Raw genomic sequence first — 64,280 nt, forward strand, 5'->3', positions numbered from 1 at the left:
TAGAAAAAGAAATTGAACAAGCCATCAATGAACTTCTTAAGAAAAAATTTCCAAGATGAGATGGATTCACAAGTGAATTCTACCAAATATTTGAAGAACAATTAATCCTAATACTATGACTTGGAAAAATAGGTGAAGAAGGAGTCCTACCAAACTCCTTTTATGACACAAATATGATGTGGATACTGAAACCAGGAAGATCCAAAAAGAGCAAGAAAATTATAGACCAATTTCCCTAATGAATATTGATGCAAAGAGATTACAGCAATATATCACAAGGCTCATACACTATGTCCAGGTGGGATTTAAACCAGGAATGCAGGACTGGTTCAATATTAGGAAAACTTTCAGCATAATTGACCATATCAATAACAAAACTAACAGAAATCATATTATTATCTCAATAGATGCAGAAAAAGCCTTTAGCACCCACTCCTATTAAAAACACCAGAGAGCATAGGAATAAAGTTCCTTAAAATGATACATAATATTTATTTAAAACCCATTAGCAAGCATTATCTATAATGGGGATAAGCTAGAAGCCTTCCCAATACAATCGGGGTGAAGCAAGGGTGCTTCTGTTATTTAATATTGTACTAGAAATGTTAGCTATAGTAATAAGAGAAGAAAAAAAATTAGTCAGAACAGGCAATGAGGAAACAAAACTATCACTTTTTGCAGATGATATGATGTCATATTTAGAAAATCCTAGAGAATCAATTAAAAACTACTTGAAATTATTAACAACTTTAACAAATTTGCAGGATACAAAATAAACCCATATAAATCATCAACATTTCTATATATTACCAACAAAGTTCAGCAGGAAGAAATAAAAAAGAAAAATTCCATTTAAAATAAAATAAAATAATTTCATATTGTAGACAATATAAAATGCTTGAGAGTCTACCTACCAAGGTAAACTCAGGAACTATATGAACACAATTATACAACACTTTTCACACAAAGTCAGATCTAAACAATTGGAAAAATATTAATTGCTCATGAGTAGGCTGAGTCAATATAATAAAAATGATAATTGTATCTAAATTAATCTATTTATTCAGTACCATACCAAGCAAACTATCAAAAATTATTTTATAGAGCTAGAAAAACTAACAAAATTCATCGGAAGAACAAAAGCCAAGGGATATCAAGGGAATCAATGAAAAAAAAAAAGCTAAAGAAGGTGGTCTAGCCGTACCAGATCTCAAACTGTATTACAAAGCACTAATTTTCAAAACAACCTGGTACTGGCTAAAAAATCGAGTGGTAGATTAGTGGAACAGATTAGGTACAAATTACATTATAGTAAATGGCCATAGTAATTTAGTATATGATAAACCCAAAGACCCAAGTTTTTGGAACAAAAACTCATTATTTGACAAAAACTGCTGGGAAAACTAGAAAACAGTACGGCAGAAACTAGGTATAGATAACATTTCACACAGCATACCAAGATAAGGTCAAAATGGCCACATGATTTACACATAAAGTATAAGCAAATTAAGAGAGCATGGAATAGTTTCTCTGTCAGACTTATGGATAAGGGAAGAATTTAAGATTAAAGAATATTTAGAGAGCATTACAAAATGTAAAATAGACAATTTTGATTATATAAAATTAAAAAGCTTTTGCACAAGCAAAACCAATGAAACCAAAATCATAAAGAAAGCAGAAAACTGGGGGGAAATTTTTGCAACAAATGTCTCTGATAAAGGCCTCATTTCTCAAATGCATAGAGAACCGAGTAAAATTTATAGAAATACAAATCATTCCCCAACTGATAAATGGTCAAAGGATATGAATAGGCAGTTTTTGGACAAAGCAATCAAAGCTATCTATAGCATATAAAAAAATGCTCTAAATCACTACTGAGTAGAGATATGTGAATTAAAACAACTCTGAGGTACCATCTCACACCTATCATAGTGGCCAATACGACAAAAAGGGAAAATATTCAATGTTACAGAGAATGTAGGAAAACTGGGGTACTAATGTACTGCTGGTGGAGTTGTTAACTAATCCAACCATTCTAGAGAGCAATTTGGAACTATACCCAAAGGGCTATAAAACTATGTCTACCCCTTGATCCAGCAATGTACTACTAGGTCTATATCCCAAAGACATCCAACAAAGAGGGAAAGGACCTATTTGAACAAAGATATTTATAGCAGCTCTTTTCGTGGTGGCTAAGAATTGGAAATCAAAGGGATGCCCATCAATTGGGGAATGGCTAAACAAGCTGTGGTATATGATTGTAATGGAATGTTATTGTGCTGTAAGAAATGGCCAGCACGATGATTTCAGAAAAACTTGGACTTACGTGAATTGATGCATATTAAAGTGAACAGAACCAGGAGAACATTGTACACAGTAACAGCAACATTGTGCAATGATCAACATTGATAGGCTTATCTCCTCAGCAATACAATGATCCAAGACAATCCCAAAGGACCAGTGTTGAAGCATACTATCCGCCTCCAGGTAAAGAACTGATATTGACTGAATAAAGAGGGAAGCATGCTATTTTGTCTCTCTCTCTTCCTTCTTCCTTCCTTCCTTCCTTCCTTCCTTCCTTCCTTCCTTCCTTCCTTCCTTCCTTCCTTCCTTCCTTCCTTTCTTTCTTTCTTTCTTTCTTTCTTTCTTTCTTTCTTTCTTTCTTTCTTTCTTTCTTTCTTTCTTTCTTTCTTTTTTGTCTTTTATTAAAGTGTTCTTGTACAAAATGACTAATATGGAAATGGTTTACATAGTTGCACTTGTGTAACACATCTGATTGTTTACTGTCTCAGGGAGGGGTAAGGAGAGGGAGGAAGGGAGAGAGAATTTGGAACTCAAAACTTCAAATAAAAATGTAAAAAAAAACCCCAAGTATTTATAGAATATAACAACAACTACAACTACTACTACCATTTATACGGGCAGCTAGGTGGTACAGTGAATAGAGCACTGGGCCTAGAATCAGGTGGACCTATCTCCCTGTGTGAACCTGGACAAGTAACTTAACTCTGTTTGCCTCAGTTCCTCATTTGTTAAGTGAGCTGGAGAAGGAAATGGCAGACCACTCCAGTATCTTTGCCAAGAAAACCCCAAATGGAGTCATGGAGAGTTGGACTCAACTGAAGTGACTGAACAACAACAACAAAGCCATTTATATAGAACTTGAAGGCTTTGAGCATGAGCATATTTGTGGGTAGCAGGGAAGCAGGCAGTAGCATGGAGAGATTGAAGATAGATAAGAGAGTGAGGAGGATAGAGGAGGTGATCTGCTGGAGAAGAAGGGATGTGTATGTGTAGCAGCTGGCCTTGGCAAGAAGGGCCACCTCTTCATGTGAGATAGGGATGAAGGAAAAGATAGTGGCATTTGAGTGATAGGAGATGAGGAGGAGGAGGAGAGAAGAGAGAACTCTCTGCAAATGGCTTAAGTTATTTAGTGAAATATAAGGCAAGATTCTCAGCTGAGAGGGTGGATCCACAGCAGAAAAGTCATTCGATTAGATTAGAGTGCTTGTGGGAATATCAATGTGTGTGTTGAAGTCCTCTAGTATGAGTGCAGGAGTTGGAGAAGATAGAAACATTATGAGCCAAGAGCTGAATTCATTGAGGAAGGAAGGAGAGCATCCTTAAAGTTGCTAGACAACAGCCACTAGATGATTGGTTGGATAAGAAATATTGATTGAATTGATTGAAAGGAAAAGATGGTATTGAGTGATAGTAGTATTAGAGGGACAGTCTCAAAATGACAATGGAGAACAAGAAATACTCCAACTCCTCTTCTCAGACCACTGAGTTAGGGAGTGAGCGAAAATCCAACCAGTGCCAGAAGATGAGGCCAAGGAGGGTGTGTCATCAGGAGGGAACCAAGTCTCAGTGAGAGCCAGAGGATGGAAGGGATTTGAAAGGAAAAGATTTCAGATGAAAGCAAGTTTGTTAGCTATGGAGCAGGCATTCCAGAGAGCACAGTAGAAGGGGTAGGTAGCTGTAGAAGGAAGTGTTTGTGGGTTGGGTTAGGGAGATGGGAATACAGGAGGTCAGGGGAGGACCAAGAATGGAATTTGAGAATCAGTGGGATGGGGAAGGAATGGCTGAGTAGGAATATATTTTTATTGAAGAATGAATTCAGGTAGGTTACCATTGTCTATAGAGGCTCATCCTGGCAGTGGAATCGTCCCAGGGCATCAGATGGCAGTACATAGGGGGAATGGAGGAGGTGATGGGAGAAGTAAACAAGAGGGGGAAAGCAACTGCTGTAGAATTTAGGTGGTCCTTGACAGTGCCTGGGAGGACAGAAAGCCCTTCTTATCAGGAGCAGGCAATCTGACTGCTCTGGAGTTCGGTGACCATTCCCTTCCAGTTCTAAATCTATAATACGAAAAACAATTGAAAATTATTTTTGCCTGAAGAAACTATGTCCGCACTCTCTTAGTGAAAGTTCTCTGATACCTTATTTGAGATGGTTATACCTCCCTCTGCTGGCCAAAGGAAGATGAGCAGAGGATGGGTAGAGAATGAGCAATAGAGTGTTTGAAACTTGGAATTCCAGACATCTGCTGGCATCCTGTTCAAAACACAGTTACTGATAAATTCCTTAACCCTCTTGCTAGTAATTTTATCTCTCTCAGAAGGTAAAGGAAGCAATGAAGGGAAATGCAATTCTAGAGCAACCATATTCCATCTGGTACGTTATTTTCAACTTTAGCCACTGTATTTTAAGAGAAACACTAGTAAGCTAAGGGCCATTCCAATGAAAGTGACCATGATGGTGAGGATTATGGCAACCAGTATGGCGTAGTGGAATGAACACTGGCTCTGGACTCACAGAACCTGGGTTCAAGTGCCACCTTTGTGCCCTTGGGCAATAATACATAAAAACAAACAAACAAACAAACAAATAAATAAATAAATAAAAATTCCCTGTCCTTACAGTTTAATGAGGGAGAAAATATGCGAACAACTATGTACAAATAAGATACTCGGGATAAATTGGAAATAATCTCAGAGGGAATTCCTCAGTATTGAAGATGCTCAACATATGTTGAGGTTCAGGCTCTGGGGATCCAACATAAAAGGAGAAAAGAATCAGAAAATGATCAATAGAGAATATAAGGGGAAAGTCTAAAACTACCAAAGATTTCAGGAATAAGAAAGCTCAGGTAAAAACCCTAAATTACAATAAATAATAAGGAAGGTATTAAAACATAAGGGAAGATATCTGTCACATCACCAACTGACTGGAAACCTCTCTAAATAAATATTGCAAGACAATAGAATTTAACCAACCCCTGATAAAATAGAGAATCTTGTGGATTGCCAAGAAAGCAGGGGAAAAAACAGTTCATTCCTGAATAGTTCAAGAGAGAAATCAAAACCTTAAAAAGAAGTAAAAAAAAAAGGTAGAATTCACATATCAACAGCTGAAATAATTAGCAGAACTGAAAAACACAAATCCACAGTGATGAGTCTCTCCAAAGAAGCAAAAGAGAGAATGCAAAAAAAAAGAGAGATGCAAAGGACAATCTGGAAGAAGAGAAGTAAAAACAATAATGTTTAAAAACACATGATCTTCTGGGCAAGTCACTTGACCCCAATTGCCTCACTAAAAAACAAACAAAAAACACACTATCTTTTTTTTTAATATAAATTTATTTATTTTTAGTTTTCAACATTTACTTCCACAAGATTTTTAATTCCAAATTTTCTCCCCATCTCATCCCTCCCCCCACACCAAGATGGCATGCATTTTGAATACCTCTTCCCCTAGTCTGCCCTCTCTTCTATCTCTCTCCCTCTTCTCTTATCCCCTTCCCCTTCTATTTTCCTGTAGGGCAGGATAGACTTCTGTACCCCATTTCCTGTATTTCTTATTTCCCAGTTGCATGTGAAAACACGAAAACACACTATCTTTATGCAAAGAAAATGTATTGCTTTAGAGGACAAAATGTGTAAGACAACTTAAGGATCATAGGCCTCAAAGAAGATACAAGAAGTCAAAAAACCTTAAAGTAACAATGCAAGGAAAAATACAAGAAAACTACCCAGAACTTCTGAATTCAGAAAATAATGCACCAATCAAAAGAATCCACAGATGGCCTCCAGAAGGAAAAAAAATAGACACATATTGGTTAAATTCATCAATTCTAATGCCAACAAATTCTGCATGCAACCAGGAGGACTTTCAAATATAAAGGAAAGTAAATTAAAATAACAAAAGGCTACCTTGCACCAACCCAGAAGCCACAGAATTGAATGTAATAATATATCCTGAAAAGGAAGGGAACTCACAATATAGTACAATACAAGATGAAATACCCTGGAAATGTACAAGTAGCCTTGGAAATAATAGTTAGGACAAAAGATAAAGTTTTGGGAATGAAGAGCCCAGTGAACTTCATTTTTAAGCAAACATGGAAATGCTTTCTCTTTGCTGTCATCAGTTAGCAACATCTACTTCTCTGACACTGACAGTATTAAAATCTTTCACACTCTTCAGATCATGGTGATTATTGTATACTGGCTTCCAGGAAGTTCTCTCTCCTGTTGATCTCCTGGATCTCCATCTTCCTCTCCTCCTCAACTCTTACCTTTATTCTAAGGACTTGAACATCCATACTGATGCTCCCTCAAATTCCCTAAACTTTCAATTCCTCATTATCCATAAATCCCATGCTCTGCTCCTTCACTCCACCTCAAATACACCCAGGGATAGCCATAAACTAGATCTCATAATTGTTTCACTCCCATGATCAAAACCATTATCATTCCTTTATCTGACAATAACTTCCTATCATTCCTACTCTCCTTATGCTTCACACTTATATCTGTTCTATCCCTCATTAAGATCTTTAGTCCCTCCACCCCTTAGTACCTCTCAGACCATTATTCCTGCCCTGACTTCACTTTCCTTCCTTCCCAATCTTGACCCTATACTTAACTAATTCAACTTCACAAGGTCTTCTACTCTTCAACTTCTCACCAGCTTGTCCTATCATATCTCCTTCTTAACAAACTCTAGTCTTGGATTACTCCTTACCATCTGTTCCTGGACTCCTACTGATAGAAAAATTCTCAAAAGATTCATTGATAGGTATTGCTGCCAATCGTATTTATCAACACAATTATATGTTCAGAGCATAGATGCATTATATACAAAAACAGTGGACCATGAGCAACAGATTCAGCAACCCTATATAGGTTTAAATTATCCAAGCAGGATGGTCACAACGAAATTTTACAGAAGGCAGAAGGGAAAAGTAATGATTTTGTTTTAAGAATTTAAATTTCTTCAATTATTTGGAATCAAGGCCATTCCTCTCACAAATTTTGATTAACTAAAAGTTTGTCTTAATATTAGCCTCACCTGACTGAAATCTGTCCCATGGAATATAAAAATTTACTTAAGAGCTTTAAACACTACTTAGATAAGAAGCCAAAGGAAGAATCTCAACTGTTCCTGGCTGCTTGGTGACATGTAAATTATCTTCCTTAGTCTGTTTATGAATCCTCTAAATGTAGTTTAATCTGTCACCTGCCTTAGTTTACCCATAGAGTTTGTTTGATGAAATTGGTTTCCTTAAGGGATATATGAGATTATAACCCTGTTTAACTCCATTTGGTCAACTTTCATGATATTGAAGGAAGCATGGGATTATATAGATCTTGCTTTTCTTTACCTTTTACAGCCCAAGAGGAATGTACAAGACTGCAATATTTAAATGAGTTATTTCTCCGTCACTCTGATGTAATTTTGTCCCTTGGAAGCCTTGTCAGAATCTTCATAATTATTCAAGTTTTCTCTGAGGCCTGAAGCTATGCTTCAGCATAATAAGAAAACCTAGGTATTTACCTCCATAATTTCCATGTTGTTGTCATAAATATATATTTGGCAGGAGTTACTCACTACATGAACTCAGAGAAGAGATATTTCTCCCACAACAATCTGCACGTCAAAGGACAGATGGAAGGGGAAGATCTGTATCAGGTTAAAACAGAAATATTGGTAAGCAAACACCAAGATGTAGCTGGAATTTGCAAACTAACCGTTAATACCAGAGGTAGAGCTAGACATGTGACCTGCTCATCTAAAGTAAATGGTGGTAAGAAAATTAAGCCAAACATTCTCTTATTACCCTACTCACAAGATGATGAATAGAGCTGTTGGAAGTCCCACAATCACAATAACTTGGTACCTTATAAATTCATGTTGGCTTCCACTTCCTCTCCTCTCATTCTCTCTCTCTCTCTCTCTCTCTCTCTCTCTCTCTCTCTCTCTCTCTCTCTCTCTCTCTCTCTCTCTCTCTCTCTCTCTCTCTCTCTCTCTCTTTTTTTGGTAAGGCAATTGGGGTTAAGTGGCTTGCCCAGGGTCACACAGCTAGTAAGTGTCAAATGTCTGGTCTGAGATCAGATTTGAACTCAGGTCCTCCTGACTCCAGGGCCAGTGCTCTATCCACTGTGCCACCTACCTGTCTCCTCATTCTCTTATTAATTCTCTGCAGTCTGGCTTCTGAGCTCATAATTAAATCAAAACTGCTCTCTTCAAAGTTACAAATGATTTCTTAATTGTCAAATCTAATGGTCTTTTCTCAATCCTCATTCTTCTTCACCCCTTCCCAGCCTTTGATGCTATTGATCACTCTCTTCTCTCTAGGTTTTCATGACATTGCTGTCTCCCTGTTCTCTTACCTACCTGACAACTCAGCTTCCTTTTCTGGATCTTCAACTAGGTCATGCCTGCTAACTATAGCTGTCCTTCAGGGCTCTCTCTTGGGTCATCTTCTTATCTCCTTCTATACCATTTTACTTAGTAATCTCATCAGCTCCCATGGATTCAATTTTTTTTTTTTTTGGTAAGGCCATTGGAGTTAAGTGACTTGCCCAGGGTCACACAGCTAGTAAGTGTTAAGTGTCTGAGGCTGGATTTGAACTAAGGTCGTCCTGACTCCATTATCTTTATGCTGATGATTCCCACATTATTTATCGAGCTTTTACCTCTCCGCTGACCTCCAGTCTCTCAACAACAACAACTACCTTTCAGACATCTTGAACTGGACCTCCCAAGGACATTTGGAATCCAAAATGTCCAAAACTGAACTCATTATCCTTCTCCCCTAAGCCTTTCCTCCTTCCCATCTTCCTTATTACTGTAGAGGGCACCACCATTCTCCCAGTCCCCCAGGTTGGCAACCTAATTGTCATCCTAAACTCTTCACTTCCTGCCCCATATCCAATCAGTTGTCAAGACCTGTCTATTTTGCTTTTGCAACATCTTTCAAATGTGCTTCTTCTCTTCTGATTCTGCCTCCATCCTGGTACAGGCACTCATTTTCTTGTGTCTGGACTGTTGCAATAGCCTGCCTATAGCTCTGCCTGCCCAAAGGCTTGCCACTCCAGTCATCCTGTATTCAGCTGCCAAAGTGATTTTCCTGAAATGCATGTCCAACCATGTCATTCTTCTACTCAGCAAACTGCAATGGCCCTCTGTCACTTCTAGGATCAAATTGAAATCCTGTTTGGCATTCAAAGCCCTTTATATCTCCCTTCTCCTTACCTTTCCAGTGTTCTCATACCTTACACTCCTGCACATATTCTTTAATGCAGTGACATTGGCTTCTGGCTGTTCCATGAATAAGACACTCCATCTCTCAGCTTCAGGCATCTAATTTTCTCTGGCTAGGAGTCTCTCCTTCTTAAGCTCTGCCTCTTGATTTCTCTGGCTTTCTTCAAGTCCTAGCAAAAATCCTGCTTTCTGCAGCAGCTTTCACCAATTCTCTCTAGTTCCTTTGCTCTATTGATTATCTCCAGTTTACCCTATTTGTAATGTTTGTACATAGTTGTTTGCATTTTGTCTCCCCCATTAGACTGTAAGCTGCCTGAGAACAGAGACTGTCTTCTGGCTTTCTTTACATCCCTATCACTTAGTACAGAGTCCACCTCCAGTTGTACTGATGAATATCTGGCCACTGGACCCAGATGGCTCTAGAGGAGAAGGTGAGGCTCCCTCACTCAAATCAAAGTCAATTGCAAGTCATGTCATCATCTCCCTCATGTCACGGTCCTCTTTGAGAATGAAGAACAAACACAACAACCTTAGCACAAAGGTTGACATACAGCAGGTAACTAATAAATGTTTATTGACTAATAGTTAGGGCCATCAATGTGCCTTTTTCTAGGAATGAACAAACCTGACAAAAAGATAAACAAGAAAAATTAAAGAACTGAATAAATTTTTTGTATAATTATATATAATAGATCTTCGGCAATTACTTAATAGAAATAGAATGCACATATTTCTTCATTGCGGATGACATCTTCTAAAAAAACTTTTTATAGGGGCAGCTAGGTGGCACAGTGGATAGAGCACCAGCCCTGGATTCAGGAGGACCTGAGTTCAAATCTGGCCTCAGACACATAACACTTACTAGCTGTGTGACCCTGGGAAGTCACTTAACCCCGTTGCCTAGCTAGAAAAAAAACAACAAACCAAACTGATTATATAGTAGGGCATAAAATTTTTATTAATAATGCAATACAGAAAAGCAGAAATGTTAAACATATACTTTATGGACCATCAACAATAAAAGTTTCATCAATGGAGAGTATTTGATGAAAGGATTCTATATTAAATGGAGACTAATTTAATCCTAAAGAACTAGTCAAAGAATGAGTTATCAAAACAGTAGGTAATTTCATAAAAGAAAATGATGAGATAACATACCAAAACTTTTGGGATGTAGCCAAAGCAGTGCTTAAGGAAAATTTTATGAACATTTTTATTAACAGAAAAGAGACAGAACAGATCAATTAATTGGTCATATGAGCTTTAAAAAACTAGAAAAGAAATTTTAAAAAGCATAAATAAGCACCATATTGCTTATTTGCAAAAAGAGAATGGGGGGGGGAATTAGGGAAATAAAACTGAAATAAAGTTTCCAATGAATTGATAAATAAAATTAGTACCTGTGTTTTTAAACAGCTACTAAAATAAAGCGATAGCTATACTTGTAAAATAGAGATAAAAACTCAGTCACTTAATTAAAAATTAAGAGGAAATCACACAAATGAAAAATAAAGGAAATTATTTGAAACTATTCTCTTATATGTCAGCAAAATGGACAAATTACATGAAATAGATGCATATCTACAATAATAAAAATACAATTTTAAGTACCTTAATATCAGAAAAAGAAATTGAACTAGTAATAAATTATCTTCCAAAGAAAAAACTCCAGGCTGAAATGGATTTATAAGTGAATTTTATTAAACATTAAAAGAACAATTAAATCTAATGTTATATATAAGTATATGTGTGTATGTATATATACACATATAAGCATATATGTGTGTGTATATATATATATACACGCACACACATACATACATATTGTTTACAGAACTAGTGAAAGAATTGATCCTACCAAATTTCTATGAACGGATGAATGAAGAATTTACGAAGCACACACTGCATCCAAAGTACTGTGCTTTAGAAGGTATAAAAATAGAAGGGTGAGACAGTCTCAGCTCTCAGGGACCTCACTTTCTAATGGAGAAGACAGTACATATGGAATTTTATCTACGAATCAGACGGAAAGGTCCCATGGTCCTTAGGGAACAGCAGCAAAGCAGATGGTAATGTCTCTTTTTTCAAATGTCATTTTCACTGATAAAATCCTTTCAGTTTCTGACGCTGAAGTATTTGGCAGTTTAGAATCCTAGGCTGTCTCCCTCAGCTCCAAGGAGATGTGCTTGTCAAGAAAGGGGGGTGGTGGCTTGACTTGCTTGGCCCATGTTGCTTCTTGTCTCTCCCTCGAAGTGCCCTGCTACTTCAACTAGGCTGGTCTTTCTGCCCCGTGAGTGGCCGTTGATTGGGCGTTGTTGGAGATGGCTAGCCCTCTTCCCTCCAGAAGTTGCTTCCCTAGATGACAGTTTTGAGAGCTGGGCTGGAAGCTGGACTTGGGGTCTGTGGGAGTGCCACTCCCAGGGCTCCTTGGCTCATCTTCCTTTTGGTGGTAGCTGGACAACAATTGTTTCTCATTATAGCGGACTCCTTCTTCACAATGATTTTTACTCTCAATGATGGCCATGGGAGTTCAGATTGAAACAATTCTGCTTGTTTGTGGGATATTGCTATTCCCAAAGCTTTTGGATTCAAGCTTTCTGGCCCTGTGTCGTCTCCGTCAGGGTCCCAGGGGAGATGGTAGTCAAGGTGGTTTTGCCTACTCAGCGTGTGCTGCCTCTCCTCCACCCCTCAACATGTCCTACTGTTTCAGTGAGGTCTGCTTGTTGCCTCGTGAGTGGCAGTGGGTTAGCAGCTGGTGGGATGGCTGGGCTCTTTTCCACAGAAGATGAAGGCTGTGCAGGCTGAGCTGAAAACAGGACTAGTGGTCCTGGGGAGTGCTGCTACTGTTTATCTTCCCTTTGGGGAAAGTTGGTTAGCAATTGTTGCTTGTAGTAATAAGGAAGGTAGGCTCTTTCTCCATAATTACTTCTCTTATTGATCGATGCCCTAAAACAAGGAGAATCAAAGCACACAAATATAGACCAATATTTCTGTGAATACTGATGCCAAAATGTTGAGTAAAATATTAACAAAGATATTACAGCAACATAATTTTAAAATTATAAACTTTTACTAGATTGGACGTATGCCAGGAACATAGGTTTGGTTGAATATGTGGAAAACTTTAAACATAATAAACCACAGTAATTACAAAAGCAATCAAAATAACATCATTATATTGATAGATATAGAAAAAAGCTTTTGAGAAAATACAATACCCTTTTATGTTAAAGACACTAGGAGACATAGTATTAAGTGGGTCATTTCTTAATTTGGAATAGTAATGATTTAACAACATAATTATTCAAAAACAAGAGTTAGCATTTTATGTAATGGAGAAACACTAAACATTTCCAATAAGATCCGAGATAAACCAAAGATAGTCATTTTCAAATATTATTTGATAAATGCTAATTATTTTTGTTGTTCAGTCATTTAGTCATGTCCAACTCTTCCTGAGCCCATTTAGGGTTTTCTTGGCAAAGATACTGGAGTGGTTTGCCATTTCCTTCTCCAGCTCATTTTACAGATTAGGAAACTGAGGCAAACAGTGTTAAGTGACTTGCCTAGGATCCCACAACTAGTAAATATCTGAGGTCACATTTGAACTCAGGTCCTCCTGACTCTAGGCCTAGTGCTACATCCACTATGCCACCTGATGCTAGTTACAGTAATAAGAAAAATAAACTGAGGGAGTAGCAATAAGCAGGGAGGAAACAAAACTATGGCTTTTGCAGATGATACGATAGTTTATATGATAGAAAACCCTCCACATTCAGTTAAAAAATTAAGTAAACAATTAACAACTTTAGCAAAGTGGCAAGATATAAAACCAACCTGCCCAAGTTATATAGAGAATTGACGGAAATATGTAAGAACATGAGCAATTCTGAGGCATTTAGGTGAAACAGTGGATAGAGCATTAGCCTCAGAGTCAGGAGGACCTGAATTCAAATGTGACCTCAGGCACTTACTAGCTGTGTGTGACCCTGGGCAGGTCATTTAACCCTGATTGCCCTTCCCCTCCCCCCCAAAAGAACATGAACAATTCTCTAGGAAATAAATGGTCAAAGGATATAAATAGCCAATTCTCAAGGGAAGAAATCCAAGCTATCAACATCTATATTAAACAATTCCCTTAATTGTTAAGGGAAAAGTAAATTAAGACAGCTCTGAGAAAAAAAAAAAAGAAAATATTTGTTGGAGGGATATTCAGAGGACAAGCATGCTAATATTGGAGTGGTGAACTGTTTTATCCATTCTGGAAAATAATTTGGAACGATATCCCCCTAAGTTACTAAAATGTGCCCTTGTACTCCCAAGGAAATCAAAGAAAGAGGTGAAGGACCATATTTATGTACCAAAAAAATGTTTATAGTAGTATTTTTTGTTGTAGCAAAAACTGGGGGGGGGGGAGTAGATGTCTATCTATTGAAGAAGAGCTGAACAAGTTATGATATTTGAATGTGATGGAAAATTATTTTAAGAGATGATGAAAGAGGCGAATTCAGGAGAGCCCCGGGGACTTGTATGAACTGGTGCAGGGTGAAGTGGGCAGAATCGGGCGATTCCCACCTCTTAGCAGAGAGATGATAGACTTGATATGAAGAAGGAGGCATAGCTTTTCTGACGTGTCCAACGTATGGATTTGGTTTCCTTGATTCTACTTATTTATTACAAGGTAAGTATGTTTAAATTGTATCCCCTCACCCTAACCAGCCGTCTCTCCGCTCCCGTCCCCTTCTAGTTAGAGTAGTGAGTTTATAAGTAGCCAGTATAAAATAACAATAGCAGGAAGTACGATAGCAAACGGAACCTAGAGGTCACGTACAGTCTGTCCCAAAGATAAAGGGAGCATAACGGTTACATGCAAACTTTCTCACAAATTCAATAAAAGCCACATCCTGAGACTGTGTGCTAAATCAGAGGAAGTCTAAGCCTGGCTGGTAGGGCTTTGGTCCTATGATACACAAATCTCTGAGAGCTTCAGACATCCGCGGTAAGACCAGCAGAACAACAAATGGTCTGGATAACTTTGAGATGAGGCGGACACTTAAAGTTTTACTGACAACTTTGAGAGGAAGTGGCCATGATAGGGAGCTAACCCCAAGGTGGTATGGCTAAGATAGGCCATCGGCCACCAAAACCCTATTAAAAAAAAAAAAGAGAGAGACCCCAAACTCCTGCCTCACCCCCGGGCACTCATCTGCCTCCTACGGTCTGTGCGCCTCAGTGCTTCCAAGTCCTAGGTAAGTGACTCTTTCCGTCTTCTTCCTCATGCTGCCTGACTCCCTCCACCACCCCCTCCCTGTCCCCATCTGTCTGCCTCTCACTCGCTCATGCATGCCGCAGGCGCCCCTCTGTACTTTCTATACCGATTGCCTGTGTATACTTTCTGTGCCTTATTAAAGTGTGATTGAAGCATTACTCCCTGCTTGCTGACATCGTGGTCTTTCCCTGTGAGTATCCAAAGAACCAGGGTGTGCCTGCCCCAACACGACCCAGAGCGACCCTCTTGTGGTCCCGTCCCGTTATTCCATAAATTAATTAGCATTCCAATAAGGATTTTGTTGTTGTTGTTGGGGATGAGAAAATTTGTGGGGGAAATGATAGTGATAAAAAATAGAAGAAAAGAAAGGAGTGGCAATGAAACATTTGAAAAATACACAGGAAACATTTAAAATAAAATACAGACAAATAATGTTAGAAAGAGCATGCTAAATTTAACATATTTTTAAGCTTTACTTAATAGAGGTTTATAGTGTCATAGAATCCTCTATATACTTTCTATATTGAAATGTGGTGTTGATGTTTGCCAAATTCATATTTTTAAAAGAAAATTTTGAAACTCCTCACCAAGGACCACCAACACTAATTGGGAAGGGGTTTATAGTAATACAACCTGGGTCCCTCCTAAGTGATATACAGATGTTAACTCCGTCCTCCTTGTTCCTCCCCTCCCCCATCTCCCTGAACCTTTCCTAAATTGTTCTACAAATTCCTTCCCTCTGGTTGGGGATTCTGATTTGCTACAGGTGTCTAATATGTCTGTTCACTTCTAAATATCCTTAATGAGTTTTATAATAATTGGATAGACGTCAATGAACTTCAGAGGTTTTTTTTTCCTCCTTTCCCAGGACAGGACAAAAAAGGTACTTCTTTCTTACTTGTGAAATATTTGTTTCTGAACTTTCCTTTCAGCAGGATTAAATTTTTTTGTATAAAATATTCCCATCCTACAACATTCAATAATGGTGGGCTTAGGCCTGAAGTACATTCATAATCACGTGTGGTGTAATGGTATCAAAGATTGGTGAGTATGTAAGGTAAGCCACTAGGGAGCAGCTAGAGAAATCTAGGGATAAACGTCTGTTTAAGATTGAAGACTACCCACAGGGGCTGGAATACTGTAACCATGCCCTTTTCTATGCTCAAGCATATGATTTGAACTGGGTTCAATCATGGGAGGTTGACTTTTAATAAGAGGGGAGCTTAAAGTTTTAATAAGAGCTTTCACATTTTGGGCCACTAAATCCCTATCCGCTTCCCTTTGAAAATTTTTACTAGTTACTTGGGCTATGTCTCACATCAAAGGTATACTTGCAAGTGGGAAGTAAAAAGGCATTCAACATACAATATGAATTGTATGAGACAGGTGATTTAGTCCCATACATAAAAGATTCCTAATGAGCATCTGATAGAAACAACCTAGGTCAGGAATTAAGTAACTTAATTTATGACTATGGTTACAATCTGCTGATGGGCTGATACTTAAACCTCATCATAAATGCAAAAAAAAAAAGCAGGACTTCTAATTAGGCGTATTACATTTCACCTAAGGCTTTTCATCTTACAAACAAGTCCACACACACACACACACACACACACACACACACACACACACACACACACACACGCTGGTAAAATGGTCAGATTTAGGTCAATCCTCTTGCTCTGGTTATCCTGTCCAAGACTGCTGGAGTAGTTGACTGTGGTCTCCTCCCTTTTGCCATTCAGCTCTGATGTGATGTGACCTCCAGACCTGCTGAATTCTCATGGTCATAGCCAAGTCTGGATAACTCTTGATAGGCACTAATTCACTTAAGATTCAGAAAGAACAAACCCAGGCTTAGGGTTGCTTAGATAAATGTGACAAAGACATGTTTCAGGTGCCAAGAGCTCACAGGCACATTGAAGCTGGGCTAGGGTTGAGGAGGTTGGGGCCATTACTTCTTAGTAGCACTAAACAGTCCTGAAGGCATTCTGGGTAAGGCAGGCAAGAGAGGAGAAGACTTTCGTTTTTGTACACTCATTGAGTCATTAGCTCTTCTATCTTTGAAGCCACTAAGGGGACTCTTCATACTCTCAAAATGGGACAGCTCTTTTAGCCTGAAGTCACACGTGGCTCAAAACAGGTCCCAAAACTCTCATGTTGTTGAGATACACTAGGCAAGGAAGCTCTGGACATGCTCCAGGGCATGGCCCTATAGTCCATTTCAGCTTTGCTATGTGGTAGATAAGCTGTTTCATTAATACATCTTTGGGTCAGTCAGAAGCCCCATTGCACCTCCAGAATTTCCAGGGCTAAGGAGGGATGGATGTGAGACCATTGGGTAATGACTACTCCAGGCAGACAGAAGAAGCAGATTCTAGAGGGGACTGGTTTTGAGCAGATTAATATCCCAGATTCCTGAAGTCTGTTTCTGGCACAAAATCTCCCTGGCACCGGGATTGCTTTTACCTGGCTCAGATCCAGATGATAACACATATAAAAATAATAGCGTTTCTATAATGCTTACTATGTGCTACGCACTGTGCTAAATCCTTTACAATTCTTATCTCATTTGACCCTCACTACAACCCAGGAAGGTAGGTGTTGTGATTATACCCATTTTACAGAGGAGGAAACTGAGGCAGGCAGCGGTCTGGTCATTTGCCCAGTTACATAGCTAATTAAGTGTCTGAGGCTGGATTTGAACTCGGGTCTTCTGACTCCAGGCTTTGCACCACTCCAAACAGGCAGCTGGTGATGGAGGCACAGATCCCTTCCAGCTCTGCCAATCAATGTGTCCAGGACCTGGTAGGAGTGGTGACGTGCTGTGGAAGCTAGGAAGTTAGGGAGGGAGGCCCTCCAGTACTATGGGTTCTGCGCATGCGCAACATCGGAACTACGATTCCTAGAAGGCTTTGTTCACCACATTAATTAACCCTTTCCACGCCTGCGCTGGAGGTGGGGGGGGGGGAAGAAAGTCATTTCCGTTTCCGCCTCGTCGCCTCCAGTTTCTGGTAGACCGAGCTTCTCTCGGCTGCGGCTGGGGCCTGAGCCCTGCGTCCCAGGCCAGGGTGAGTAGGAGCCCGACACAGGGCCGACTAGACTGCGAAGAGGGCTGAGCACCTCTGGGGCGGGAGAGCAGCCGTGGCGCCGCCCTGAGGAGGAACTGCGCGTGCGCGGGCTACCTCTCCGCCCTACCCGCGGCAACGCCGCCTCCGGATAACTATGAGCCAATCAGCAGCGCCGCTGCTTCCCTGGCCCGCCGCTCCCCGTGTGCGCAGCTGCGTAGCGCCGCCTTGCTCCTCCCTAGAGTTGGACCCACGTTTGCTGATCCCTGCTGTGTGCGGGGCGTTCTCCGGCCTTTTGGGGGCGTCGTGCCCCGACAGAGCTCCCTCCTCTTCGGGAGTTCTTAGCGTTCGTGCGTCGTGGACCCCTTGGCAGTCTAGTGCAACCTATGGACCCCGTCTCCGAAAGATGTATTTTTGCCTACATTTCTAATTGAAAAAAAAAGCTAAAATTAAGTTTTGGTTTTTTTTTTTTAAGGATGCTCTTTAACTGACATCCAAGTTTATGCTTCCCCCACCCCAAATAATCACCCCTTGGGGAAGGGTCCACTGGACCCCGGCTCAACAACACTTGTCCTAGGAGTTGCACGGAGAGAAATAAATAATACGAAATAGACAACAAATGTGAAGTCATTTGAGGGGCCGGGACTGACCACAGGGAGAATCCGAAAAGACGTCTCGGAGGAGGCGATACTTGACCGGAACCTCTACTGGGTCTAGGTGTTGAGCAGCTGGGGCAGAAAACGGGGAACATTCCAGCAGTGGGGTGCAGCCCGGGCAGAAGCCTGGTGGCATGGGGTGGGATATGGCCTGGGGAAAGCAGGCGAGTTTGTTCGATCGTATTTTTCGTCAGGTGAGGAATGTGAAGTCGGCCTAGAAAAATGGGTTGGAGCAAAAAGTCACGGACCAAACTCTGCATCCCCTTTGGCTCAGTGGTACCACTACCAAGCCTGCGGCTCAAAGAGATCGAAGAAAGAAGAAAAGATTGGACGAAATGAGATAATATTTGTGAAGCACTTTGCAAACGAAACTCTAGATAATTGTTAGCTATCATGATTGCATGTAATATGTATGTTTTATATACATATCAACTCAATGGAATACTGTTGTGCCATAAATGTAGAAAGGGATGGTTTTAGAGAAAACGCAAAATTGGTGTGCATTGATACATATTGAAGTGAGCAGAAGCGAAAGAGCAATATATACCATAACATCATAAAGAAAAATGGCTTTGATGGGCTGAAGAAGTCTGATCAATGCAATTATCAGGAAAGCAATGATGAACTGCCCTATCCAAATCTTGACAGAAAGGTGATAGACTCCAGGTGCAGAAGGAGACATTTTTTAGACTTGTCTAATATGGAAATTTGTTTTGATTGCACATACTGGTTGCAAGTGTTTTGATTTTCTTTCCTTTTTTTCATTGGGAGAGGGAGGAAGGAAGAAGAAAGAAAATACATTTTTGTGTATTTAAAAAAAAATTTAAAAACAGGTTGAAGGCAGTGTGCGGAGAGTTTTAAATGCCAGACAGAAGAGTTTATATTTTATCTTAGAGAAAATGTGAGGAGCTACTAAAGAATACAAAAGTGATGGTGAAATCTTGTAGTGTCTGCCATACCAGGATCATTTGAAGGAACCAAGGATTTTTAATCTGGAGAACAGAAAGCTCCCTGGACATATGATAGCTGTCCTCAGATGTTTGAAGGGCCCTCATTTGGAAGAGGGATTAGGCTCATTTTTGCTTCACCCAAAGGATAAATACAAGGGCAGTGGATGGAGCTTGGAACATGGATGTTTAGGCTTGAAAGAAGGCCGTACTTCCTAGTAAAGAAGGGTTTCCCAAAATGGAACGGGCTACCTTCTAAGAGCCCTCTGAGAGCTTAAGATTTTGTGAATAAATGAAAATGCAGACTTTAAGACCCTTCAATGGTTTCAACTTACTTTTATTTGACAGTTTTTATTGCCTGATTACTCCCTTTCACATCCATTCCAGCCAAACTGGACTCCCAGTTGTTTGTGGGACTGAACATTCCATTTCCTCCCTGTGAACTACTCTAGATCCCATCCATGGTGCCTCCGGTGCATTCCTGTCTTGTTTAGCCTTTCCCTCTTAGACTCCTTATCTTCCTTCAAAACTTACCCTGGATGCCACCTTCCCCAGGAAGCCTTCCTGCTCCCCCACTTAATAGCGCTCTGTCTCTCCTCAGCTGTCCATTTATTTCCCTGTGCTTATGCTTTATCTCCTCAGGATAATGTCAGTTCTTTGAGGGAAAGGATCATTTCCTTTTGGTCCTCTCTTCCCCTCCTCCCCCCACCCAGCACCTAGCAAAATGCTTTTCCTATGATAGGTGTCTAATAAATAGTTGTTGAATTGCCCTGTATCCTGGGAACAGCCCAGAAGCTTTCCCTGATAGCCACCTCAGTGGGGAGGTTACTTGGGAAGGGGAGGGGAGAAGGGGAATAAGCATTTATATAATATCCACTGTGTGCTGGGACTTAGAGAATGTGAGTACAGACACCGCTAAACGTGGTCAGCATTAACTTGTAATTCCATTTCCTCCCTAGCTCTGCGTCTTGTGACCTCTGCTTCCCCAGTACATGAGAACATTGAAGAAGGCATGGCTTCTGTACTCCTGACAGCCGGGGCCAGCATGGTGAGTGGAGTCTGCTCCTTCAGCCCAAAGTGTGTGGATAGGATTGGATAGATTTCTTTCCCATATCCTGTAACCCTAGAATTTGTGGCCATCCTAGAAACTAGACTTAGAGCGAGAAGGAACCTTAGAAATTGTCTGGTTATACCTTCCTGCCCCTTGCAATACTCTCACATTTCCTTTTTAGATGTCTTATGTTTAGTTGCATGTTTGCATATTGTTTTCTCACACTATAAACTGGAGGGCAGGGACTCTGGTGCCTAGCATTGTGCTTGACACCTAGAAAGTGCTTCATAAATGTTTGATGGCTTAAGGAGAGCAAACCAAACCCCTGCCAGTGAAAGGGACTGTCCAGAGGCCTCTCGGGTCCTGAGTGACAACCAAGATTGGAATCCAGCCCTTCCTATTACATTCTGCAGCCTTCTGGAGTGATGAACTTCACCTGGGACTCTGCCTTGGGCTGCCATCATCTGTCTTCTTTGCCTGCTTCGCTTCATTGATTTGTCAGCCTCTCCCAGACTGGTGTGCTTGGTCCTAGCTTGCTGTTGTGAGGGATGCCAAGAGGCTGGGTGAATGGCCTGACATTTGCACATCTGGCTTTCGTGTGGAGTGAGCATGCTCCTCTTAAAGATGAGCAGCTGGTAATGGTTCCATTTTAGAGCCATGAGGACAGAGGTACGGGCTGAGGAAGTGACTTTGTGAGCATCATACAAAGTCATCGTGGGAGGGGGGACTCCCGCGAAGGGACCAAGGACTTTCCTCTGTCCCTGTTTCTCCCCTTTCTGGCCCTCCTCGTCCAGTTTTCACAAGTAGCCCTCCCCTAGGAGCAGACTGCTTATATTAGACTTGTCATTGGCTGCTTGTGAGGACAGGACGAGGAAGGTCTGCTCAGGTCCCCAGATGAGTCTGCTGAGGCAGAAAGGCTTCCCAGAAGGAAGGCTGTCTAGAGCCTTGGGCTGAGCTCTTATTTGTCTTCCTTTGCATCACTTCAGTTTCCTTCTTGGGCTAGTTTCAAGGTTCCTCTGTGGGGAAGAAACAAGCTTCACTCTGATTTTGTGCCTGAAAACTGACCAGGACCTGTTATTCAGGTTATAAGCCAAATCAGAGGAAAGTGTCAGTTGACTGTTGCAGGTTCTCCTCTGATAGTTAATTAGGATTTGATAATAAGAAATAAGTATTTATAGCACAAAACGAAGAAGTAAAATTAAGAGCAGTTAGACCATGCAAGCTATTACTAAATGCGGGCAGCATGGGGCAGTGTGGCCTAATGCTTGGAAGCCATGAGAACCAAGATTGAAGCTCATCTCTGATGAGCCAGTCACTTAACTCCTCCGTGTCCTAAGCAACATCAGAAGTTGCAGAGAAAGTGCCAACCTGCATTGGTGGAAGGAATTTCCTCACATGTGAGTTCCCTGTCCTAGGGATAGTCCAGTCACTCCCCTATCCTAAATACAAGCAAGTGTCTACTCTCCAGTAAGAGGGACAGAGCATGCAGTTCCCAGATGTGTGGCTGTAACCTTTTCTTCCTGATGAGAAGAGGAGCACTGGTGATGGAGCTGGCCGATGGTCTGGATTCACCAGGGCCTAGCACTCAGTGCTTCACATGATGTCATCCTGGTGGGAACCTTTAACCTCTTTATTTTATTTGGAAGTCTCCTTCATCTTTCAACCTTTGCTCCCCCTTTGTGCTTTCTAGCTTAATCAGGTTTCCTTACTTGGAGGGTGTCAACCTTATTCATAGTCATTATTCTGCCCTGGAAGAGCCTTGTATTTTCCCTGACCAGAGTGATTCTGTTTTCAGAGAAGGCTCCATTTCACTTTTAAACAGGCAGTCCCAACTAACCTCTCTACTTTGCCTTCCTTTACCCCATTCTTGTGCAAGGATACTAAAAGACAGAGTTTACCCTGAGTTGGACTGGATAGCCCCCAAGATCCTTGTCAACACTCAGTAAGCAGATGAGAAAGTTTCTTTCTCTCCTGACTTCCCGATGCCCCCCACCCAGGTCTTCCACCCTTATCCTACACAGACACTGCACCCAAACAACAGACTGACCAGCCAGTGACTAAACAGCTTTGAACCCAGCAAGACCAGGTGTTTTTGGTGCGCTGAAAGTACCAGTGGGAAATAGCTCATAGTCAGGGATCCATTTACTTCATGGAAAACACTTATCTGTGTGCCAACTAATGTTTCTCCTTGTCTCGATTTTTAGCAATGTGTGAAATAAAGCCTTTTATTGACATATTCTAAATTATAATAAAGTAGGCCTTCCATGAGCAGTCATCATGTAAATGGGGTTTTCATAAATGTGGTTAGTTCTAATATGGTGGATGAAACAGAGCAGTATGGAGAAGACAATAGTTCCGCTAGTAACAGCCTTATACCTCATGTTCTGCCTGGGATGAACTATTGAAGGGATTACCTTAAGTTACTCAGTCTGTGGTGGTGCAGGGAGGAGTTACTTGGGAAACAAGGCCTGTTGTTGTTCTAGGTCAGACCTCCTGTGGGACCCATGAATCTCCATTTCTCACCCTTTGATATCTTGAACAGAATGTAGGAGAGACTCTAAAGATTAAGAAATTGGCCTGGCATTCATTAGATTGGTCCAATTAACTGGTATTTGACAGAGTAACACTAATCTGTTGGTCATTTGTCCAGTAGACTGTGTGATCTCATGGGTGCGTAGCCAGTATAAAATGGTTACTCTTAGCTTTCTTAGTGACAGCAACAACACGGCTATTACTGGCCTATAACTCTTGGCCAGCAAGAGGATTCCCAAGTCCTTGACCAATCGGCTAATCTCGTCTGTTCTAGAATCGGATCTGTTGACTGCTGTACAAATTGCAATTGCTTTGGATGCAGAGGATAGAAAGCCTGCTGATTACTAAGTCTGTGACAAGTATTTGTTTTACTAGTACTTAGCATGACTTGAATAGGTTCTTTGGGGGATTTGATTTCCTGCTTGTCAGGGCAGACTACGCACTGAAACATATATCCTTCCCAGGGTCCACGTAGGCCCTTGTATGTTTATGTCTGGACTCTCTTAAAGGGGCCATAGCGAATAAATATACTCCCACCCTAAAACCTGTCAAGCCTGTCTCCCAGACCTTGGGTTGGTAGAGATTCCTGGTTTGTTATTGAAACAGATAGATCAGTGTTCACGAGTGAGATTATTGCATATGGACACAACTGGTTCATCCCAGAAATCCTGAACCTCAGAATAAACTCTGGTCTCATCTGAGTGTTTGAGCCTGTTTGGCAGTACCACTCTTAGGGATGAATAAAGGGGTCTTCTCTTGTTGTCTTGTGCAGAGATAACGCAGAGTCTCCCAGAACCACCTTATAAAGGCTGTCTTCACCAGTGCTAGATAGGGTGGCCAGGGAGGCTGTGCCATCAGGAGGGAGGGAGGGAAGTCTCACAGAGAACGAGAGCATGGAAGGAGTGGGAAAGGAAAAGTGTTGTCTACAGAGCAGGCATTCCAAAGAGATTGACACTGGGCCATTGGGAGCACTGAAGGGAAGGGACTGGGCAGTGGGGGATGGAGAATGGGTTTGTATGATGACAGCCAGGAGTACGGAATCACTAGGATGGGTTGGGTATCACCAGGTAGGAGCTCGTTAATCGTTACTGAGTGAGTTCAGAAGGGGTATTGGCATCTGTAGGGGTTCAGCCCCAGGACCTCTCAAGGTGTTAGGTAGCTCAGGAGACAGAGGGCACCACTGGGAAGAGCTAATGCCATGGCATTTCAGTCCTATCTCTACAAGCTAGGCCTGAAGGTAGGTAGGTGGAGGGAGCAGGAAAACATGATGTCTCTGTCCCCTGCAGGCAGGAAGGGCACATTGTCAGTGGGAAAAGGCCAGGACAGGTGGAGACCAGCACAAAATGATGTGGCACCACTCTGATGCTCCCTAAGTAGGGTGAGGCTGAGCTCCGGGAATTGCCCCGTGTGGACAGGCATCCCTCTCTCTGACCTCCCTCGGGCAGGAAGAGAGCCTGTAGCCCAGCCTTGACTCTATTTCAGACTGACCACACCCCAGAGATTACTGCCTCAGGGCAGTGAGGGGCCCCAAGTATTGGTTTAAGCCCTGCCTTGCTCTAAGTGCTCTAAAAGCTGCCCCTTGGGGAATTAGGGTGTCTGGAGTTCATACAGAAGGCCCTCCAGTGGCAGGAAAATTTTACAGTTCCCTTTGTTCTGCTGCCACTTCGGCACCCTGCCCGGCATCATCCCGCGACCCAAAGCTGATGGTGACCGCCCTCCTGGGATGGGGCCCATGGCGCGGGGGTGCCCGTTTGGTATTTCCTGGGCTTCTTCCCTGGTTAGACATTGAGTGGACAGACCTACCGCAGGTAAGTCACAGTGGCCAGGAGCTGTTTGCAGTTTTGCCTCAGGACTAATGTCTGGCAGCGTGTCACTCTGGAAGTGCTGTGCTGTTGAATTTAGAGTCAAAGGCAGTAAACTTCCATCCCAGCTCTGTCATTTGCCATCAGTGGAATCTTAGGGAAATGACTTTGCTTTTCAGGGCCTGGTTCTCCTCATCTTTAAAATCAGGGTTTTGCATTCTGTGACTTGAAGATCCCTTCCAAATCTAAATTAGTGATCTTGTGAAACAAGGATTCTCTGAGGTCCCTTCCACTTCTAACTCTCTGCAATGTAGTTTCCTAACCAAGGGAGGTGATAGTTTTCCCCTTCTCTGCCCTGGTCTTGCTGCTGCATCTGGAATCTGGAATGTTATGCTCACTTCTGAGCACCACATCTTAAGAAGGACAGTAATTAGTTGGAGAGTGAACAGAGTAGGCCAACTTGGGTGGTACGTAAATCATACTTACTGGTTGATGCTTGTAAGAGAAGACTTAGAGGGACATGGTAGTTGTCTTCAACTATGTGAAGACCCATCAACTAGAAGAAGGAGTCAACTTAATTCTGCTTGACCCCAGACGATCAAACTAGGAAGCATGGATGGAAGTTATAAAAGGAAAACTGTCCAGAAATTAATGTTATCCTGAAATAGAATGCCCTATCTCTGGAGCAGTGTATTAGCTCAATGACTACCCTTACTGGTATTCAGATAGATGCCTTGGAAGACCTTAAAACCCAAACACTGTTAGAATTGCCCTCAAAATTCCTTTCAAGTTCACTTCTCTCAGGTCAAGATGAAGAATGATTCCTGGCTGTGTTTTTTGTTTTTCAAGAATCTATGACATTCAAAGATGTGGCTGTGGAATTCACCAGGGAGGAGTGGGTATACCTGGGCCCTTCTCAGAAAGAGTTGTACAGGGATGTGATGCTGGAGAACTATAAGAACTTGGTCTGCCTGGGTAATGACAGCTGCCCTCTTTGAATTAGAACCTGCCCATTGGGATGTCTGCTTCCTTCCTTAACAAATACTGTGGGCTGTTTCAAGATGTTTTAAAATTAAATTTTTAAAAATTAGCAATCTTTTTTTTTCTCCCATCCCTATCCTCTCTCCCCTTATATGGCTAAAAAAAAGAAGACGACAACAAAAAAAGAAAAACAAAATCCTTGTAACAAATATGCATAGCCAAGCAAAACAAATCCCCATATTCGCCACGTCCAAAAATATGTCTTATTCCATACAGTTAGCTTATCACCTTTCTGTCAGGATTTTTATTATTGTTCCTTTGGAATCGTGGTTGACCATTGCATTAATCATTGATCTTAAATCTTTCAAAATTTTTGTCACTGCAGTGTTGTTGTTAATGTATAAATTGTCGTGATTCTGCTTACTTCACTCAGGACGAGTTGATGCAGATCTTCTTCTGTGAAACAGTTCTCATCATGTACAGCATAATAACATTCTGTTATATTTATATGCCATAATTTGTTTAGCGATTTCCAAATTGATGGGTAACATCTTGGTGAGGGCAGCTAAGTAGTGGCCCAGTGGATAGAGCACTGCTGGGAGTCAGGAAGATTGATCTTCCTGAGTTCAAATCCAGCCTCAGACATTTGCTTGCTATGTGACCCTGGGCAAGTCACTTCACCCTATTTGCTTCAGTTTCCTTATCTGTAAAATCAGCTGGAGAATGAAATGGCAAATCACTCCAGTATCTTTGCCAAGAAAACCCCAAATGGGGCCACAAAGAGTCAGACAGAATTGAAACGACTGAACAGTAGCAGCAGCCACCACCGCCACCTCAACCCCTTGGTTTCCAGTTCTTTGCCATTACAAGTAGAGTAGCTCTACATATTTTTTTTTTTATGGAGAAACCTGAAATTAGTTCTTCTTTGGTCTAGACTCAGGGTATTTGATCTATGTGTTCCTAGTCAAAAAAATCTTTGTTTGTAAGACTGGAAATTAGCAACTTAATTCATGGCCCCTGAATATTTATCTTTTCCATTCCCTTTTGCTTTAGATCCAAGATTCTTGCACATACCAGCATATATAAAATCTTCATATTGTCTTTAGCAGGGAGTGAGTAAAACAAACTAGTTTATTTCTGAGCCCAACTCTATATCCCATTCTCCAGTAAAAGTCTTAGCAAGACACTATAAAACATCCTCAGAAGTCTTATGTACTCTAGGGCTTTCTATTATGCCTACTTTTTTCTGTAGTGAAAGATTGGGCCAGCTTTGAATTATTTTTTTAAAGTCTTTTGGGAAGATGGAGGAGAAAAGGCAGGGACTTCACCTGAGCTCTCTTGAATTCCCCTTCAAACAACACGAATGTCTCAAAATAAATTCTGGAATGGCAGAACAGTGTTCCAGTGCAAGACAGATTAGAAGGTTGGGAGGAAAGGTTTATTGCACCGGGGTGAGAGTGAAGCACAGTCTAGTGCAGGGCTCTCCCCCAGTAAATCAGCAGCAGGCCTTAGGATTGACTGAATCAGTAGTGGCAGCAGCTGCTTCAGCTGCTTTCAGCCCACAGATGGTAAGGGACTCGGACAACTGGTCAGAAGGAGATTACAGGGATCCTTTTGCTGGCAGTGGGTGCAGGACTCTGTTGCGTTACCCATACTTGGATCCAGGTTGCAGTCCCAGGGCAAGGAAGAGCACTAGCGTACCAGAGCTCGTGCCGCGGGGGAGCAGGAGCTCTGGTCACAGTTCTAGGGCAGAAAAGAGTGCTTGTGGTTGCTCACAGACTAGAGCACAGGCCAAGGAAAGTAGTAAACACACCTCTCCTTAGATCATACTGTCTTGGAAGAACTGAAAGCTTATAATCCCCCCCCACACTCCCCTCCCCCCTTCAATTAGCTCTGAAAATAGATGCACAAAAAACCTGAAGCTTGGGACAGTGTTCCTCCCGATCAGGAGCACAGCTTAACTTTCATATAAGTTAAAAGTCAAAAAATAGGCTGGATAAATGAGCAAACAACAACAACAACAGAAGAGCCTGAGCATAGAAAGTTACAGTGGTGACCGGGAAGATCAAAACACAAACTCAGAGCAGACAACAAAGTCAAAATTACTACATTTAAAGTCTCAAAGAAAGCTATGAATTGGTCTCAGGCCCAAGAAGAATTCCTAGAAGAGCTCAAAAAGGATTTTAAAGCCAAATAAGAGAGATAGAGGAAAAATTGGGAAAAGAAATGACAGTGATACAAGAAAATAATGAAAAAAGAATCAATAGCTTGGTAAAGGAGGCACAAAAAAAAAGATGTTAAGAAAATAACACATTTAAAAACAGAATAGGCCTAATGGTAAAAAAGGCACAGAAATCCAGTGAAGAGAACATCTTAAAAAGCAGCATTGGCCAAATAAAAATATGTACAAAAATCCACTGAAGAAAAGAACTCCTTAAAAAGTAGAACTGGCCATATGGAAAAGGAGCTCAACAACAACAACAGAAATAATTCCTTAAAAATTAGGAATTGGGCAAGTGAAAGCTAATGACTCCATGAGACATCGAGAAGCAGTAAAACAAAATCAAAAGAATGAAAAAATAGAAGAAAATATGAAATATCTCTTTGGAAAAACAGCTGACCTAGAAAATAGATCAAGGAGAGATAATTCAAGACTGCCCTGATATTCTAGAACCAGAGGGTAAAATAGAAATTGAAAGAATCTACCGATCACTTCTTGAAAGAGATCCCAAAATGAAAACTGCCAGGAATATCATAGCCAAATTCTAAAGCTTCCAGGTCAAGGAGAAAATATTGCAAACAACCAGAAAGAAACAATTCAAATGTCATGGAGCCACAGTCAGGATAGCACAAAATTTAGTGGTTTCTACATTCAGGGATTGGAGGGCTTGGAATGTGATATTCTGGAGGACAAAGGAGCTAAGATTAAAATCAAGAATCACCTACGCAGCAAAACTGAGTATAATCCTTTAGGGGGGAAATAGAAATTCATTGAAATAGAGGACTTTCAAGTATCTGGTAAAAATACTAGAGCTGAATAGAAAATTTGACTTACAAATACAAGAGAAACATAAAAAGGCAAACAGGAAAGAGAAATGGTAAGGAATTCAATAAGGTTAAACTGTTTACATTTCCTATACAGTAAAAGAGGCACAAAAGAGCTTTTTCAGTGGAGGGGAAGATGAGGGAGGTGGGTGGGAGTGCTTGAAACTTACTTTCATCTGAGTTGGCTCAAAGAGGAAATAACATACACACTTACTTACAGAATTCTATGTTACCCTACAGAAAAGTAGGATGGGAAGGGGATAAGAAAAAAGGGGAGGGTCTGATAGAAGGGAGAGTGGACTGGGGGAGGTGGTAATCAAACATTTTTGAGGATGGACAGGGTGAAAGGAGAGTGAGAGTAGGATAAATGGGAAAACAGGAAGAAGAGAAATACAGTTAGTAATCACAACTGTGAAAAAATTCTTACAGCAAGTTTCTCTGATAAAGGCCTTATTTCTCAAACATATGGAGAACTGAGTCAAATTTATAAAAATAAGAGCCATTCCCCAATTGATAGTCAATGGATATGAAAAGGCAGTTTTCCAATGAAGTAACCAAAGCCATCTATAGCCATATGAAAAAATGCTTTAAATCACTGTTGATTAGAGAAATGCAAATTAAAACAATTCTGAAGTACCACCTCACACCTATCAGATTGGCTAATATGACAGAAAAGGAAAATGACAAGTGTTGGAGGGGATGTGGGAAAATTGAGACACTCATACACTGTTGGAATTGTGAACTGATTCAACGACTCTATAGAGCAATTTGGAACTATGCCTAAAGGGCTGTATAAAACTATGCATTCCCTTTGATGTAGCAATAGCACTACTAGGTCTGTATCCCAAAGAGATAAAAAACAAAAAGGAAAAAGACCTATGCGTACAAAAATATTTAAAGTAGCTCTTATAGTGGAAACAACAAAGACCATCAATTGAGGAATGGCTGAACAAGTTGCAGTATATGATTGTGATGGAATACTGTTGTGCTATAAGAAATGACAAGCAAGATGCTCTTAGAAAAACTTGGAAATACTTACATGAACCAATAAAAAGTGAAATGAGCAGAAGGAGAAGAACACTGTCCACATTAACAGCAATATTGTATGATCAGCTTTAAATAACTTAGCTATTCTCAGCAATAAGGTGATCCAAAGGGGCAGTTGGGTGGCACAGTGGATAGAGCTCCAGCCTTGGAGTCAGGAGGACCTGAGTTCAAATGCGGCCTCAGACACTTGACACTTACCAACTGTGTGACTCTAGCCAAGTCACCTTAATACTGATTGCCTCACCAAAAAGCAAAAAACATTTTAAAAATTAAAAAAAAATACAATGATTCAAGACAGTTCCAAGGGACTCATGATGAAAAGTGCTATCCATCCCTCAAAAAAGGAACTGATGGAGTCTGAATGCAGATTGAAGCATACTTTTTTAAAACTTTCTTTTTTTGTCTGTTTTTTTTTAAACAACATGACTAATGTGGAAATATGTTTTACATCACTGCAAATGTATCAAATTGCTTACCTTCTCAGGGGGGATGGGAAGAAGGGAGAGAGAATTTCAAACTTAAATTTTAAAAAAAGATATTGAAAATAGTTTTTACATGTATTTGGGGGAAATAAAATATTAAATAATTCTAAAGTCTTTTGGATGCTTTTTAAACTCCACACTCATTTTTATGAAATATCCTCCTGCCCTTCCCTATTAAACCATTCAACTCTCTCATAAAAAATAAAAAGAAAACCAGCTAAAGCTAACATCCTGTCAAGGATAGGCAGGATTGAATTATTAGATGACAGTCCTTAGAATGTTTCCATTGTCATTGAACAGGATTTGCAGTTTCCAAACCAGATGTCATCTACCAATTGGAGAGAAGAGAAGGATCTTGGATGCCAAAGGGAAATATCCCAAGAAACAACTGCCTAGGTGAGTACATGAAAACTGAGCAGATGAATCATATTCTGTTCATCATTTAGGAGGAGCCTCTTAGCTATAGAGGGAGACATTCTAAGAAGCAGATGAGTCATTGTAAGCAATAACTCCGTTGAGGAGCATTTGTAAAACTTTGGATAGGGTCCTCAGAACTCCTCAGACTTTTTCTTCTCTGGAGAAGTTATTGGTTGTACAAGGAGATGTCTATACAAACAAAGAGGAAAGGGTGAGGGGAGCAGCTGACAGTTAAGTGTAACTCATCTAAACTGGTCAAAGGAGGGAAGAATACACATGTGCGTGCGCATGCATACACACACACACACACACACACACACAGAAAAAATAAAGAGAATCTACATGGATTTGGGAAGGAAGAGAAGAGAGATGCAAAGAGTCAGCAGGGGAATAAACTTGAGAAGGAAAAAACGGGGAGTGATATTTTCAAATGTTTTACATATTTATATTTAAAAAAAAATCTTTGCTAGTGAGCTAAACAAAAAAAGTCAAAAGATTTTTGCTGCTTAAAAAATAAAATTTAATTGTTTAAAAAATGACTGATGGAGCAAAACTCTGACTCCTTGGCAGAAACTGGTGGACTAGAGCAGGAGTTGGCAGACTGTGGTTCAATGCCAAATTCAGGTCTCCACTAAGAAATTTTTTTTGTTTAGCTCACTAGCAAAGATTTTTTTTAAATATAAATACGTAAAACATTTTAAACTCACAGGCCCTACAAAAATTGGCAGTGGGCTGGATTTGGCCCTTGGTCCAAACCCTTGAACTAAAGGTAAAAAATGAGACACGTGTGCTCAGATGCTGCCAATGTGCAGATTTGTTTTGCTTGACTATATTTACATAGTCAGTTTCTATAGTTATAGAGGAGGGCTTTTGATTTAGGGAGGGAAGGAGAATTTTGTAAGTAGCAGTAGAATTTGAAAAAGAAGAAAAAGAGCTTCAAAGAAACATTTGAAAATACGCAACAGAGAGGACAGTTATAAAGAAACACAGGCAACACAGTTTTGTTGCTACCAGGTTAAACTTGGTATGCACTTTTAAAACATTCAAACTGCATGGAATGAAAATTCATAGTTTCATATACAGAATTTTAAAACATTTTTTATATTAAAATGTTCTTGTTTATTTTTTTAGTTCCTAATAAAAAAAGAAAATTAAAATTAAAAATCCAAAAAAGAAATTAGAGCCACATACGTATAATAAGTGGCAGAAGCTGGATTGAACCCAGGTGCTCTGCCTCTAAATTCATTGGTCTTCCTGTTCTACCAAACTGCTTTATATCACTCCCCGTTTTTTCCTTCTCAAGTTTATTCCCCTGCTGACTCTTTGCATCTCTCTTCTCTTCCTTCCCAAATCCATGTAGATTCTCTTTATTTTTTCTTTTCAGTTGTCACCCTATCTAGACTTAGCTTAAAATGCGGGGCAATATTTGCAAGATATGAAGGCCATATTTTTTGTAAATGTAATCTTTTTTTTTAATATAAATTTATTTATTTTTAGTTTTCAACATTCACTTCCACAAGTTTTTGAGTTCCAGATTTTCACCCCATCTCCCCTCCCCCCACCCCAAGATGGCATGCATTCTGAATATCCCTTCCCCTAGTCTGTCCTCTCTTCTATCTCTCTCCCCTTCTCTTATCCCCTTCCCCTTCTGTTTTCCTGTAGGGCAGGATAGACTTCTGTACCCCATTTCCTATATTTCTTATTTCCCAGTAGCATATGAAAACTTTTTTTTTAAAACATATGTTTTTAAAACTTTAGGTTTCAAATTTTCTGTCTTCCTCCCTCCCCACCCACCCTCATTGAAAAGGCAAGCAACTCAATATAGGTTGTACGTGTGCAGTTATGCAAAACACGTCCATAGTAGACATGTTATGAAAAACTAACTCTATTTCCCTTAATCCTATCCTGCCCTCCCATTTATTCTATTCTTTCTTTTGACCCTGTCCCTCCTCAGAAGTATTTACTTCTGATTACCCCTTTCCCAATCTGCCCTCCTCTCTATCATCCCCCTGCTCTCTTGTCCCTTCTCCCCTATTTTCCTGTAGGGTAAGACAGATTTCCATACCCAATTGAATGTGTATGTTATTCCCTCCTTAAGCCAAATCCTATGAGAATAAGATTCACTCATTCCCTCTCACCTTCCCCGTTTCCCCTCCACTGTAAGAGACTTTTCTTTTCTGTTTTTTTTGTGAGATAATTTACCCCATTCTACCTCTCCCTTTCTTTTTCTCTGAGTATAATCCTCTCTCATCCCTTAATTTTATTCTCCAGATATGACCCCTTAATCTTCAGCTCACCCTGTGCCTCTCTATCTATCTACATATCTATACATACATATAATTTTTTTTCCTCCAACTACCCTGATTCTGACAAAGGTGCCATGAGTTATAAATATCATCTTTCCATGCAGGAATGTAAACAGTTCAATCTTAATAAGTCTCTTATGTTTCTCTTTCCTGTTTACCTCTTCATGTTCCACTTGAGTCCTGTATTTGAAAGTCAAATTTTCTATTCAGCTCTGGTCTTTTCATCAAGAATGCTCGAAAGTCCTCTATTTCACTGAATGACCATTTTTTCCCCTGAAGGATTATACTCAGTTTTGCTGGGTAGGTAATTCTTGGTTGTAATCCTATCTCTTTTGCCCTCCGGAATATTATATTCCATGCCCTGCAGTCCTTTAATGTAGAAGCTACTAAATCTTGTGTTATCCTGATTGTGTTTCCACAGTACTTGAACTGTTTCCTTCTGGCAGCTTGTAATATTTTCTCCTTAACCTGGGAACTCTGGAATTTGGCTACAATAGTAAATGTAATCTTTTTAAAAAAAAATTTATATATTTATTTTTAGTTTTCAACATTCATTTTTATAAGATTTTGAGTTCTAAAATTTTCCCCCTCTCCTCCCCTTCACCCTCCTCAAGATGGCATGCAATCTGATATAGGCTATACATATGCAATCATATTAAACATATTTCCAGACTAGTCCTGTTGTGAAAGAAGAATCAGAACAAGAGGGAAAACCACGAGGAAGAAAAAAAAAAGCAAAGCAAAAAAGAAAATAATATGCCTCAATCCGCATCCCGACTCCATAGTTCTTTCTCTGGATGTGGATAGCATTTTCCATCATGAATCTTTTGGAATTGTCTTAGATAATTATATTGCTAAGAAGAGGTAAGTCTATCAAAGTTGGTCATTGCATAATGTTGCTGTTACTGTGTACAATGTTCTCCTGGTTCTGCTCGTATAAGTGTAATCTTTACCATATGTTCAAATGTTGATCACTTGCAGGACAGGCCTTTATCGTCCCTCTAATACTCCTCTTTTTATTAGGGCACTTAGAAAAAATTTAATCCTGAATCTGTTGATTTAAGTATATTAACCATGTATCACTGGATTTTATATAACATATATTGAGTTCTCTGTCTAAATCAAGTTAGATTGGGCCTCTCAAGCAGGGAGGCAGGAGAGCAGTTGTAAAATTTGTGAGCAGGCAGAGCCTTTGGGAAAGAGAAGAAAAGAGACAATACTAATCAATCCATTGTTCTTGCTTTCAGAGAACAAAGCCCTTAGTCCACATAGGAAAATTCAAATTGGACAAAAAACATAATGGATATAATAAATGTGAGAAGACCTTCCTTGAGTGCAAACAACTTGTTCCATATGCAAAACTAGGACAGAAACCTTATGAATGTAAGGAATGTGGTAAGGCTTACCATTACAGCTCAGGGCTTACTCAACATAAGAGAATTCATATAGGAGAGAAACCTTATAAATATAATGAATGCAGGAAGGCTTTCAGTATTAAGGTGCAACTGATTTACCATCAAAGAATTCACACTGGAGAGAAGCCTTATGAATGTGATGAATGTGGGAAAGCCTTTGGTAGGAGGGCAGTAGTTACTCGACATCGGAGAATTCATACTGGAGAGAAACCTTATGAATGTAATGAATGTGGAAAGGCCTTCATTGTGAGGTCACAGCTTAAGATACATCAGCGAATTTATACTAGAGAAAGGCCTTATGAATGCAATGAATGTGGAAAGGGTTTCCCTCAGAAGAAATACCTGCTTGTACATCAGCGAATTCATACTGGAGAGAAACCTTATAAATGTAATGAATGTGGAAAGGCCTTCTATGTAAAGGTAGACCTGACTCAGCATCTGAGGATTCATACTGGAGAGAAACCTTATGAATGTAGTGAATGTGGGAAGGCCTTTATTGTGAAGACACAGCTTAAGGTGCATCAGAGAATTCTTACTGGAGAAAGACCCTATGAATGTAATGAATGTGGGAAGGCCTTTATTATGCAGTCAGGTCTTTCTCAGCATCAAAGAATTCATACTGGAGAGAAACCTTATACATGTAATGAATGTGGGAAGGCTTTTATTATGAAGTCAGGACTTTCTCAACATCAAAGAATTCATACTGGAGAAAAACCTTATGAATGTAATGAATGTGAGAAGGCCTTCAGTAATAAGATATCTCTTACTCAGCATCAGAGGTTTCATACTGGAGAAAAACCTTATGCATGTAGAGAATGTGGGAAAGCCTTCGCTCTGAGGAAACAACTTACTGTTCATCAGACATTTCACACTGGAAAGAATCCTTATGAATGTGATGAGTGTGGGAAAGCCTTCAGTCAGAAAAGTTCTCTTATGAGACATCAGAGAATCCATACTGGAGAGAAACCTTATGAATGTCATGAATGTGGGAAGGCCTTCTATATGAAGGGAGAATTTACTCAGCATCAAAGATTTCATCCTGGAGGGAAGCTTTTTAATTATAATGAATGTGGGAAGGCCTTCAATGTGAGGTCAAAACTTACTCTACATCAGAGAGTTCATACTGGAGAGAAACCTTATGAATGTAATCAGTGTGGGAAGTCCTTTAGTCATAAGATATCTCTTACTCAACATCAGAGGTTTCATTCAGGAGAGAAACCTTATGAATGTAGAGAATGTGGAAAGGTCTTTACTTTGAGGAAACAACTTACTGTTCATCAGAAAATTCATACTGGAGAGAAACCTTATAAATGTAATGAATGTGGGGAGGCCTTCAGTCATAAGATATCTCTTACTCAGCATCAGAGGTTTCATACTGGAGAAAAAACAATGACTATAATGGCAAATCCTATTTAATGTACTAAATATAGAAAGGCTCTTCATGTAAATGCAGAACCTATTAGACAACTAACTCTTCATCATAGAATTCATACTGGAGAGAAACCACATGAATGTAGTAAATGCCACATTATATCATTGTTTAGTGTTTACTAAATGTCAGAAAACTGAGGAGGAAGCCTATAAGTGTAATAAATGTGGAATGTCCTTTTTTGAGTTTTCTAGTCTTTCTGAGCATTAGAGGATTCATGCTGGAGGGAAATCTCATGACTGGAATGACTGTAGAAAGGCAATCCGAGGAGACAGTTTAATCAATACCAGAACATTCGCAAGGTTTAGTAGCCATATGACTGTGATGAGTTAGTTACATCCTTTTTAAAAATTAGGACAAATCCTCTAAAGATAAGCAAATTCATACTAGAGAGAAACCTTAGGATTGTCACGAATATAGGAATACATTCACTGTAAGGTATCACGAGTAATATTCTTTGTCCTTGAGAATATGTCTCTCCAAGGCTTCAAAGTACCCTGTTGTTGTGTGTCTCCTTCATTGCCTGGGTATAGCTGATTATTATGATCTGACAACTGACTCCTTCACTTGAACTGGTTATAGTCAAAAGTCCATAACCTGAGCCTTTCTTTGACAAACTGGCAGCATGCTACCTTAACGGGACCAGGTGTGTTTCCATGCATTCCAGTTTTCCTTAAGGGATGTCAATCTCTGTATGATTAATTATTTTTACAAGATTTAAATTCTTTGGACGTATGGAACTGATCTAATAAAAGACAGTTTGTTTGAGACACAGAGGATTAAAAAAAAAAGCACACCTAGATATTGACTTTGGAGACTTTTGAGTTTTGTCTATAGATGTGAGTGTGAAAGCTTGCAAAAACATTTGTTTTAGTTGGCTTTATGTCTGTTTATATGTAATTGAGTCAATTGAAAGCAAATTAAATTAGAGTCCATTTTAAAGTAATAGACATTTCAGTAGTGATTCCTCCAAATTTCTGATTGGGATTGAAGCCCCATCTGGGTAGAGTTTTCTTTCTTCTGGAATTGATTGGAAAAGGGAAAGTTCATTTCTCATTGGCCACTTTCCCAGTGGTTCAGCTGGGGTGAAGGACTAAGAAAAAAAAAATAGAAAACTGCAGAGTTAAAAAGCTTCTTGCTTCCTAGGTTTATTGCTTTGTAAATAAAGACGATACATTTATGACACCAATTCAAATCAGGCATGAAATGTTTAAAAACTGATCTTGCAAACTACAGTAAGAACAAGAATTAAGTATAATTCCTCTGGATTTATTATGAATTGTTAAATTGGGAATTCTAAGGTTACAACTAGTCTAAAAGAGTTGTCTGCTTCTTTCTCTTCCCAAGAAAGGACAGCATTTTAAACTTGTTTTTGCTAGTTTAACAAAAAATTTTTTGGTTGTTTTCCTGCTATTAAAGCAGAAAGCTGGTAATGTTAACTGTATAATTATGCTAGCTCCCTAGTTGAGCTATATAATTTTGCTACCATGTCCATTCCTCTGGAACTAACATTTCCCCATTGTGACCAAGGAATATTTTTTTCTGAAAATTTGTACTTTTGTCTTGAAAGCTTTACCTGTGAGATTATAAACTGCATGTGTGGCCTGGATAAAATTCTGAATGATATCATATGAAGTACTTAAGTTGCAAATATTTTTTAAAAAGCACCTTGGTATGCCGAGAGTTAATTTAGTTCTGGTAGGCAATGAAAACTAACTTGAGCAAGCCAAAACCTTACTGGCCTCTGCATCTCTGTAGAAATGTGAAAAAATTTCTGTGAAAAAGAATCAAAACTTTCATAAATTTTAAGCTGAGACCAAAATAGGCCACAATAATTAGGAAATAGATTTTGGCTGGGCAAGAAGGCACATGCCTATGATCTCTGGATATACTGGGAAAGCTAAGACTTGTGGAGTGAGTGGTAGCACCTGTGCAGGAGTTGGGACTTGTAGTGAGCTAGGCAGATCGGGTGTCTGCACTGGTTGGCTCCATTATGGGAACAAAGAGGGGCCACAGTCTGCCTAAGAAGGGGAAATAAGCCCATCTAGGAAGCAAAGCTGGTCAGAATCTTTGTGCCAGTCAGTAATGGGGTCAGGGCCAGAAATAGCCACTGCACTTGGACTGTGGGTACCATGGTGATTGATTCCCAGTCTCAAAAAAAAACACCAGGTTTTGTGTTTAATTTTTTTTTATTAATTTGTTATGTTGTTAATGTGGATTTTTACAAATTTATGCATCTGCATGAGTGTCTGATTTCCCTTTGAACAGAGGACATTTAGCCATTAAACTCTGTTCCCCTCCTTACCACATGGAAGGATGAAAATTCTGTAACATATCTTTTCATTAACCCTAAAATGTTGGTATACTTGCCTCATCTACTCTTTGTATAATCTTGGGAAATAGATCAAAATAGTGAAACAGTCGAATACCTTTATACCCTGGTATATGTTTTCAATTCTTGTAAGAAATTGATGTTGTATTTTAAAGATTTTCAGAGCCCTGCAGTTTCCAGAGGGTAGAATTAACCAGGCCATGGGGAGCCTTCCCCCATTTCTTCCTATCACCTGCCTTCCCAGATCTCACTGGCATTCAGAGAGCAGCCAGTGTGAGCACTTATTCACCAGTCCACTCTGTGCCTAATCCCACCAGGATCTCTCCTTCCCTCAACCCTTCTACCTATGACACTTGGATGCCAAGCTGGATGCCATGCCAGCCTCCTTATTTTCCTCTATATGAGAGGTCTTGGAGTACCTACTGTACTCTAAAGACCTTATGTGAGCTTAATGGATATAAAAGATATTTCAATGATTACCATATTCTATGTAACAACTGTAAAACAATATTGGTGTTAACTATATAGATTACTAGACTCTTTAAGTTAAAACAGTGTAACTTGTATGAAGTAGACTCTTGTGACTATAAATTTTGTTAACTTATTGCTTACAGTTTCAGCTTGATCCTGGTAAAAACTGATACATCAATTCACCTTTCAGGGAAAGTGTACACAGCTCAATGAGGTGATCAATGATGCCTTGTGTCCCTAGCTATTAGAATTAATTCCAGGTGGATATAAATTGCTAGGAAGTGTGGGGCTCTCTTTCGAATGGGAAGGTTTGCTACCTGTTAGATCATGAATGTCACTATTATACTACTTGAATAATATGAAGTTATAAATTGACTTTTCCAAAATTGTTGTTTGACCTTTACTTGGGATCAAACAGAAATGAGAAAATGTTGTTTCAGTATACTTGCAAGAGGTGAATCTGTAACTTTCAGACCCAGCCTAGGAAGAAGTATAATGTTTTTATAGCATTGTCTTCCCTTTCTAAAAAAAAAAAACAGTAACTCCCTTTGATCAATGAATTCTTTATAATAAATTTCAGTGAAACTATGCAACCTTTTACATACAAGGGATGAGAATATAGGAGAGGAATAATTTTTTGTAAGAATTAGCTTCCTCCTAGTAATTGTATGTACCAAAGTTTCAATGATCCTCTTTATTTTCAAGGATGATAGTGTGGGGTATAGATTTGAATCCAGAGCACCAATAGGTGAATCTTCTTAGTCCATAAATGGACTCAAAGGACCTTTAGGCTGTGTACTGACTGACCCCTTTTGCCCTGCCTTCTCATTAGAACATGAGTGTGGCCCTGGATGTCTTATTGATGTTGGAAACCATCTTGCCAATTTCTTTAACTTCTGGTCCAGGGACTGTGGGTACTCACTGTGCTTTGATAGAACTAATGCCGATTGATATCAGTATGTGAATCTACTGGTGCTTCAGTCAGGGGAGTGTGGAGGTAAAGGGAAAGGGACCATTATCTCCCTCCTACTGGTGTGAATAAGATTGAAGGCAGTTGTAATTAAACAGAAGGATAGCTAGTTGCAAGAACCTTCCCCGTATAGAGAGAGGGGTCTAAAAATGTGTGGAGCTTTTCTCATCCTTGAACAATGTCTACAACACAAACCATTTTGGAGCTACACTTTATAATATTTTCAAACAGAAGACAAAATTCCCAACATTAAGTGAGGGTTTCAACATTTAGATAACAGTCTCAGAACAATACTACTTGAAAATGACTCCACGTACTTGAGATTCATTTTTCTGAAGCCATTGAATTCATTTTCATCCACTTCCTCCAGTAATTTTATCTTCCACCTAATCAAAGGTGAACTTGAGATCCTTCTCATAGCTGAAGTAATGAAAGACTTCTTCCATCTGATCATTACTCTTAAGTCAAAGTATGGGGAAAGCAGGTACTGCTCTTAAGGGGATCAACCCAGGCTGTCCCTGTCCAGTAACTACCCGTATCTCTTCAGCTAGAGTTGCCAGTTTCCTCAAAGAAAGTTGTTAGGCTTGTGTGAAGGGGAAAATGGATTTAGTGCAGGGCATTGTTTTGGGAAATGAGAATTAAAGGAAGACTGATAAAGTTTTCTTGTCCAAGTAGGATGAAGGACTTTGAACTAAAATACTATCTTAATGTTATTTTGTAATGAAAAGGGATTTCCCAGTATGCTTCCATACTTAACAGTCTTGTCCACTTCCCTGTTTTGAGGATTGCCTCCACATTAGCCTGCTTACTAGGCTTTTCATAATATATTTTCATCATCATCAGTGTCCTCCTGAACACTGACAATCAAGGTTGCAAGATGTCAAAAAAAACCCCACATCTCTGAACTGGGCATTATATTTCTCTCTCCTCATATGCAAAGTTATTGCTACCTTGTTGGTAGGATGCAATAAATCATAACTGCTTTTAATGTTGACTTCATTTTATGCTGTTTCTTTATGTTAGAGATTATTTGGGGGACAGCTCATTTGGCTAATAGAGGATATAACCAAACTTCTTTATCCAACTTGTTATGCGAATTTGTATGTTTGGCTTTTATATTTTTTGCCTCTATAATGATTGTCAAACTAATTTAAATTCATGTATTGATGTTCAGTGATAAGTTTCTAACAAAGCATTTACTTTGAAAAGAAAAGGCTTTCAGGAGCCAAGATGGCGGAGTTAAAGCAGTGACTTGCTTGAGCTCTCCCCCAAACCCCTCCAAATACCTATAAAAAATGGCTCTAAACAAATTCTAAAGCAGCAGAACCCACAAAAAGACAGAGTGAAACAAATTTACAGCCCAAGACAGCCCGGATGGTTGATTGGAAAAGTATATCACGCCAGGCAGGGAGAGGAGTGCAGTTTGGAGAGGACTGAATCACGGGCGGCTGTGGTGGAACCCATGAACGCCAAAGATGACTTAGTGGGAAAAGTCTGTGTCTGCAGTGAGGGAGAAGCAGGGTCCCACTCCCAGTCCCCAAGCTGGCCCCAGAGCAATGGCTGCTTCTGGCCCACAGACTGAGGGGGAATCAAGTGGCTGATCAGAGGGGGATTGCAGGGATCTCTCTGCTGGGCCAGGATTCTCTTGCTTTCCTGTACTTGGATCTGGGTCACAGTTCTGGGTGGCAATCCTGTGGTGAGGAGGAGTGCTGGCGTGGTGGAGCTTGCAGTGGTGGTGGATAGGAAATCCTCCTCACAGTTCCAAGGCAGAAAAGAGTGCTTGTGGTCACTCATAGACCAGAGCACAGGCCAGGAAAGGAGTAAACACCTCGTCCTTGATCATAGTACCTTGGAAGAGCTGAAAATTCACAGGTCCCTAGAAGTATCTCTAAAAACAGCTGCACAAAAACCCCCAAAGCTTGGGACAGTACATTCTCCACACTGGAAGCAGATTCCTACCTTAACAGAGTTTATAACTCAAGTAATTGACCAGGATTATGAGCAAACTGTGCAAAAAAAAAGTCAGGCCATAGAATCTTACTTTGGTGACAAAGAAGATCAAAACATACAACCAGAAGAAGGCAATGAAGCCAAAGCTCCCACATCCAAAGCCTCCAAGAAAAATATGTATCCATCCCAGGCCTTGGAAGAGCTCAAGAGGATTCTGAGAAAAAGCTTTCAGATGGTAGACGTTAGACTGGGAACTAGAAGGGACCTTAGAGACCACCTTCTAGTCCAGCCCCTCCATTTCACAAATGAACAAGCTGAAACCCACTGAGGTTCCATAACTTGTTTAGCATCCTTCCCCCCTCCCCCCTCCACCTCCTAGGAGTCAGGAGCAGAGTTGGGATTAAAACCCAGGGTTTTGGAGCCTAGGTCCTGCATGATTTTCCTTGCACCCCACTGCCTTCCAAGAGCATGCAGAAATCAAAATCACATTTTTTCTTTCTTCTTAAGGTGGATTCACACAGACTTAAAAACAGACAACAAGAGTTAATGATTTTAGGTGCCCAAATACTCAAATTGATCTGTGACCTCAAACTTATTCCCTCCAAATATATAGATCACCCACATCCATCCACATGGACTGTGTAACTCTTGTCCATGTCCTCCCATAAATTCACACTCTGTGTGCTGAGGGCTAGATTGACTTTCTTTGGACTGATACACCTCACCAACGCCTTTATCTGCCTCTCCAAGGCAAATTGTGTACTGACTTTCCCACAAGAATAGCTTGAAGACCTCCAAGGAGGGGAAGCTACCACCTCTCCAGGTAACTTGTCCCACTTATGGACAGCTCTAATCGTTAGGAAGATTTCTTGACATTAAGCCTTTCTTGACGTTAAATTTCCCACTTTGCACCTTCTAACCCATTGCTCCTATTTTTTTTCCCAAGGGGCCAGACATGAAAAAATCTAATCCCTCTTCCACATGACAGACCTTCACATTCTTGAAGACAGCTGTCATCATGTTCCTCCTCAGTCATCTCTTCAGGCGAATCATCCCAGTTCCCCCAACTGACTCTCTTATGTTAAGGCCCTTCACCATCCTAGCTGCCCTCCTCTGGACACTCCAGCTTATCAGTGTTTTTCTTAGATCATGACACCTAGTAACTACTATAACCCCTAGGGCTTTTTCAGAGTGGCCATCAATCTGTGCTTCCCTTCCCTTTTACGTGTGAAGACTATTATCTGTATCCAAGTGCAAGTTCATTTTTCTTTTTTGAATGTCATCTTATTGGATTCAGCCCGGTGCTGTTACCTGACAAGAGCCTTTTGCATCCTGACTCAGTAAACTAACATTAGCTATCCTCAGCTTTGTGTCATCTACAGAATTGATGAGCATGTCATCTATGTCTTTATCCAAGTCATTAATAAAAATGTGAAAGAGCACAGAGCCAAGCACAGGTCCTCAGGTACTGCACTGGGCAATGTCTTGCCACATTGACATTGAACCATTAATAACTCTTTTTTGGACTCAGACCATTAGACCAGTTCTGAATCTGTCTGATTGCACTATTATTTAATCTTTATTTCTTCCTCCTTTTCCACAAGAAGAGTATGAGATATTTTGTCAAAAATTTTGCTAAAATACAAATGAACTATATCCTCAGCATTCTTCTCATCTAATTATTTACAATCATTTCTAAAAAGAAAATGAAGTTAATATGTCACGATCTGTTCCTGATGAAGCCATGCTGACTCTTTGTGGTCCCTCCTTCCCTTTCCCCATGGTTGCTATTGACCTCTTTAATGATTCTAGATCCAGGATTGAAGATCATGAGAATTAATAGCAGTGTTGATAGTTAACAGTGTCTAATAAGGTACTAGTTCCAAAGTTCTGGCCAAGCTCCAAAGTAAACTTCTTCCAATGGACTTTAATGTGGGCCCAAAATTCCAGAGTGGCCCCATCTGTACCTCCACGAGTTGTGAAGGGAAGGACTTAACATACTTCAGCACCACCTGCTGATAATTCAGTATCGTCTCAGTCACATGAAGATTGGCTTAAAGGTAGTGATACTGGAATTCTCATCAGTGTTCTCATATCTGTGTCATAGGATAAGACCAGGTTTTTAAAAATTAATTAATTTATTTTTAGTTTTCAACATTCACTTCTATAAGCTTTTGAGTTTTAAATTTTCTCCCCCTCCCTCCACAACTCCCTTTTCAACACAGGGTGCAATCTGATATAGGCTCTACATATACATTCCTATTAAACATATTTTCACATTAGTCATGTTGTAAAGAAGAATTAGAACCAATAGGAGGAACCACAAGAAAAAGGAAACAAAACAGAGGGAAAAAAAGCAAATAGTCTGCTTTGATCTGCCTTCAAACTCCATAGTTCTTTCTTTGGATGTGGGTAGTGTTTTCCATCATGAGACTTTTAGAAATGTCTGAGATCCTGGCATTGCTGAGAAGAGTTAAGTCTTTCAAAGTTAGTCAGTACACAATGTGGCTGTTACTGTGTGCAGCATTATCCTGGTTCTGCTCACTTCACTCAGCATCAGTCCATACAAGTCTTTCCAAGTTTTTCTAAAGTCCGCTTGATCATCATTTCTCATAGCACAATAGTATACCATTACATTCATATACCATAACTTGTTCAGCCATTCCCCAACTTATGGGCATCCCCTCAATTTCCAATTCTTTGTCACCACAGGAAGAGATGCTATAAGTATTTTTGTACATGTGGGTCCTTTTCCCATTTTTTTTTTATCTCTTTGGGATACAGACCTAGAAGTGCTATTGCTAGGTCAAAAGGTATGCACATTTTTATAGCTCTTAAGGCATAGTTCCAAATTGCTCTCCAAAATGGTTGGATCAGTTCACAACTCCACCAACAATGCATTAGTGTTCCAATTTTCCCACATCTCCAACATTTATTATTTTCCTGTTTTGTCATGTTGGCCAATCTGATAGGTGTGCTGTGGTACCTCAGAGTTGCTTTGATTTGCATTTCTCTAATCAATAGTGATTTAGAACATTTTTTTCATATGGCTATAGATAATTTCTTCATCTGAAAACTGTTCATATCCATTTATTAGTTGGGGAAAAGGCCAGTTTTTCTGTCTAGGAATGGGTCATGTCATACTTAGAAGAACTAAGATGCAAAAGGGGTGAACATTTCAAGTTGGTTTTGACATGGATCTTGGCCAGTCAACAGACATTTATTAAGGGATGGTGTTTATGGAGTGTTCGAGGAGGCCTAGCACCTCTGGTGTAAGGGGTTGCCAAGCCCTTTTCAGGACTTCTCATCCATTTTTGTCATCTACCTGGTACTCAATTCTCATCTGTTGCTCCAAGAAGCTGTAGTATGTGCAGTGACCCCACCTTGGTAAACCATCTTGGCAGACAGGCTTAACCAGGTTGAGAATAACCAACAGGCTGCAACCCGTGGGTGAGTTAGGAAGGTGTATACCCCAAGTACGTGAAGACTTCCCTCAGCAGAAGGGATGGATGAGAACATTTATTCCAATGTCCATAAAGGTGGCTGAAGCAGGTGCTATGGAGCACTTAGAGCTTGGTCAGACATCAAAGGTGTTAAGGTCATCACCAGTCATCTTGACTGTTGTCTTGCCACTGGACTTGTGTTGATCAGAATAAAGCTTTAAAAGTTATTTGTCTTTATAGTATTGTCCTTATTGTATAACTAGTTCTTCTAGTTCTGTTCATTTCACTATGCATCACTTCGTGGAAGTCTTACCAGGTTCCTCTGAAACCACCCTTTTCATAATTTCTTATGGCATAGTAGTATTCCATCATATCCATATGCCATTAATTTGTTCATCCATTCCCCAATTTATGGGCACTCAAATCATCTTTGCAGATGTTTTTGTGCATTTTTTTTTTTGCATTTTGTGCAAGGTGGGATCCCCACCTGCTGCAGTAATCAGGCCAGGGTTGGGTAAGCAGACAATTTTGGGGTACCTTTTCTAGCCCCTTCCTCATACCAGGAGGTGAGTAATGTGGTCCTTAAAAGGCTGCTCAGACACCCAGGGGACTGCTGAATCCTACTGCTGTTTCCAGTGAGAAGAGGACACTGTGGCCTGGGCCGCCTGTGTGTAGGGTTGTGACTACAGCTCCCAGTGTATCTGCACCTGCTGCTTCATCACTTGCCTGTCACTACAGGACTTTGAGATAGATAAAAATGATAAAAACTGTATGGGTGATGTCTTTTGATTTGTCCGCTAATTGGATTTAAGTGAGGCAGAGTTGCACAAAGTCATTGACCTTGCTCTCTCCTCCAGAGTCATCACAGTCCAATGGCAGGACAGAATCAAGACAACTAGTGATAGCTCAAGATGCAGTGAATGACCTTGGTGTCTTTGATGTCTAATGAAGCTCTAAGCACTCTGTAGTGCCTGTTTCAGCTGCCTTCATGGCCACTGGAACAAATCGTTCTCATATGCCCATTCCACCAGAGGAAGTCTTCACATGCTTGGGGTAGACACCCTCCTAATTCACTTTCGGGTTTGAGACTCCTCAGCAGTTGCCCTCAGCCTGGTTTAGCCAAAATAGTTTACCAGGGTATGGCCACTGCGTACGCTACAGCGTCTTGGAGTCACAGGTGAGAGTTAGGTGGACACCAAGGTTGGAAATCAGCCCTGAAAAGGGCTCAGCAGCCCTCACATCAGAGGTACTAGTCTTCCCTGAACACACCCTACACCATATTTATGAATATGATGAATGTGGGAAGGCCTTTGGACTGAGGGTACAACTTACTTGACATCAGAGAATTCATACTAGAGTAAAACCTTATGAGTGTAATAAATGTGGGAAGTCCTATTACCTGAACTCAGAACGTATTTGATGTCAGATAATTCTTACTGGAGAGAAACCTTTTGAATGTAAGGACTGTGAGAAGGCCTTCAGACTTCAGAAACAACTTACTGTGGAAAACCTGAATGAGTCTCTAATTATATTTTCTATGTGCTTTTATGATATGAGGTTAAGTAAGGTCTAGTTCCTTTTATGGGAATTATATTATCCATATGATTCGTCATTCTCTTATGATTTTAAGTTTCTAGGAGGCATACATTAGTGCATTTAAGAATAGAGGGAAAATGGGAAGCTGTCTTTGATTGGCACACTGAAATTTCCAAAGAAATAGAAAAAATATACCTAGATTATGACTCTGTGGTCCTGGTTGTGTTGTGTTTTTTTTTTTTTGTCCTTATGTCTACATTAATGTGTGAAAACTGGCAAGTATTTGTTTTTGTTACATTTCCTTAGTCTGTTTATATTTGGTGAGATTAATTTACAGATTAGTTTTAAATAAAAGGGAATGTTCAGTAATGAAACTCATTCATTTCACTTCATTGGGATTGAGTTCCCATCTGGGAAATAATTCTTTTTCCCCTTGGATTGATCCCCTTGGATTATACAGAGAAGCTTTGTGAAGGTAATGAATGTGGGAAGGCTTTCCTTCACAGTCCAAACCTTGTTATGCATCAGCTAATCGATACTAGATGGAAACCTAGGATCATATGGATATTAGGAAGCCTTCAGTGCGAGGACATGAATTGTGAATGTGATGGACACATGAAGGCTTAAATCAAGAGTTTACAATTTATTCTATGTCAGAATTATTGTAGGGACCCTTAAACCATGCCTTCAGTGCTTCATTTCACAGTGTCTGGCTTGTGGTTTCATGCCCTTTCTTGTGACATATATAGATATACATCTTGTATATGTACATTGTCATATACATATACATATACACATATACATATACACATACATATACATATACATATACATATACATATACATATACATAAGGATATTTTTACTTAGAGTTTCATGACTTCAAAGACCATTGTTCTTCTGGGGAATACAAATGAATTGATGTTGCTTGCTACAAAGAATATATATAACAAACACACTTTTACACATACTGATTAATAATTAAGGGCTTTTTCTCTTTTTGAGGATCTTTGTATATTGAAAGTTTATTCCATCTTCCCTTATAGAATCAAAGTTAACATTCATCTGTAGAAATGCAAGGAGAAAAGTTATATGCACCTTTGACCCTCACTTGAAAGAACTCAAGACCATCCTCCTGGCATTGGCCAAGCAATCTGGAGGCCGAATTCCCTTGGAAGACTCATGTTCATATGTATCCACTAGCTGTTTCCTATATGCCTATGAAGTTTTAATTGCTTTTTGCTTTCTTTTGCGTTCACTTTGAAACCTACTGAGGTCTACCCATGGATCTCCAGTTATAAATTCATAGATGTGTCCATGTGGGCCCAAAAGGCCCCTATAGCAATAGAGATCATAAATAAGATCAATCATATCCCCCTTGTTAGTTAACCTTGAGCAAACTGGGAAACACTGCAATTCCATATTCTTATTCTTCTCAAGCAGTTACTGTGCTTAAAGCTTAGATCTAAGAGTTCACTTTAACAGGTAGCACCTCTATCTCGTCGGTCTCCATCCTATAACCCCAGAAAAGGTGTGAGTATCACTAGCACATTGAAGAGCTGGGACTTTTCCTTTACAAAAAGGGAGCAATGGGAAGCCATATTTTAGGAGCTGCCAGAAGCACTTTCACAATCTGGATACCAATTTGGAAAAGCTCAGCATTCCTCCATAGCCCCCTCCAGATAGTTGTAGATAATGTCCTCTAATGTTCTGTACACAGAAGTCATGTCCCTGGGCTTTCTCTTTGCTCCCTCTCTAGTGTGGATGCTGAGTCACCAGACATTTACTTAGAGAGGTATTTGGCCCAAAATATTGTTAGTTCTCTAGACCTACCCACTGTCAAGAGCCACGTTTCCCCTGCATATGCAAACACTATTTAGTTGTTTTAAAGTGACAAAGCCTTTGTCTCAGGGATTGACCAAAGACAGAATCTTGCTGGCAAAAGATATTTTGCTTCAACAAAATTCCTAACATTTGGACCACAGGTTTCTTCTAGCTCTCCACATGCCTCAGTGAAGAGTCAGCGCTTAGTTAGCAGCTAAATTTATAAGGGCTAAATCAGTATGTTGGGTATAGGCTAGAAGTTGACCTTGACTTTATGTGGCCTTTGGTTACCTGGTTGTTGTTCAGTCATGTCTGACTCTTTGTGACCCCATTTGGGGTTTTCTTGGCAAAGATACTGGAGTGGTTTGCCATCTCCTTCTCCAACTCATTTTACAGATGAGGAAATTGAGGCAAACAGGGTAAAGTGACTTGCTCAGGATCACACAGCTAGTAAGTGTGTGAACCCAGATTTGAACCCAGGTCTTCCTGAATCCAGGCCTGGTAATTCTAACCTAGGTAGCCAGGTAATCTAGTTACCTGGATTTGTATGAAAATACACACACATACACACACACACATACACACACACACACACATACACACACACACACACACACACACACACACACACACACACATACACACAACTAGGATTTGCCTGCATTGAACTTTGGCCAAATCATTTAGCAGAATGACATGTGAAGGAGTTGGGAGGGGGTTTTTTTTGATGATAAAAGTTATAGTAATTTTAAGAAAGCAAAAAGAAAGAATAAAAAAGTAAACTCAAGTAGAGAAAGGCTTATAAACAAAAAATGTGAAATGCAGTTGCCACTTATTACCAGTAGATGTCATTGTGGTAAAAAGTTGACTGGACACGAGCTTTTTTTACTCTTTCCCATTGAATTTGTTTTGTTTATTAAATTTTATTATTTTATTTTTTCATTTACCAAGCATTCATTTTTTCTTCCTCTAGTTTTCCCCACCCACTGAAAAAGAAATTAAGAAAAAATATGAAATCCCCTATATCACATAAGCACAGTCAACCTAAATATTTCCACATGAATTACATCCAAAGACTAATTTCTTATTTCTGTGTATTTGTTTTTTATCTCTCTTTCATTACATGATCAGGGTTTTTTCAACTCTTTGGAGTCATGGATGATCATGTAGTTGATCAGAGTTCTTAAGTCTGTAGAAATTGTTTTTTAAGAATATTGATATTTTAGCATATATAGCCCAGAGTGATAGGCTCTCCATCATAGTTCAAATGGAAGTTATGAGGAAATATTTAACTCTAACATTGTCTGGGACCATGGATTTTGAATTAGCATCAGACACAGCCAACACAAGCCAGCCAGAGTTCCCTCAAGTAAAGATTGTCTTTTTTTTATTTTACTTGCTTTTGTCTGGTACTGATTTGAAGAATATGTTTCTAGAAAACTTAGGGTTAAAACATTGCTGTCATCCTTCTAAAATTTCTTTTTTGTATACTGATACAGTAGTAACGTATATGATCTATAATAAATATTTGGGGGTTCATTCTCAAAAATTAGGTATATATAGGTACATGATCAAAATTATTATGATTATGTATCTGATACAGATATATAATCAAAATAGTTTGGAAACCATTCTTCCAGAGTACTGAAGGAGCTTATAGACGTGACAGCTAAGCCACTTTTAGTGATCTATGAAAAAATCAAAGAAAGGGTGAATAGTCACACAGTTCAAATGGACAAGTGTCCAGATTGGCAGAAAAAGAAAAATAAAATATTCAGACTAGAAACAGACCACTGAGCTTGATTCATTTGCTATCAAAATTCTAGAATTTATTGATAAAGTAAGATGGTTTGTATTTTAAATAGATGCCAATGATCACTAAAATTTAGCATAGATTGAAGGAAAAAGTCCTACCAGACCAACCTAATTACCTTTTTCAACAAGTTTATTAAATCTGAGTGGCAAGGGAATACTATAAGTATTCTAGTGTACCTAGATTTCAGAAAGGTGTTTGACAAAATCTATGATGAGAGTCTCATGGAAAGATGAAGAGATACGGGCTAGATAACAGTACAGGCGGATGGACTTGCAACTAGTTGAATCATCAGACACAACAAAAATTGCTGTTAATAGGAAGGAAAGATGGTCTCTAGTGTGAGGCCTTGGGGATCTCTGTCATCAGCCCTATAATAAACAGCATTTTTTTTAAATCAATGGTTTGAAGTCATAAATGGCACACTTACCAAGTTTATAAATGACACAAAGCTGGGAGGAATAGCTCACATAAAAATTCATAGCAATAGAGTTTTATGTCCACTTGAGTTCAAAATGTTCCATGCAAGATGGAGAAAGAGTGGCAATTCTGAAATCCTATAATCCTGTGATTCTAAGTGACATTTTAACCATTTTTATGAGAGTAATGAGATAGAATGTTTCATCATTTCGAAAAAAAATCTTGGCTTAACACTGTCATGTAGCAATTTGAAAATTTGGTTCTAACTTCAACTTATTTCAATGCTTGGTTTTAATGGCTTTCATAGCTTAGAATATAAATATTCCTCAAAAAACATTCACATGTATCCAAATTTAAGATGTACACCTCAAGCCTGATGTCAACAACCCACTCCCATTGAATCTCATGGGTATTAATGATTCCGAGTATGGCTAAGGACCTGAGTCCTAAAACCAAAACTAAAACATTCAGGGGCACAGGTGATCTTTCATCACTGTTTCTTGTCAAAGCCATAGTCTTCCAAAGAGAAAAGTCAATTTGAGAAGGCAAGAGGTAGTGAAGAGGGTGTTTAAGAATGGCATTTGGATTTCTAGACCGTGAGTTGGAGTATACCAAACCAGGGCTGGTAAAAATAGATTTGTCTCACATCTAATACCAAGACAAACTCCACATGAATAGATGACCTAATTAGAGAAGGTCACATCATAAGTAAATCAGAACTCAACAAAGAAGATAACTTCTGCAGTTATGGATAGTTGATGACAAAACAAGGAATATCAGTGACTCATTTTGCAATATACGCTGTATGCCTGGTCTACCCTTCCTTCTCCCAAACCAGAATTTAATTTCAAAAGATTAAGAAAAAAAAAAGATTAGCTCCCTTTCTTTTCCCCTGAAACACAACCCTTTCTCTAATAATAACAATTATTTTAATTATAACAAGCATTTATATAGTGCCTACTATGTGCCAGGGTACTGTGCTAAGCACTTTTACAAATATCTCTTTTTTTGGGGGGGTGGCGCTAGGCAATGGGGCTAAGTGACTCAGCCAGGGTCACACAGCTAAGTAAGTGTCAAGTGTCTGAGGCCAGATTTGAACTCAGGTCCTCCTGACTCTAGGGCCAGTGTTCTATCCACTGCACCACGCAGCTGCCCTCAAATATCACATTTGATCCTCAAAACAACCATAGGAGATAGGTGCTATTATTATCCTAATTTTACAGTTGAGGAAACTGAGATTAACAGATAAGTGACTTACCCAGGGTCACACAGCAGGTGTCTGAAGCTGCATTTGAACTTATCTTCCTGATTCTAGGCCAACATTATGTGACTTTTGGCAAACTGAAGCGATGGGATTCCTATTTCTAAATTGATTTCAAATTTAAAATAAGCCTAGTGAATAACATAAGGAAGAATCCCTGACCTACAAGTATGTAAGTTTTCTGAAATTAAAATTTCATGATTCTTTCCAATTGAACGCCTCAAAGCCAGAATTATACTCTGAAGTTTATGTTTTATTACTTAATTTTTCCTTAGTCCTACTAAAAGAAAAAAATGCTACAGAATACAAAAGATATCTATAACTCAGAGTAATCACAGAAATGCTGACGTGGAATTTGTATGGTAAATATTCACTTGAATATTTGTACAACGTTAAATGGGGGTCATATGTGTTACCAGTTGGTAATCACATTTCTAGGTGTTTTACTCATCTGGAAATCGAAAACAACGGGTCGAGACTAACAGATTAGACTAATGTGGAAATTTGTAATGATCTTGGGAAAATGCATCAAGCAGTGATGTATTGATTACATGAAATGTTTTGGGGAAATGCTGAAAATTAAGAGAGTTTTAGAAAATATGTTTGGATTTTGACTGAGTTTTATAGACAGGTGAAGCAAAAGGACAAGTTGAAGTTGGTAAAAACAAAATCAGTGTGTTGTCATTATTACAAAGAGAATCCTCAGTGTTCCTGTGTGACAAAACTCATGTAGATGAGAAACCCTTTTCTCCGGGAAATTCCAATTTCCATAGACTGTCATTTGGCAGTCATTTCCAGAGCCTTTTTCTGGGTTTATTGGGTCTATTGCTCCCATCGTCAATTCATCAGGTAGTAGGTTCCAGCTTGAACAGTCAGATTTTTGCCTGAACCTGGAGTCAGGAAGACACGAGTTCAAATCTGGCCTTGGACATTTACTAGGTGTGTGGCCCCAGGCAAAATGTTTAATCTCTCTCTGCTTCAGTTTCCTCATCTGTAAAATGGGGATTAATAATAACACTTTACTTCCCAGGGTTGTTGTGGGGATCAAATGAAATAAGATTTGTAAAGTGCTTTGCAAACCTTAAAATGCTACCTAAAGGCTATTACGGAGCCCTACTCTGATTTCCCTGTAGCCTGTATGTCTTTTGGATTCTGCCTATGGAAACTAACAGGCATTTATTAAGTCTCTACTATGTGCCAGAAACAGATAAGTGCTAAGGATACAAAGAAAGACAGAAAGAAGGCACCTAGGTAGAGTGGTGGTTAGAGGACTGAACTTAGAGAACCTGAATTCAAGTTTTGCTTCAGACCCTAGCTGTGCGATTCTGGGCAAATCATGTCCTTTACCAGACTCAGTTTCCCCCTCTGTAAAGTGGGTATAATAGCACCTGCCTCACTGGGTCATTGTGAGGATCAATGAGTTAACATGTGTAAAGCACTCTGGAAACCTTAAAGGGTTATAGAAGTGTTTGCTGCTGCTGCTACTACTACTAGTACTTCTCCCCCACTACTACTACTACAACTAAAACAACAGCAACAATTACCACTTCTACTACTATTACCATCATCATTCTATCCATCTATCATCGATCTATCTATCTATCTATTATATCTATCTATCTATCTATCTATCTATCTATCTATCTATCTATCTATCTATGTCTATCTAGTTTCTCTCCTCCTCCTCCAGTTCTTCTACCACTAATACTACTACTACCACCACCACTACTACCACCCCTCCCACTACTGCTACCACTACTACCACCACTAGTACCACTCCTACCACTACTACAATCACTGTAACAACTTCTTTTTTTCTTCTCCTCCTCCTCTTCTTTCTTCTTTCTCCATCATCACTACCACTACTAGTACTGCTACTACTACTACTACTACTACTACCACTACTATTAGTACTACTACTACCACCACAACCATCACTACCACTACCACCAATCCCTGTTCAGAAAGACCTCACAGTCAAGTGGGGGATACAACACTTATACAACTAAATGGAAAGTAATCAACAGATGAAAGGCAATAGCATTAAGGGTGACTAGAAAAGGCTTCTTGAAGGAGGTGGGATTTTTCTTATGACTGTTTCTATCCTATTTTTCAAAAACATTGTTGAATTTTTTCTTGGTAGTATATTTTCTCAAAGAGCCTCCAGACACTTTGTTTCATCGATGTTCTTTTGGTGCTTCTAAACACCATTGGATTACTTCATAACACCCCTCATTGCAATTCTCTCCAGATTTCTCTCTCTCTCTCTCTCTTTTTTGTCTTTTACAATTTCTGACTTCCCTCTGCACATCATTTCTCACTCCCTCTTCTTATCAACCTATCTTCTTTTCTCCATTCTCTCTACCCCCAGTGCTTCTGGACTTTTCCTCTGGGGCCAGGAAGGGCAAATTAAATGCCTCTTCTGATAACACTTCAAGTATCTGGAGACATCTGTGTACCCCAGGGAGGCAGCAAGGTGTGTGGTTGGTAAACATGCTCACGTCAGAGTCAAGGTGGGACCCAGGTTTGATTACTGATTTTGATAATTACTTACTCTCTCCATGTCCCTCTCTCTGAGTCATAATTTCCTCAACTATAAGTGGCAGTAATAATCTTGTGGGTTCCCTCACAGGGTTGTTATGAGGAAAGTGCTTTTTAAGCCTTGAGGAACTATAGAAATAGGAATGATTGTTATTTTGCTATTACCTCACTCTTTTCTTCTTTTGTGGTGGGGTTCAGATAGGAATGGACCAAAGGGAGTTGTTGTCCTGCTATTTTTCTTAATTTTTAATGTTCTGCGGACTATTGTACAAATGGATAAAATGGCTGGTTTTTGTAAATTAAGAAGAGTATTAGGATATAAGCTTATCTTTCAGAAAGTCACTGAAATCATCTTTGGGATCATTCCAGCAGCAGATGGGATGACAAGGATGCCATATACCTTGTCCTGTTCCTACGTAGTTTTCATTTATTTCTCTAGGACTTCATAATGCAAAACCTTTTTATTCTATGTAGTTTGGAGTTTATGTGTGTTGGGTATAGCAACACTATTAATTTTTTTTCTTAAATTTTTATGTGTAAGGAAAGTAATTGAGGGAGCTTCTCAGGTCTACTGGACTGGAGAACTTTCCATGGGGTGATCATGTGACTGGCTGTTTCTTGTTAAAGCTAAGCATGTAGTTAAACCACTTCTGATGACTCATGAGTCATGCTCTTTTGCTAAAGCGCATGTGACATCAGATTTAGTCTTTTTTTTCAGCTGTGTCTGACTCTTTGTGACCCTATTTGTGGTTTTCTTTTGCAAAGATACTGGAGTGCTTTGCCATTTCCAGCTCATTTTACCAATGAGGAACCAAGGCAAACAGGGTTAAGTGACTTGCCCAGGATCTGAAGCTGGGCTGGAACTCAGAAAGCTGAATCTTCCCTGAGTCCCAGCCCAGTGCTCCACTCTGCCACATAGCTGCCCCACGTGACCCCAGAAGCTCCTGTTTAGTCCCTTGTTTCCTGCATTGGCAGCAAGGTAAGGGGCTATGCCAAAGAAGACTGACCACTGAGAAGGAAGAGCCCATTCAGTAGGCTTAGAAGAAAAACCGCTTTTGCCGTGACTCTCTCTTCCCATGTATTCGAGGTGTGCCTTGAGACTGTAACAGCTCTTCCTTGGACTCCTTTTGAAGCAAGGAGAGGTGACTTCCACTTTCTCCTCTCTCTCCCTCCTCACCCCCAGCTATAAGGTCACACACATGCAAAGGAGCACATGTGCTTACTTAGATGGGTCTCAAGTGTGGTCCTCAAGTTCTTGGCTGCTTTCATCTTGTGCTTTGTGTTTCTTCCTCTGAGCAGAGGTGAACAAACGGCAATTCTGTGATGAGTAACTCTAGCCTTGGTGGCCAACTCATGAGTCTGAGGGAGGAGGAGCCCCTGGGTAGGAGTGTGGCTGCTCAGCAAGAGATGATCTCTGAAACCACTTCTCAGAGCAGCGGAGCACTGCCAAGAGTGTGAGCCCAAGACATACCGTGGATGGTCAGAAGATAGGAACTTTGGATAAAATTTTCAGCTCTGAGGTGAAGGGGGAAAAGCCTACTTAGTTACTCCTCCAAGTGTGCTACAACTCAGAGCTTCTTCAGCTTTTCCCACTTGAGGCTGCATTTCGTGATTCAGCAGCGTTCACTCATGTTGCATGGCCTGAGGGCGTGCACAGTGCAAAGTGTGCATGCTTTGTGTTCAGAACCAAGGATGTCGTGAAGTTGTGCAATGCAACATGCTGCCAGAAACACCTCAGATTCACTATGTGTTTGATTTTTAATTCATTTTTGGTCATTGCACATTCAGAAACCTTTTACTGTTGCCAAATTTTTCATGACCTATAGTTTAAGAAGCTCTACACAGTATGTTTTAAATATTAACCTTCTAGGAAAGTATATCATCTGATATGTTCCTGGATCATGTTTTATATGTTTAACATTGCACATTTATGAGTCTTCTGTATTTTAATTATGTCATTTTATGGCAGAGGAAATAAATAGCTGCCCTATACCTGATTTATTTGTTCATTCAATACCATTCCATGTAGAAGGAACCTTAAAGATGCTTTCTGAGGAAAACCTAGACATGATGCAAACCTATGTAGCACCTCCTTGAGGCTGCTTCACCAACCTGCATTTGGAATGGCAGGTTGGATCCTTCAGAGGGTGTCTACTTCTTTTATGTCCTGGAGTACAGGCTAATCCTAAAACTCTAGCTCATGAGCCTACAGTAGTGAACTTCTCTTTGACAGTCATGCCAGTAGACACAAATGGCATTTACTAAGATGAAATTGAAAAACAATGGCTACAAAACATTCTTCTTATAAATCTGAGCACACTCTCCCACCAATACACACAGCATCAGTGGAAAGAGAGAGCAGAAACTTATGACCACAACAGTGGTGAGGTGCACATGTAGGGGAAAACGTGGCCAAGGTTACTCACTCCTCCAATACCGCTAGAACTGGAAGTCCAGTCTTTCCTAGTGAATTCCTCACAAAACTCTCTCCTGTATGCATTGTCTCTGCTGGGTGAGTTGCTCAGCGGGGTCCTTAGCCTCTGCGTCTCTCAGTTACTACATTCTTTACCATCAAGACTAGTACTTCCTAAATAGAGTCCATGATTGACTCTCTTCCTTAGGTCTCACTCCTTCAAACTTCTTCCCACCATTAGTGACTGCCTCTCTATATCTTCACCTGTCTAGGACGTGTCTCTGCTCCTTCAACTCTGCCTTCACAGCTTCTGGATGAGGTACTTCCTTCTGGGCAAGTACCTTTGATGATAGCTGCCACAGCAAGTAATGGTGGTGAAAGAGAGAACTCTCTCTTCCTTGCCAGTACCTGAAGGTATGAACTTTTTCTTGACGGCCGGCTCACTCTTAGATTCATCTAGATATCTCTTAGGGCTTAGTTAAAGCCTGCAGGAGACTAGGCAAATGTTTAGGCCAGCCAGTGATTTTCCTATACTTCTGATGCAATCTGGGGAAGATGTTGACCTTTCATAAAAGGAACGCAGTGTTAACATGTTGTTAGCAATTAATACTTGTTATCTCTAATTAGAATTCCAAGATTACATCAGCTGAACTGGGAATGGGGAATAAGTCTTTCCTTCTCCAATCTAGGCTTCAACAGCTTTCCCCGGGGGCTCTGAGAGGGGAAAACAATGATTCAGAGAGCCTGGGAAAACTTCAACTTCTCTTTATGGGGCCAGGATTCCCCTGCCACACCCCAAATGAACCTAGTCCACAGACTACAGAGCTGGGGCTGCTTAGTGGGAGAGGGTGCCTCTGCCCCTGAGTCTTTACTTATGGATCAAGGTTATGTCTTGGGGCACTGTGGGCAAAATTTTTGTCTGTAACGGTGGTCTTGTTTTAATACAGATTACTTGTTGAATCTTTAGGAATATTTTGGCTTTTGTATATGTCATGTGGAGATTTCTTGTTAGTTTACAAAGGATAGAGAACTCTGGTTATATAATTCTAGAAATCTGTTTGGTTTTTTGGGAGGGTAACTGATAAATACTAAAATTTTCAGGTTGCAGAGATTATATTGCATAATTTCCACCCTTTCATTTCACAGCCTGCATTGATGCAAAATTCAATGGCCTCTTTTATTTTTTGACCTCTCTATAACATTTTCCATTCCTGACAATCAACCAGCAAGCACTTAACCCCTACATCAGGGATGGGGAACTTGGGGCTTAAGGCCACATATGGCCCTCTAAGTCCTCAAGTGTAGCCCTTTGACTGAATCCAAACTTCACAGAACAAATCCCCTTTACAAAAGGATTTGTTCTGTAAAACTTGGACTCAGTCAAAAGGCTGCACCCAGAGACCTAGAAGCCACATGTGGCCTCGAGGCTGCAGCCTCCTCACTCCTGCCCTAGCTTTCTCTCCTCGCTTAATTGATGGTACCAGTGATTTTATTCAGAACCATGTAGCATTATTAGGAGGAACACAGCCGTTAAACGATGGGCATTTGGCCGGATTCATTTCCACTTCCAGGATCCCTCCATTCCTTTTTATCTTTTTTGTCATTTCCAGCTGAAGAATAAGTTGATCTTGTTCAAACTCATCCTCGCAATGCAGATTTTTCAAGCATAGTGGAATATCTTCACTATAAGTCAGTGAAGGACCACACAAAGAAATTCAATGGGTGTCAATTTCATAAATCAGTATTATGATACTGATAACTACCATTTATATAGTGTTTTTAGGTTTGCAAAATGCTATTCATCTGTTCTTTACTTTGGTACTCACAACAACCCTGGGAGGGGGATACTATTATTATTATCATTTTACAGATGAGGAAACTGAGGCAAACAAGGTTAAGTGACTTTCCCAGAGTTACACAGCTAGTAAGTGCCTGAGGTAGAAATAATAAGCTAGCACTTACATAGCACTTTAAAGTTTGCGAAGCATTTACAAATATTATCTCGTTTTATTCTGATGACAAACTTTAGGAGGCAGGTTCTATTAACCCCCATTTTATACAAGGGGAAACTGAGGCTGAGGGGGGTTAAGTGACTTTCCCAGAGTTACACAGCTAATAAGCGTCTGAGGTAGGATTTGAGCTAGATGTGCCTGAAACCAAGACCTGTGCTCTGCCCACTGAACCACCTGGCTGCCTAGACAAAGGTATTGCAATAGAAGAGGCAAGGGGTGATGAGGACTTGGAAAAGCCGCTTGTTATGTAAATAGAGAGAAAGGAAGACTTATGGCAAACATTAAGGTAACAGAGTCGACAAAACTTGTCAATTACACGAGATAGATGAGGAGGACAGAACAGAGCCTTGGGAGACATCCATGGATGGTGTGGGTGTGAGGATGGAGGTGGAAAGGGTGGGAGGGTATGAATTATGATACTTCATAGGATGCTGAGAAGTTCCATCAGTGAGGCAAGAACAAGAGAGGGAACCATGACATAACAGTGTTAAGAAAACCGAGGGAGGAGAAAGAAGGATGGTGTGGGCAGAAGAGTCAAGAGCATCAGATACTACAGAGGGCATCAGGAAGTGTTCAGGCGATCCGTTTTTACACGAGATCGATTTTTGCTGATATTGGAGAAAGAGGTTCTGGTAGGGAGATACGATCACAAGCCAGACTGAAAGGAGACAAGAAGCCAGTGGAAGGTGAGAAAAGTGGACAAAGTAAATACAGACAGCTTTTTCCAGCAGTCTCCAAACTGAAGGTGAACTATAGAATGAGAGTCTGAGGAGATGCTAGAGTCAAGGGCAAGGTTTTGTTTGTTTTAACAAACAGTGAAATTAAAGGTTCAGGCTGCTAGAATTTATGAAAGGGCATAAATTAAGGGCGTAAGCCAAGGCTGGAACTGATCTAGAGAAGGGACACCATATGCTCTAAGACTGGCATGAAGGCAGGGATAGGAAAGGACTCTAAGGTGATTTGAAATGTGTAACTGAGGAGGAGGAACTTGTGAGGACAGGTCTGTTTTCTCAAGGAAAATGCAAGAGAAGTATTAAATATTAACTATGTGGTCAGCCCTGGAGACAAACTAGTTCTGCACCTGGAACCCCAGATCATCCTCCTTTCCCCTATAAAGGGCCAGGCTGCTTTGCATACTCTCTTCTATCTCTACCCCCAACCTATTCCTACTGCTCAGGACCTTTATCAAAAGGTCTTGTCATTCTGTTGCTCAGGGATCAGCCCTGGACAGAGCACAGTATGAAGATGGTGTCCCCAGCTCACTTCTTCTGCCTCCTCCTGCTTGGGCTTCCAGGTAAGAATGGAGAAACATGGGGCTGCCATGGGATGCTTCACATGCTTTCGGGCTCCTTTTAGATAATTCAGAACCTGTGTCTGGAGTTTTGAAATATTCTCATTTTTCAGAGTATGATATGTCTATCCCAGTAAATTTAGTTTAGCTGCTTCTATTTTAAAGCCTTATGATGAAAAATCTAGTCAACAGTTGGTGACATCTGAGTTTTCTTTTTCATTATAGATGCCAATGGACAGATTGTGATAACCCAATCTCCAACTTCCCTGTCTGTGACTCCAGGAGACACAGTCACCATCTCCTGCACGGCCAGTCAAGACATTAGCAAGTATTTAAAATGGCACCAACAGAAACCCGGTCAGTCTCCAAAGGGACTCATCTATTACACTTCCAGCCTGCAGTCTGGGGTCCCATCCCGGTTCAGCGGCAGTGGGTCTGGCACAGATTACACTCTCACCATCAGCGGTGTGGAGACTGAAGATGCTGGAGTTTATTACTGTCAGCATTATAAAAGCTATCCTCCCACAGTGCTCCAGCCCTGAATAAAAACCTCCCCAGGCAGCTCAGCTGCTTCCTCTGTGCTCTCTGGTCAAGAGTAACCTCACTTCATCTTCTTACAAAGCTCATCCTACCTTGGCATTTACATCCTGCATAAACATTACCAAAGCTAGGCAAAGGGTCCATATCATAATCCAGGACACTCGGGAAAAAAAAACACAAAAACAAGCAACAACCTCTGTGGACAGCTCTGGTGACTATCCTTACTGCCCTTTAGGTAAAACATATACAACACTGTTTAGGTTTACAAACCCTTCCCTACTGGGGTGTAACCCACACTTCCTGCCCCACTGAACACTGCTTCCCCTTTTTCTAAGATAGGGTTATTTAAGCATTTTATTTCTTCTTCTGTTAATCTGGGAAATTTTATAAATATTTACACATTTCACATAGATTATTAGTTTTACTGGCATATAACTGAGCAAAATTACTCCAAAACATTGCTTTAATTTCATCCTCACTGGTGGTGCATTCTCCTTTTCATTTTTCATACTGGTAAATTGGTTTTCCTCTGTCTTTTTTCTTAATCAAATTACCCAGTGGTTATCTATTTTATTGGTTTCTTCATGAAACCAGCTCCTACTTCTATAAGTTCAATTTTTTTTTTACTTTTAATTTTGTTAATTGCTGATGTGATTTTCAAGATTTCCATTTTGTGTTTAATATGGGATTTAAACTATGTTCTTTCCCTAGTTTTTTTTTTAAGTTGCAGGCCCCATTCATTGATTTGCTCTTTCTCCCTTTTATTGATGTGCCTGTTTGCAGATTTAAATTTTCCCCTAAGTATTGCTTTGTCTGCATGCCACAAATTTTGGAATTTTGTCTCACTATTGTCATGCTCTTTAATGAAATTATCAACTATTTCTATGATTTGTTCTTTTACCTATTCCTTTTTACCTTTTTAAAATTTTATTTAGTATTTAAATTTCCCCCAGTTACGTGTAAAAATAATGTTCAATATTTGTTTTCAATACTTTGAGTTTCAAATTCTTTCCCTTCCTCCTTCCCCCCTCCCCCATTGAGAAGGCACACAATTCTATACATGTGTGGTCATGCGAAACACATCCATAACAGTCATGTTGTGAAAGAAAACACAGTTAAAAAAAAACTCAAAAAAAAAAAGTCTGCTTCAATTTCCATTAGGACACAACCAGTCCCATCTCTGGGGATGGACAGCACCCATTATCCTAAGTGTTTCAGACTCATACCTGTGCCCTCCCTCTATCTACACTCCTTCTAACTACTGTAACAGTGAGAAAGGTGTTATAAGTTATAAATGGCATCTTTCCATGTAGGAATATAAATACCTTAAACTTATTCATTCCCTTATGATTTCCCTTTCCTGTTCACCTTATTATGCTCCTCTTGTGTCTTATGTTTGAAAGTCAAATTTTCTATTCAGCTCTGGTCTTTTCATCAAGAATGCTTGAAAGGCCTCTATTTCACTGAATATCCATTTTCCCCCCTGAAGGATAATACTCAGTTTTGCTGGGTAGTTGATTCTGGTTGTAATCCTAGCTCCTTTGATCTCTGGAATATTATATTCCAAGCCCTCAGCTCCTTTCATGTTGTTGTTATTCAGTCACTTTTCAGTAGTGTCCAAGTCTTCATGACCTTCTTTTGGGTTTTCTTGGCAAAGATACTAAAATATTTTGCCGTTTCCTTCTTCAGCTCATTTCACAGATGAAGATATTGAGGCCAACAGCATTAAGTGACTTGCCCAGGGTCACACATCTAGTAAGTATCAGAGGAAAGATTTGAACTCATGAAGAGGAGTCCTGACTCCAGGCACTACACTCTATCCACTGAGCCATGTAGCTACCCAATCAGCTTTTACAAACAGACATTCACTTGGCAGATACAGAAGAATACAAGTACAAATATTACCACCCCTAATATTTGGAGACGGACTGTCCCCAACACCACTTTGATTCCTGGAGACACGTTTTCCAGAAACTTCACATCCCACAATAACATTGTTGGCAGATAAGTCTTCCTGTCAGTGGATGCTGGTCTGGGTACAGTAGGTGATCTGGGCTATCCACAAAACCTGTTGTGGGTCAAGGCCCAGACTCTCAGAGACTTGCTCTCCAGACATTTCAAACTCACAGTGTGTGAACCTGTAATTTATCCACCTAAAGCAAAGCAGAAAATACTAAGGCAAAGACCAAAGCCTATTTTCCCAGGGTTTCTATCTTAGCCTATTAGGGAGAGACTGAAGGGTATATAAATTTAGATGTATATGTGTGTGTGTGTGTGAGAGCACAAACACATATATAGGTGTGTATGTATATATTATGTATGTGTCTATAAGCCTACACATGCCCACACATACCAGTGACTAATCTGAAAGTTATCTGAAAAATACTAAAAATTTGAGCAAACTGAAGTTCATGACTTCCAAAGACAAAATTAATTAGACAGCTGGGTTGTGGAGTGTATAGAAGACTAGGCCTGGATTCAGGAAGATCTGAGTTCAAATCCAGCCTCAGATACTTACCTGCTGTGTGACCCTGGGCAAGTCACTTAACTTCTATTTTCCTTAGGTTTATCAACTGTAAAATGCGGATCATAACAATATCAACCTACAAAGGTTGTTGTGAGGATCAAATCAGATAATATTGGTAAAGTGGTTAGCACAGTCCCTGCCCTATAGTAAATGCTATATAAGGGAAAGCCATTGCTAGTATTATTAAAACAAAGTCAAAAGACTGAGGAAATTAGAAGAAAATAAAATGTATGTCTAATCAAGAACTACTAACCTGGAAAAAAGACTGAGGGCAGATAACTTAAAAATCATTGCACAACCTGAAATACAAGACCAAAAGAAGGAACTGGGTATCTCATTTCTACAAATAATTAAAGTTGCTCTATAGCAAGCAACCAGAAAGAAGTAGGTCAAATATGGAGAAGCCACAATCAGGACTGCCCACATTTTACCCGCCATCACTTTCAAGGAACCTAGACATCTCAAAGGCAAAAGATTAATGTCCCTAATGAGTAATAACTTCAGTGGAAATACTCTGTTTATTTCTACAAGGAAAAAAATAATGTACCTTCTACATCATCAATGACTTTCAAACATTTCTGATGAGAAAATTGAAATGGAAAGGAAATTTGGAATTAATATAAGATCTTGAAGAGAAAAATGGAAAGGTAAATGCAAGTTAACAATCAGAAATAACTTGGTATCAAAGAAACGTTTACATTCTAATAGGAGAGCTGATTAAAGGAGGGTTTAGAAATCCTAATGTCATAAGGGGCTCCAATGAGAAAAGACTTCTCGGTTATGTTCTGATGTTGTTCAAAGAAGATTAAAAACAGAAGGGGAAAAAGTATATTAGAAATAAATGGAGGACAGATGCAAAGGATCTCCCATTTTTGGGGTACACACGTAAAAATATGAACAAAGATGGAAGCAATAAAGGGATCAGACATCAGT

The 64,280-nt window shown here is 39.9% G+C and overlaps 1 protein-coding gene and 1 gene segment (V, D, J or C); both read left to right on the forward strand.

Moving 5' to 3' along the window:
• Positions 1-14,384: 14,384 nt before the first annotated feature.
• LOC110202761 (uncharacterized) lies at positions 14,385-45,396 on the forward strand. 4 transcript variants are annotated; one of them, XR_013484444.1, is made up of 5 exons: positions 14,385-14,802; positions 20,456-20,544; positions 30,737-30,832; positions 33,831-34,023; positions 34,407-34,493. XR_013484444.1 is itself a non-coding variant. In XM_078149305.1 (3 exons), the coding sequence occupies exons 1-3, from the start codon at positions 25,736-25,738 to the stop codon at positions 35,988-35,990; spliced, it is 1,779 nt and encodes a 592-aa protein (XP_078005431.1). In that variant the 5' UTR covers positions 24,095-25,735; the 3' UTR covers positions 35,991-36,949. The 4 variants fall into 4 exon arrangements, 1 of the variants encoding a protein (XP_078005431.1); XR_013484443.1 differs by lacking the exons at positions 33,831-34,023; positions 34,407-34,493 and adding an exon at positions 42,673-45,396 and having other exon boundaries at positions 14,393-14,802; XR_013484442.1 differs by lacking the exon at positions 33,831-34,023 and having other exon boundaries at positions 14,394-14,802; positions 34,407-34,495.
• Positions 45,397-57,372: 11,976 nt separating this feature from the next.
• On the forward strand, positions 57,373-60,861 carry LOC110202776 (immunoglobulin kappa variable 3-11-like). The segment is given in 3 exon segments: positions 57,373-57,391; positions 60,204-60,283; positions 60,506-60,861. Coding segments are annotated over 2 exon segments (372 nt in total).
• Positions 60,862-64,280: the final 3,419 nt, after the last annotated feature.

Source organism: Phascolarctos cinereus, unplaced genomic scaffold (assembly GCF_003287225.1).
Source record: "Phascolarctos cinereus isolate Bilbo 61053 unplaced genomic scaffold, phaCin_HiC Scaffold_2;HRSCAF=192, whole genome shotgun sequence".
Lineage (NCBI taxonomy): Eukaryota > Metazoa > Chordata > Mammalia > Diprotodontia > Phascolarctidae > Phascolarctos > Phascolarctos cinereus.

Excerpts from the sequence above, each read along its gene's own strand:
- LOC110202761 (XM_078149305.1), top strand. The coding sequence starts at position 25,736 with ATGACATTCAAAGATGTGGCTGTGGAATTCACCAGGGAGGAGTGGGTA. Across the intron at positions 25,857-30,736 it reads TAAGAACTTGGTCTGCCTGG|GATTTGCAGTTTCCAAACCA; the intron begins GTAATGACAGCT and ends GTCATTGAACAG. Across the intron at positions 30,827-34,422 it reads AAATATCCCAAGAAACAACT|TCCACATAGGAAAATTCAAA; the intron begins GCCTAGGTGAGT and ends CAAAGCCCTTAG.